Source organism: Pholcus phalangioides, unplaced genomic scaffold (genome assembly GCF_987345545.1).
Source record: "Pholcus phalangioides strain wild (caught in Gottingen) unplaced genomic scaffold, Ppha-v1.0 ptg000008l_1, whole genome shotgun sequence".
Taxonomy (NCBI): Eukaryota; Metazoa; Arthropoda; class Arachnida; order Araneae; family Pholcidae; genus Pholcus; species Pholcus phalangioides.
The window spans coordinates 61029652-61101740 of NW_028301601.1; the positions used below are offsets into that span (position 1 = coordinate 61029652).

Here is a 72089-nt window from a genome sequence, read left to right on the forward strand (position 1 = left end):
ATTATTTCTTTTATTTTATCTAGAATTATTTTTTTCAATTATTCTGGAATTATTATATTTTTTCATTTATTCTAGTTGTTTCTTTCATTCTTCTCTTTATTCTAGAATTTCCATTTCCATTTCTTTCATCAATTCCGAAATTATTTCTTTCATTAATTCTAGAATTCGTCGTTTTTCAATGTTTTCAACTGTTTTCTGTAAATGATCAGTAAAATCAGTCTGTAAAAGAATATTCAAAAATAATGAAAGAGAATATTCAAAAAATAATGAAAGAATATTCAAAAAATTATGAAGGAAAATTCAAAAAATAATGAAAGAATATTCAAAATATAATGAAAGAATATTCAAAAAATAATGAAAGAATATTCAAAAATAATGAAAGAATATTCAAAAAATAATGAAAGAATATTCAAAAAATAATGAAAGAATATTCAAAAAATAATGAAGGAAAATTCAAAAAATAATGAAAGAATATTCAAAATATAATGAAAGAATATTCAAAAAATAATGAAAGAATATTCAAAAATAATGAAAGAATATTCAAAAAATAATGAAGGAAAATTCAAAAAATAATGAAAGAATATTCAAAATATAATGAAAGAATATTCAAAAATAATGAAAGAATATTCAAAAAATAATGAAAGAATATTCAAAAAATAATGAAAGAATATTCAAAAAATAATGAAAGAATATTCAAAAAATAATGAAAGAATATTCAAAAAATAATGAAAGAATATTCAAAAAATAATGAAAGAATATTCAAAATATAATGAAAGAATATTCAAAAAATAATGAAAGAATATTTAAAAATAATGAAAGAATATTCAAAAATAATGAAAGAATATTAAAAAATGATGAAAGAATATTAAAAAAATAATGAAAGAATATTCAAAAAATAATGAAAGAATATTCAAAAAATAGTGAAAGAATGTTCAAAAAATAACGGAGGAAAATTCAAAAAATAATGAAAGAATATTCAAAAAATAATGAAAGAATATTCAAAAATAATGAAAGAATATTCAAAAAATAATGAAAGAATATTCAAAAAATAATGAAAGAATATTCAAAAATAATGAAAGAATGTTCAAAAAATAATGAAAGAATATTCAAAATATAATGAAAGAATATTCAAAAAAATAATGAAAGAATATTCAAAAAATAATGAAAGAATATTCAAAAAATAATGAAAGAATATTCAAAAAATAACGGAGGAAAATTCAAAAAATAATGAAAGAATATTCAAAAAATAATGAAAGAATATTCAAAAAATAATGAAAGAATATTCAAAAATAATGAAAGAATATTCAAAAATAATGAAAGAATATTAAAAAAATAATGAAAGAATATTCAAAAAATAATGAAAGAATATTCAAAAAATAACGAAGGAAAATTCAAAAAATAATGAAAGAATATTCAAAAAATAATGAAAGAATATTCAAAAAATAATGAAAGAATATTCAAAATATAATGAAAGAATATTCAAAAAATAATGAAAGAATATTTAAAAGATAATGAAAGAATATTCAAAAAATAATGAAGGAAAATTCAAAAAATAATGAAAGAATATTCAAAAATAATGAAAGAATATTCAAAAAATAATGAAAGAATATTCAAAAATAATGAAAGAATATTAAAAAATAATGAAAGAATATTCAAAAAATAATGGAGGAAAATTCAAAAAATAATGAATGAAAATTCAAGAGATGATGAAAGAAATTATTCCAGTATTATATAATGAAATAAATAACTTAATCTTTTTTCACCTTTAGATGAGTTCTTTATCCTTTTTTTTACATCTTTAAACCCCAATATTTAGAGACCGAACTGTACATTTGTATGGAAAAATTGCCAGGCGGGAAGTTTGTTTTGACCGGGGCAAGTAATTTCCTTGCATTTGATGTCGCTGCAGTCGCGGTGGCTGGATGCTGCTCCCTCCAGTAATATAATCTCTGTCGTCTGCTTCTCTCCAGGTTATTTGTTTTGGACGTCTCCTTGTGTCCCGAAGAAATAACTGAACTGGCAGTTCGAACTTCCAGTTCTGTTTGTGAGCTTAGCTTGTAGGGAACCGACTTCTTGTCTGTCGTCTGCTCATTAAGAGGTTCTTTGTTTTTGGAGGTCTCCTTATGCTCAAATAAAACAACCGAACTTTCAGTTCAGATTTCCAGTTCACTTCACGAGCTTTGTTTATAAGGAACTGAGCGGAATAAAGAATATAGTTTTTTTACTTTAAACTTCATCATCACCACGTGAGTCGCTATTAAATTTGACATTAGATGGCAGCACATTACTGTAAAAATTGGAAAAATTTACTTTTTACGATCTTACCTGTCGTCTGCTTGTGTGGAGGACCTTTGTTTGGATGTCTTCTTGGGTCTTGAAAAAATTACTGAACTGGAAGTTTGATTTTTCAGGTCAGTTTATAAGCTTTGTTTATAAGGAGCAAAGCTGAATGAAGAATTTAGTTTTTTATACCTGAGCTTCGTCATCACCACATAAGGCACTTCTGATTTTGAAAGTAGGTAGCAGCACCAACAATATTTTTAAAAATGAATTTCTTAAAGTATTCTAATTCTCTTTTAAAATTAATAGTGCCATTGTGAATTCGCTGCAAATGCTACAAGGCAAAAAAAAATTTTTTTCGGGACACTTTTGGCAAAAGTGTCCCGGTTTTTCCCGTATTTTACACGAAGCCTACTTGAATTTTTATTCTTTATTGAAGTCAAAGATTGACATTATTTTTCAACTCATAAATTACTTTACGATAATTACAACTATATATGACAATATTAATCTCCCACATTTGTCTTGAACGTTTGTTTTCCGTGGAATGCATTTTAATCCACTGCAATTTGCAGTGATGCATCATTTCCCGTCATTGTGATTTTTCCGTAATTTCAACAATATTTGGCAATTTTGTTTGGTTTTGGCGATAATTGGCGATGTCACGTATATTCCCGTATTTGGAATCCCAATATCCCGTATTTCTCTCGAGGAAATATGGTCAGCCTAATTATCAGGATTTCAATCCCGTCGGGAAATATAAATAAGGGGCCATTCAAGTATTACGTAAGCAAATTTTTAGCCCTTTTTGACCCCCACCCCCATCCCTTGTCAGCAAAATTTCGTCAGCAGCTTAGAATATTTCATATCTTCAAAAATGGATGGTTGATGACGTAAGCAACCTTCAACCCCCCCCCCCCCCGTTGTCAACAAAAGTCAGCCAGCAAATCCGAAACCCCCTCTTAGCAGTTTGTTGACTTCAATTTCGATACAGTTAAAATCTGATATTTCGTCGGATGACAAGTTACCTTCAAGTGGCTTTTTGGTTCGTAATATGGCCGCTCTCTCGGAAGCGAACGAAGCAACGTGTGAGTTGACTTAAACACAACACAACATTTCACATAATAATCCGTACTATATTTAATATACAAGGCGCATAGGTAACGGGGCATATGGCATTTTATTGGCAAACCATTGGTCCTAGAGGCATACTTCCAGTTGGAAAAAGTACCCGAATAATGTGTAGTACTCAAATATTTGATTCATGTTGCCAGGGGTTACATAGTTATTGAAATAAAAATATTAACTTTATATGCGGACATCCTGTGCCCCAAAACCCAATCGGAAAGTTGTTTCCCGGTCTCCAACAAAAAAATTCATCGTTTCTAAGTGCAATATTCACTGAGATATTCGAAGAAAGTGGGGAAAAAAACCATCATTAAATGAGAAGGAAACCATTCTACCCGCATTTAATGCTGTTTTTTTTTCCCCACATTTCCTCAATTTTTTGAATTCGCATATCTCGGCGAATATTGCTCTTAGAAACGTGAGATTATTTTAGTTGTCATCGGAAAAGACAGAGCAACAACTTCTTAATTGGGTTCTTTGGCACACGGGGATGGTATAAAAAGTTGTTTTTTATTTTATTTTATAACTGTACAACCCTTTACAACATGGATGACATATCTGAGTTGGACACGTGATTTGGATACTTTTGCTAGTTGGGTATGTCACTAAGACTAACGTCTCGCCAATAAAGTGTCATACGCCCTGTTACCCATGCAGCCTCCAAATACACGTAAAAAAATAGTTTGAGACGAAATATAGTCGGCTCTCATTTTAACGAATACCGTTATAACGGAAAAAAAAATATTATACAAAGATACGCATTGAGCAGGTTATGAACATTCCAAAGTGAAGACACGTGAGAATTATTACACGTTTCTGAGAAATCAGCAGATGCAGTGAGTCTCAAATAAACGGATTTAAATTGCTTTAAATGTGGTCATATACACCATTTTAGAATTTTTTTTTTCTAAGGTCCACAACATTGTTCTTGCAGGATAGGAAAATTGCAATGAAATTATTTGGGATGTTGCAGGCCAGTAGTAGGCCAGCCGCAGGGTTAGATAGTAGGGCAGTTAATAGGAAGCATTATAGTATAGATTAAAAAAACTTTAAAGATGTGGTGTCAATCTTAGAGGAAGTCCCAATACATTATCTGCTTGGATTGCATATAGACACCAATCAGCAAACCAAATGAAATATATTACCCATCAGAACACTCAGGTTTAGAGGTGCCGCGAGTTCGATACGCGGTTCGTCCTTGTCAGAAAACTTTCCTGACATAGGGGTACCACAAAAAATGGTGACTTGACCGCAGCGAAAAATTGCTACCGCAGGGACTCTCCCATCGAGGGGGTTAGCGCACCAACCTCTCGATGAATATAAGAAACAAGCCTGCCGTTCGGAATCGGCAATAAATTGTAGGTCCCGGTCTAATCAGCCCTCGTGTGCAGAAAATGACCGTGGTACGACAAAAATGATCAATGATCAGACCACTCAGTGCCGGTTGAAGATAGCTTTGTGCTAAACTAGATGGCTATCAGTCTGTAATTGCATGAAAACGATGGGTTTTTTTTACAAGCTTTCATTCTTCATCCATCTAGTTCTTGGATTACATTTACTACCAGCACTCAAAAGAATGCCAATGAATGGTCAACAAATCTTTGTCTGTTTTCTTTATGGCAGCCCTCTTTGAATGAAAAGTCTTCGAACACACACAACACTTTCTGTCTTTACAGTTACTCTGTTTTGCTTTAAACCTCTTCTATAGTTTGTGTCAGGGCCTACTGTCACCCCGAAGTCGCAAACCCACCGAGATTACATGCAACACTTTTTTCATTTCCTTCCTCATGTTAATGTTACTCGAATAGCGGAAAAATTGCGAAAAATATATTCTATGCATTTTGTTTGAAATTTATTTTTTTTAGTCAGAGTGACTAAAAAAAATTTAATTCCACAAACTTCTTCTCGTGGCCCCCGTATCAGTAGCCGTGGCTCCCCTTTTGCCAGATTTTCATCCGTGGCCCCCTGGAATATCCTAGGGCCCCCCCCCTGAGGCCATATGGCTCCCGGTTGAGAACCACTGATCTAGATCACTCTCTATTGATCATAAACTTGCTTTAACACTCTGTGTAGGTCAATTTTTTGTTCATTCATATGCTTGCACACGCTCTAAATCACTCTTTTGCTCACTTACGTGCTTGCAAAATCTCTAGGTCATTTTCTTGCTCATTCACGTACATGCGAACTTTCTAGGTCATTTTTTTGGTCACTCACTGACTTAGTCCCTTATTTCCTTTATTTCCAGAGGCGCATTCATTTATGGTTATACAAATTTTGCATTCCTTCTCCTATTCTAATTATTTTTCTTGGAAACTCATTCCTTAAATTTGCCGTCCCTCGAAACTTGCCCCACTAGGCTATAGCCTACTAAGCCCCCTCCCGTAAATGCGCCGCTGTGAGTATCGCTAGAAATGCGCACGAGGCTTGTATACCCCAAGAAATGCGTAGATAGCTGTGATATGTCCTTCTCCTCACCCAGATCATGGTACGCCGCTTTATCTCATTGAAGAGATATGAGCAGGTGGTCGAAAGCGACCTGAGCCATGCTGGAAGCTGTGCTTGCATGTGTTGTGAACCTAACGTGAAGTTTGTTTCTGTGTAACGCTTGTTTCAGTGCTGTCATCGACTTTTCTAACTGTGAGTGAAGTGCAATGGCTGAGTATTTGTACCGTTGTGGGCTTGGTGCTCACTGTAGAGGCTTTTTAACTGGTAGATTCGCGCCTCGAAGATGGGAACCACAGGAAAACTAACTTCAGCCGATCACCACTGTGGCGCAGGTGGGGATCAAACCCGGGTCCTCGCGATGAGAGTCAGTCACTATGACCACTTGACCACCACAGCTGGTGGCATGCGTCCTATTATGCTATATAAAATAATTTCCCACCATTACCGATTCGTTGTTGCGTTTGATGGCCCACCACGTACCTTCGTTTGGAGGGGGGGGGGGGGGGGGGTACGCGTACCCCCATTGTGAGAGCCACTGTTCGTGACTGAAAGGTTTCAAAATCGAATATCAAATTCCCCTTCCTAAACCAATCATCAGCCATCAATCATAACACATCACTCACTTCACTTCTGAAATATTGTTACGAACTATAGACGATAGATGGCGTAATCCTTTACCGCAATCTTCTGTTGGCAACAGCAGTTGATGCCGGTTTTGGTTTATCGGAGAGGGATGCTACTGGTGAGAACATTCCAGAAAGTCCCGCCCCTCCAGACAGTCCGTACGGTGGCGCCACCAACTTGGAAACTGTAAAATAGAATTTGGTAGAACATTCTATTTCTCGAAGTTGCTGCCAGGATTATAAATAGGGTGGCGCTCACAAGATGACAGGCTCAAGGAGGCTCAAATAGAGACAGACTCGGTGAAAAGTCAGTTGTATTTAAACGTTGAGAGAAAGTTGTTAGCTCTCTGATTAGCTTGTAAATACGTGTATAAATTGCTGTTTTGTAAATAAATCTGTGTTTGTCCGTCGGAACGCTCCTTGTTTTGCAATCTCGAAGTCTTGTGAAAAATTATCCGGAACAATATAGATGGCGACACTGAAAAAATCAAACACAACGCTACATACGGACAAAACACTGTTAGGCACACACACACAAAGTTACACTTCCGGCCCCAACTCACAGGGTACATTAAATCGTCCATAGATGGAGATAGACCTGAGTAGTGCTCGGTTTGAAAGACAGAAAAGAAAGAAAGCCAAACCAAAGAACCGAGAAACCTCGTTTATGCGTCGTTCAGTTATACGACCTTCACGTTTATACGACGTTGGGCTTTTTAATGTTTAAAAATAATTCATTTATTCGACGTTTTCACTTCGACTCGAACTCCGACTCTTTCGAAAATAAACGTCATTCAAATCCATCAAATGTCGCACAAATTTCCGTAAGCAGTGGAAAACGCGTTACCGCAACAGTTTTTGCATATTGCCACCGCAAAAGCCATGAATTTTATGGTGATTGCTGACGTATAAAAATACAGCCACTGAGCTGCTGGCCGTTTAGAGTGGACACTCAAGTGATTATTTGTTTATTGCTTGTTTCGGGGAATACGCAGAATCTCGGCGGCATAGGCGGAGATAGACTTGGAAGTCTGGGAGGGGCAAGGTCATTATTGCTGGGGGGGGGCACTATGATGATGATGTCAATTCATATACACACATATACATTAGATCTGCCCACTTCACTTTTGACGCTGGGGGGGGGTATCATCGCCCATGCTCGGCGGGACCCAAATAAACGGGTTTCAATTGTTACGACGGCCTTATGTACTTTCAGAATTTTTTCCCACCTCCAAATGTTTTCAGCCTCCCCAGAGGATAAGAAAGTACATTCGGAGGGTATTTGGAATTTCTGCTGGTAAGAAACACACGCGGTGTTCTTTCGATCATTTCCTATAGAATTTTCTTTCGTTGTGGTGCTTTTCTCGCTGGCCGTGTCAGACCCACCGTTCGTAATGTCGAGAAAACGAATATCTGGTTGACCGTTCTCTATTAAGGTAATCAGCCAGCCAAACCCAAGTGCAGCGAAACCTCGTTTATACGTTGTTCAGTTATACGACTTTCACGTTTATACGACGTTGGGCTTTTTAGTTGTTGAAATAATTAATTTATTCAACGCAGAACCTTTCAAATACGTTGAAAACGTCATATTGGAAGAAAATATAGATTTTCATCAAAACGATTAAAAAGCAGAGAAACAAAATCCAAGACCAAGCTTTCGATTGCAAATCATCTACTCCTAAGGGGTCATGCAAGTATTACGTCAGCATCGAGGGGGGGGGGAGGAGGGGGTTTCGGATTTGCTGACTTTTGATGACAGGGGGGGGGGGGGTTTGAAGGTTGCTTACGTCATCAATCACCCCTTTTTGAAGATATGAAATATTCTAAGCTGCTGACGACATTTTGCTGAGGGTGGGGGGGGGGGGTCAGTGTTTTGCTGACTTTTGCTGACGGGGGGGATGGAGGGGGTCAAAAATGGCTGAAAATTTACTTACGCAATACTTGAATGGCCCCTAATGAAATGAGAGTCCAAGATGGGGAATTCACCCAAGCCGAGAAGATTTCGTTGCGATTGCAGTATTTAACCCAATGTCGTGTCCCAAATATATATAATGTCCTGCTAAATTGAATTTCTTTAAGGCAACTGACTACGTTCAAATGACGATTTTTTCGAAAATTGTCGAAAATGATTTTATAAATTCATTTGGAAGAATTTTTCACACAGAATCCAAAACTATTTTATTCTTGCACATGCAATAAGTAGCAACAAAGTTATGGTTGATTCAAATCATCTGGAACAATGGTTTCGAAGGCAACAAACAATTTTCAAACGCGTTTTTTGAGGATTCATTTTTTCATTACTTTATTTCACGCGAAACATAATCTCTCAAACACTATGCAAGATATTCTCATGGAATTATTCAACAGTGTTCCAGATAATGTTAGCTGTGCAATGAACTACGATCTTTACCATATGTTCAGAATTCAATATTTTACAGCTGTTTGAATGAAAAAAATTAAATTTTTTTGTGAAAATTCACGTATTGCTTCACGAAAACTGCCATATATCATGTATCTTAAAACTTTTAGTTCATTGCACAGACAACAGTCACAGAAACATACATGATAAAAATTATTCAAGTAGATCGTGTGGTTGTTAGTGTACAATGTTTGGCGTAAGTACTCAAAATGAGTCAATTTTGAGGACATAATTTAGAATAACTAGAAAAGTTTTAGAGGTATTTCAGAAATTTCACTGGATTTCTTTATTTCATACAGTACTTTTATTCAAACCCCACTTGTTTTGTGAAAATCACTGTGTTTTCAAAAAAAACGTGTCCCGCACGTAGTCGGTTGCCTTAAGCGATTTTGAAATGGCATTTATTTTAAAACTAAACTGGAAATGCAATCAAACACATTGAATTTTATAGTATTTTGTATGTTTGTGGGAGGGAGAGAAGTCATTAAAAAAAAAGAGTCTCAGTTATTCGACTCATACGTTTACACGACGTTCAAGAGGCCGAGTGAACGTCGTATAAACGAGATTCCAGCGCACTAAAGCTAACCGAATCAGGTCATGCTGCCCCTATGTTTCCACACGGCACACCGAAAAACCACAAAATCAGTGCGAACGCGTCATGGAAATCACTTCACCCACTCACGGCGTCCCAATCAATAAATAAACCCACATCACATTGCGTGGATGCCTCCATAAATGAGCGTAAGAAGACGCGTACGTATATCTGAAATACGAGATTTAATCTTAACGCGAGATTAGATTAAAAAGTGTCATTTTTTTGTTCTAGAAAAAAAATATCTACGATTTATGCTTTGTTTTCTTGTGGGTCCGTCCCGTTAATATCTTAATATTAACGCGCGTTTGTATGTGTCTCTCATCACCGTGATTTCAGGTACGACACGGCATACGTTTTTATTGCGCGTAATATCGCGTGGAATGATGATAAAATCCCGTTTTTATTGACCATAAAAAACCTTTGCATATTATTCGTAAACATTGCGTAAATTGCCGATGGAGGAAAACAAAAGGCATATTCCCGACCTGAATTCCCGCATTCCTTCCAAATTCATATCTAAAGACGTATCTAAAGTGAGAAATGGAGAAAACATGTATCTTTATAGGTGATAATTAGAGTTAATTACACATAATTATTATAATTAGAATCATCATGTCGGAGAAGCACAGCCTCGAGACACAAGGTAATATCGAGATCGATATTTTTCATGATATAATTCACTTTTTTTTATAGGTGTTTTAATGCTAGACATGTGTACTATGACATGTTGCAAAGCCATGACGTGATTATCGCGATGACTTTTTCATAGCGAAGGCTCGATACCAATGAACCAAGCCCGTAACCAGTAAGGAGTCGTTCAAGTATTACGTAAGCAAAATTTTTAGCCATTTTTGATCCCCCCCCCTTGTCAGCAAAAGCAGCAAAACACTGACCTCCCCCCCCCCCTTGTCAGCAAAATTTCGTCATCAGCTCTGCTCCTCTGAATCCAACTCATATTTTCATAAAGGGTGGTTGATGATGTAAGCATTATCCAAACCCCCCCCCCTCCCCCCTTGTCATCAAAAGTCAGCAAATCGGAAATCCCCCCCCCATCGATGATGATGCAATACTTGAACGGCCCCTAATTTCGTTCGGGGTGTTGGACCAATGTGATGTAACAATAGATTGGGCCATCTTTTCCCCCTTTTTTCGGTAATTTTCTCACATTTTGGGGGAGACCAGAGCCCCAATTCCTCTCCCCCCCCCGCTACAGCCTTGCAGTGACTGCACGGTGGTGTCTTCCCTTTATGACGTTCTAATGCGTCACAAATGTTCATGCAGAATCCTTATACTGCACTAGGTAAACAATGGGAAATAGATGGCAGCATCTTATAAACTCAGTCAGAAGGCGGTACTAGGTTTCGGGTGCTAACACGACAATAGACAATATATCATTCCCCCCCCCCCCCCGTCTAAAAAATATTCTTAGCAGGATCTGCAGCAGACTCGTAACCCCCGTTAAGGCATTCTTAGTAAAAAGTCTGTAGAAGACTTTCTTCCTTTGTCAAAACATTCGTACCAGACTCTTAAGAGCCGTCTTAAGAGCACCATGGGGCCGCGGGCCAGGTGGCTTTTCTGAGGCCCTATCAGATAAATTATAGAACATTTCAACCGGATCTAACTTTTGTGAGGTCCCTCTTCTCTCTCGGGCCCTGGGCCGTGCTCCGGTAGGCCCATGCGTTAAGACGGCACTGAGCAGACTCACTTTTCCCGCCTGAACATTCAGAGCAAAGCCTATAGCAGACTTGTAGTATACTGACCCCCCCCCCCCCGCCCCCGTCCGAACATTCTCAGCAAAGACTAGCGGAATCGCTCCCCCATCTGAACAGTATTAATAAGGCCTGTAGCAGGCTTGCACATTCTTATCTCAACACTCGTAGTAGACTTTCCCGACTAAACATTCCCAAAACAACCCGAAGCATACGCTCTTCCTCCATCTAAGGTCGGTATTACACTATGAAAGTTAGATAAAAATTATTTTATAAAATTTGAAAAATGTAACCAATAAGCGCATCTGTTACATTCCAGCGAACTTAACTGATCGACGTATTGGTTGCATTTTCCAAGTGTTTTACCAACGAAATAAAAATTATTCCTCTATCGATCGGTGTAATATCATAATTAATGAATGTTCGGAATTAACGCCGAATTCAGAAATTTAATGGTAGCCCATTTCGTGGGCTATTAAAAAAATGAAAATGGATTTTTTTCTCTAAAAATTAATAAAAATTATGGATGAATAAAAATCAATGAAAATTCAGAATTAACGACATTGTAAAATTTGGAAACAATCAATAAATTAGTGAAAATTCTGTGTATCAATGAAAAAAGTTTACTTTTTTGAAAACCCCTACAGAATACGAAGAAATCGTGCACGCGGGACACGAAAATCTGCGGCTCAACAGCAGCGCCAACGAGTGCGCTCGTACACGCGATTAGCGTAGTGTCGCCTCATGTCTCAATTTGTGCTATCCTTCTGATTTCCGTCGGCCGCAAAATAGAGCGCTGCCCTGCGTCGTGCCGCGAAAGCTGCACGCGGCTCAATTTGCGCTTTGCCTAAAATTGAGCTGCCCAATTAAAAACACAATCACAAAAATTATAAACAATATATGCACATGATGAAATATTATACAATGCCCATAAAGAATACTAATGGTTGTCTTATTCTAAGAATGGATATAGCTTCTAGATTTACCCCAACATGTTTATCGTATTTCTTTTTAAATGTGTCAATCGTGTTACAATTTACTACCTCCGGGGGTAAGCTGTTCCATTTATTGACAACCCTATTAGAGAAAAACTCCCTGCGACACCATAACCTAGAATTGTCCCTTAGCAATCCAAAACCTCACAGCATACTCCAGTCCACGACGAACTAGGCCTAGGAAAAGCGGAAGAATGACTTTAAGAGAACGCGAAGAGTCCTTTTTGAAAATGAAACCGAGCATTCTATACGCTTTTTTTGACCACCGCTGAACAATGCCCAGAAAACCTAAGCCGCTCGTCAATGAGGAGAGTTTCCAAAACGGTGACCCTAGTTGCATCCGGGGAAGTAACACCATTCAACTCGTAAAAGAAAGGTGAGTTGTGCGAATCAAAATCAGCGATCATGCACTTGTGAACGCTAAACGTCATGCTCCATTCATTTGCCCCTGCTCCAATACTGTTTAAGTGGATCTGGAGCAACCGCCTATCGCTTTGATTTCTGACTAACCCCCCCCCCCCCACATTAGTTTCGAGGCATCTGCGAATTTGCTAAAAATCCCATCGGTACCCTGATCGAGTTTATAGATAAAAAGGGGAAAAGGTATGAGTCCAAGGACACTTCCTTGAGGAACTCCACTTGTGACGCCTGTCCAATCAGAAAATTCCCCGTTCACCATAACCCGTTGCGACCTATCTCTTAACCACGATTCTATCCAATTCAGCAAGTTACCCCCAATCCCAATCTCCTGTAAGAACGCCTCAAGTGTTTACCATGTTGGACCCGATCGAATACCTTCTGGAAATCAAGGTAAACAACATCTATATTTTTGCCCTTACCCAAAGCCTTAGTCACGTGATCATAGAAGCAAAGGAGGTTAGTTACACATGAATTTCCCTTCCTTAACCCATGATGATTATCCGCCAATACATTATTTTCGTCTCTCCTCTTCACCAATTGCCTTTTGATAATAATTTCCAAAATTTTCGAAAGGGAGCTCGTCAAACTCATTGGACGATAATCGAACACTGCCTCTCTATTACCCTTCTTAAATACAAAACATTAGCAAGCATCCAATCCCTTCGGCTGATACCCTCAGCAACACTACTCCTGCAAATGTATGGGATGAAAGGCGAGATAAAATTATTGGAAAATAAATTCTCTGCCCGGTCTAAAAAGGTCACGATATCCGAAGTGTAAGGGCGAAAAAAACATTTTAACGACCGAAAGTAAATTTTGGATCCTTTATTTCTGTCCGCTCAGGCACCCAATCCAGGGTGAAAGGGTGAAATAAAAATAATTCTGTCCACTCTAGTAGGGAGGGACGCCCAATCCGGGGTGAAAGGTAAAAATATAAATAAAACAATATTCCTTACTAGGAGAGAATAGTTGGAATCGGGATAAATTACAAGTGGGATGGGCATGGGGCAAAAGTAATTCCCGTATGGGTAGAGATTCTGTTTCGAGCCGTTCCTGTTTGCCGGGTGGAACGGAGGTGGATTGCCTCGAAGGGCCTAAAACATTTCTGTAAGGTAGAACGGTGGTGAATTTGTGCTGTTCAAGACTATTGTTATAGATGGCAAAGAAAGAATATTGTAAGTAATTTTATGTTGTTGTTATGGATGTTGGTTATTCGCTCATACTCGTTTTACTTGCTGAGCTCGTGAGTGATATGGTCGACCCACTTGAATCACGGTTACTCCTGAGCCCCACCAATCAGTTGCATCTTTGTGGGGCTCGTGTTTTAGCATATTAAAGGGCCGTATTTCATTCTTTCAAACCAAACATATCTCTTATCTATCGCCATGTGCAATTTGCTACCGCACGAGTTGTGCTAGAAATGCGCATGTGTACCTAATTGTTTGAGTGCGTATCTAGTGTCGTGCGTGAGTTTTTTTACTACAAACGGACGGCTTATTCATAGAGTTATCCCAAAAGCCCAGTGGAAAGAACGTTACTGGAGTAGGGAAAAGGCAATGTTCTTCTCGGGCCGTGGACCGTTTCCCACCAACTTCAAGCGTTTCAAAATTTCCGACAACGAGCAATGTATATGCGGAGGAGTGGGAAGTCCAATTCACTTTGCCACGGAATGTGTCCACACCAGTCGTTTCCACTTAGTTAAGCAACGGCCGCAATTTGAGAACAAGTGGCTTAAAAGAATGGCCAAGGATGATAAAGCACTCAGGAAAATCAAGGAACTGGTCGGCTTTTTGGAAGAGAACATGGAGTGGCTTCATAATGAGCGGACGGGAGCGGCAGATCGAGCGACGAGCCCACCTGCACCCAGGAGAAGGAGTGAGAGAATCAGAAGACGTCAGGAGACAGAACAAGAGACGGGACGACAGGGAGAAGAAGAATGGAATGAGGAGGAAAACGACGATCAAGAGGCAGACGATCCGACTTCCAATGAGGACGAGGCGAAGAAGGAGGAAGGCACGAATTAGTCTTTAATTAAATAAGGGCAAAAGCTGTTCCTTGTAGGCAAAGGTCGCGAGGCAGCTTCCTTGAAACCATGCCGGGTGAGCGGCTGGACTTTGAGGGCTGGGCTGTGGCTGGCCAGGTGTCAGGCAGTTGAATGCATTCTGTGTGTTGTGCACTTGGTATACAGTCGCTTTCGTGGCCCGGGGTATTTGGGGGGGGGGGGGAACACACACACTCATACCTCCGGCACAACTCAATCGGTAGTAAATTGCCTATGGCGATAGACCGGAGTTGCGCTCGGTTTGAATGAATGAATGAAATGAATGAGTTTTTTTACTGCTGCCATCTGTATTTCAAATCATGAGAGAATTGCAGTGATTGAATATTTGTGCCGCTGCAGGCCTGTTGCTCTCTGTGGTGAGACCTTTGAACGGAAAGACAGACTCGCATTCGTGCCCTGAAGCTAGGGAGCTTCAGATAACGAAATTCGGCAGACCGCGACCACCAACTGCGCCGCCGTTGGTGTTCTAACCCGGGTCCTCGCGATGCGAGTCCGCCACTATGGCCACACGGCCGCCTAATGAACCGTAGACCCACCTTAAATTAACACACCTTTTCGGTTTACTTCAAGAGTAGCATAAACTGAGCCCAGTCTATTTCTAATGTAGCTCAACTTCTCTCTTCTACATCCGCCATGGACGACATTGGCAGAGCAGCCAAGCAATGGTCTTGAGACGCTATCAAATGAAATCTAAGATTACGCTCAATTCCATTCCTTGTGTAGAAGAATCCAGCTTTAAATGAAACTTCCTCTAGAGAGAAACGTCACTTAATGCTTCTAGTTATATTTTTAAATGTCAATATACGGTTCATCGAACCGATGAAGTCAACTGCGGTCAGTCATTAACGTCAAAATGACCGCCGATAAGCAATACTAATAATCATACGAATGATGACACCCCCCCCCCCACCAACCCACATTACGCCATGAAGCCTTGCTAATCCGGCCGGTTGCTAAGCGACGTGCATCAGTGGCGTCCATCGTGTGTAACCATTGATTTTTCATTCTGTATTCCCAGAGAGACACCTGGTGGACGTGTTCGGAACTTGGCGGTTTTGGCGTGAATCATCGGAAAATGACATTGATGCGTCTTTCCTCTCGAAATTCGAAACAATTCTATTATTTGTTTTCTGATGTTAAACATGATTGTTGTAATACTGATGAGAAAAACACGTCATGATTTGACTTCAATATTTAACTAAAGTATCATGTTTCATGTAATTCTAATATACATTAAAAGAAAATTCTCCATACGTCATCGCATGTTTGCCTATTGAGACAGTCTATGCTATGGATGGCTAGATATGAGACAATATTAATACAACCCAACGTGCCTTTCATGATGACATGCAAATTTAATTTCATGTAAATATTGACACAAGATGATATTTATGTATACGAGAACAATTACTGCAATTCCATAAATGTATTTTCTTTCTTCAAGATCATGCTTCAAACATAATCTCAACTACGGAGAAATAAGAAGTATACGGGTTATAAAATACCGTACATTAAAAAATGTAGGATCGATTGCTACATGATGGGACATACATACGTGGACATGATGGTATCCATATAAGTCCAAGCATTCTCCGATATAATTATGTGATATATCATTTTATATGCATACATCATTTTCATGCAAATAAATCCCCATGCTTTAAGTCAGTGGTTCCCAACCTATGATCCGGATTCACGCACCCCTCCCTCTTGGCTCACTTTTCTTCGGCGTTTTAGATTTGATTGTTGACACATGCCGGGCTGTGCATTGAAACGAAGAATTAATTCGTGTTGTGTTTAACTTTTGTTGTGGGCGTGTTATTCCCGTAATTTTCCAAATCACCTTTCCTACCAAGCGCATACTACTCACGTGATTTGATCAGTGACTAAAAACTGGATCTGTGCGGAAGTAGAGTTGTTGACTGAAACACCAAAATGAAGTACCGTGCATCTGTAAACGTGGAAACATATTTTGAATCTGCCAAAAGTGATTCTGTCAAAGCTACCGAGGACTCCTACTACATTAGCTACCGTATTGCAAGACGAGGAAAGAAATCACACCATTGGTGAAAATTTAAATTTCTCACCATGCATCAAAGATGCCGTCAGATGCATGCTTGCAGAGTAAAGTGCTTATATAATGAGTTTAATATCTCTGTCAAATAACACGGTAACTCGAAGAATACAGGACATGTCAGACGATGCTGAGAGCACAGTCATAAGTTCACGTCAAAGGTTGTGAATTTTTTTCTATCCAAGTCGACGAAAGTACAGACGTTGAGCAACATTCTGTGCTACTTGCAATTGCTAAGTATGTGAAAATCTTCTTATTTGTCACCCATTGAAGGGGTCCTTTGACTTTAAATACTTGTTTGAAGCAATTGATCATTACTTCGTTGAAAAAGGAATTCAATGGTCAAAATGCGTTGGGCTCGCTACAGATGGAGGGAAAATCCACGGAAAGTTGCCACTCAGTCCTTCATGCACGCGTGGCAGAAGTCGCCCCCAAAATGAAATGGACTCGCTGTGTGCTATATTCACAGACAGAGGCTCGCATCGAAACCTTTGCCTCCAAATTTGCGAAACGTTCTTGATGAAGCGGTCAAGGTTGTCAACTTTGTCAAGGTGAATCCTACCAACTACGGGTTGTTTAAATTGTTGTGTGTAGACATGGACATCCTTCACAGCACTTTGCTTTTGCACATCGAATTACAAGTAGGTGGTTGTCCCGGGGTTAAGTCCTAACGTGGCTGTTCGAACTTCGGCACGAGGTAGCTCTTTTTTTGGAAGTTTTTGAAACACTTCACGATTTTTTGCCACAAGCTGAGCTAAATTTAACAGCCGGCCACTTGGAAGGGTTCAAATCCTCGTTTGAGAAATACTTTTCGGAGCCGGAAATGCGTGATTGGGGATATCTAATCCTTTCAAAGAAGACTATTTTCAACCGGCTTTTGGTTGTTGATTCCAGAAAGTGAGAAATTGCTAGAGCTCGCATCAGATATTTGGGGTCGGGGGTACGCGGAAAGGAACCGAGCCAGCTCGGGGTACGTGGACTGAAAAAGGTTGGGAACCACTGCCTTAAACAACTGAGGAGAAATAACATAATGACCAACATATTGTTAAATGTATTTATTAGGTATCTATGATATTATTCATACGAGATATAAATATCGTTCGAATTTGGAGAAATGCCTACTCGTATTGCACGTTGTATCGATCATGACGTACATGATTGGACATGAGACATCATTCATACAACTCGACGTGTTCTCCAATGATGACACGTAAATGTCACTTTCATGTAATTATTTAACGCAATGATGAGGAAAAACAAAATTAATTTGCCTGCTGCAATTGGATGCATTTTCTTTTGTTTAAAATGATGCTTCAACATGATGTGACATGATTCACAACTAAGAAGGAAAGACAATTGTGGACAAAATATATAGAATTCGAATAGAGATGATCGAGAATAATTAGCTCGACCGTTACATGATATTGGTTGTCTATGTTTATGGTGGTATACACATAAAACCCCATGTGTATATGATGCAGCATCATTGTCATGCGTATAATTGACCATGTTTTAAGTGATGTTAAAAAAAATCACATGATTTCTACGTTATCTCTTTTCTTCCCATGATCATGTTGATCATGGGATCATCCCATGATCCCATTGATCCCATGATCATGAACAAGATGTAATTACAACTGCGGAATAATAAGGAACGTAACATGGACTAATATGATGTCTATAAAACACCTACGGGCATGATATTATTCATACGTATTAAATATTGTTCAGATTTGGAGAAATGACCATTGCTACTTTTCATGCAAATTTTCAAACATGATGATGAGAAAACAACAGAAATTTCTTTTCTGCATTTTGATGAATTTTCTTAAATCCAAAATGATGCTATAACATATGATATGACATGATTCACAACTAAGGAGGAAAGGCAATCATGGACCACACATTGCTTAATATAGAATCAATCGTTACATGACTGGACATCTATGGACATGATGGTATCGATAAAACCCCATGCATGATGCAGTATCATTATCATGTATTTTTATGTATATCATCATCATGCTCTAAGTTAATGTAAAAAAAAAGACGATGATTACGGCACATTTCTATTCTTTCCATGACCATGTTTCAACATGATGTCATGTTGATGTCACTGTGGAAGAATTAAACATCACTTAATGTGTCTATTAGATATATATGGATAATAATACTCCTGTCTATCACGTGTTTTTATAATAATCCGTAATTTTTACGTACCCGTGCCCAAAAACCAACATGAAAAATACACAAGTGCGAAACATTGCCCCCCCCCCTACATTTTGCTGCGCATGTTGCACATGCCAAAGCATGGCAATGAATTTCTTCCACGTAACCATACCCGTACTTAATGCAGTGAAATTTCCTACGCACTCCCTACTTCAGGGGATTCTCATCTATTTACAGCTGAGACCCAAAAGTAACAACGAGATCAGTTTTGCGACCCATGGGACTGTTTATTTGCCGAAATTAGTGAAACCAGTGATGCAATACATGTATTTACATGAGGACTATAAGGGGATTTGTGCGACTCATCTAAGAAGCCCCTGCGAATCAAATTTGGGTCGTGACCCATAGAGCCCCTGGCAAGTGGATTCGTACGACCCTTCTTGAAAATCTCTGCGAGTAATGTTCGAGTCAGGACACAGCTCAAGAGCTCCCGGCTATTGGGGGGATTTGAACGACCCATCTCGGAGGCCACGGCGACCCAAGTTTGGGTCGCGAACTATATACAGGTTAAAACCCCTTCTCTACGGAAACCAACACGAGAAATATACGAGTGAGAAAAACTTACTACCCCTACATTTCGCTGCGCATGTTGTGCATGCCTCAACACGGCAATGAATGTGTATAGGTGAAAAATATACAGCCCATTTGTTCGTCGTGTTTGACCTTGTTTTGCACATACCAGGCAGAAAAAACGTCGGTCATGCATGTCGTAAAAACAAAAATACGAAAGATTTCGCGAGCTAAATTGAGTTATTATATACCAGTTTTCACAGTGGAGTAATACTCCACGCACGCGTTATTTACGTAGCTGAGTACACTGTGTACTAACAAATGCAATGAGATTCCAATTACTCAGCTGTTTTTCCGCTCCAATGTCGGGAACGTTTAATGAACTGTTATTATCTTGGCGACATGAAATCCAGTGTTTGGCGACAAATTTCAACAGCGATGTGCGGGGTTCTTTTTACGCTACTGTATTTTTTTTTTCTCCATGTGTACCCATTCTACCCAGGATTTCAGACGCCTGGAGTGAGCCTTTCGTGAATGGAGGATAATATATTCTCACGGCTGAAATGTCACCCAATGTAAATCATGTCCGATTCGGTAAACATGTATATAATATCTATAAAAGCACGTGAAAAAAAATTTCAGTGAAGTATTTGACGGGAAATTCGCTAGATAAATGACGGCATGTTATCATGATGGGACCAGACCATATGGAAGACAATAACAAACATAACGACGGATAATCTATTGGAAATTAATTCTGGTTGTCTTCCCATTCATGTTGTCATGGACGTTGATCTAAGAACGGTTTAGATGATTTTACAGGACTGAAACTAGATGACAGCACTGTTTTTTTTTGGGTAGCCATATGGTGTATAGTGAATGACCGGAGCCAGCTGCTACTATTATATGAACATTCCAGGACACAACATTAAAATCACAATCTTGTAAGACATCATGTCCGCTACTCCGACTTGATACACACACAGATATCGATTTGTTTTCTTGTTCTTCCAGCTCTTGTCATCGAACATGGATCAAGGTCAGTTTACATTAACATATTTATTCCTATAGGAATTAATGCGCATCATGTTGATTTGAAACTGTCCAAGTTGTGATTCATACATGTTTTTAAAAAATAGTATCGAATGATAAACATGGATTTCTATTTCATGGCCTAATAATAACTTTTCCCCTCGATTTAAGGCCACATTTTATCATTTATAAATAGCAATTTAAATGTGTGAGGAAGTACCACATAACTATCATAAAACTATCCTGTATGCCAGGAATCTTCAACCCGTTGCTCGTGAGCACCCAGTGCTCGGTGCTCGCGTCCAATTTCGTGCTCGCGAGCACTTGATCAACGTCTTAAGTGCAAAACGCCTTATACAAATTGTATTGGAGGATTGAAATCATCCTGATATCATGCATAAACTTGACGTAAGGGTGCTCTTCTTTTTTGGTGATGGGTACAAACAGTGCTCGCGACTAGAAAAATATTGAACACTTGAAGACCTCTGCTGTATGCAGTGGAGTCTTAATGCTGAGGAAACGAGACCCCGAGTCAAATAGGAGACTCATTATTTGAACTGTTATTAATAGGTCAATATATGAAAGATTTGGTTCAAGGGACCCGAAAACAAAAATTGGGCCCTAGTTTTCCAGAACACTTGAAGACGGTCCTTTCTATTCATGTACTGCATTCGGTAAACATGTATAGTTTACTGAATTTACATGTATCGTGGAAAAATTGCTTGATAATGAGATGGGATGTCATCATGATGGGACTAGACCAGTGGTTCTCAACCGGGGGCCATATGGCCCCCTAGTGATATTTGGGATACTTTAAGGGGACCACAGAAGAAAATGGAGAAAGGGCCGCAGAGGGCTGAGAAGAAAAATTAAGGTGTGAAGAAATAAAGGTTTCATATATATATTGACTATACACTTACAGAATTCAACTAAATCACCCGTAAAACCAGGACTATCTTAGGGTATGGACCCACCCGGGCCTCACCGCCTACATTTTGCAGCAGGTTCCCTAGGATGGGGTTTTTCGCAGGCCCCCGGCTAGATTTTTCACAGACCCTCCCCCTATATTAAATTTATAGAGTGAAAAAAGAACAAAAACTGATGAAAACCATATCAGGCCCCGGGCTGCAGCTCTGTCAGTCCCACTCTTGTGAGGGGTCATGCCCGGGGGGGGTCTCATATCCATAAGTGACCCCCACCTCATGATATTTTGTATAGTACAATAAATTTTGAAAATAAGTAGGAAATACAGTCAAACCTCGTTAGTGCGTCACTCGGTTAACACGTCACTCCGCTTACCGGGTCACTTTTTGGAAGTCCCAATTGTCCTCAGGCAGGAATTGGCACAGCCATGACTTACTCCGTTTAACGAGTCACTCCGCTTACTAAGTCATATTTTTGCTCTCCCAAGAGTGACGCATTAACGAGGTTTGACTGTATGTAGGCTGTTTATTTCCGGCTAAGTATGGGACTACCATAGCATCACTTTTCCTAGGGGGGGGGGGGCCCATGATGTTAAGACGGCCCTGAATAGAACTCGGTCTAGCTAGGAGCTCAATAAATTCTAGGCCAGTGGTCTGGAGGCCAATCTTATTTGCAAAATTTACGTTCAGTATAAATTCACTGAAAAAAAATTCAATTCAATACGTATTAAGGATCTTGCTTCTAGACGAGGGACGAAGACTCTGGGTAAGACAGGGGAGCCACGAGAGAAAAAATATGGTTCAAAGGGGGCCACGGGCAAAAAAAGGTTAAGAAACACTGGACTAGACAACAAGACAGCAAGGAACAACCCTTATTAAAATGATTTCTGGTGCTCTCCGCATTCACGTTGTCGTGGACATCAATTTAAGAGACAGTCGAGGTGATTTTCTAGGTCTGAAAAGATGGCAGCACGAATTTTTGTTGAAGCCGTACGGTGTATCACAACTGACCGGCTGCTACATGAACATTCCAGGACATGATAAGATTCGGATCAAAATCTTATAAGACATCATGTCCGCTATTCAGACTTGATACAGGTAGATATCGATTTGCTTCATAACTCTTCTAGTTCTTGTCATCAAAAGGTCAGTTAAACATTAACATATTTATTCCCATAGAAATCCATTATCAGGCGCCATGTTGATCTGAAACTGCCCATGCTGTTAATTATTATGGAATGGTAAATATCTATATTTTTGCCCGTGGCCCAATAAAAACTTTTCCTCCGGAAGCATTCAATCGATATCCCTCGACGTGGTGCATTTTTATGGCCGCATTTATCATTTTGAAACGGAGCAATTTAAATGAGGAAGTGCCTCGTAAATGTGTCTCGTGTAGTGTATTTATCGTTTGATTTCACTATCTCTATGCAGTGGTGTCTTAACGGCTGTGCCTACAAGCCCCCGAGTCAAAAATAGGGGCTCAGTATTACTAATAGGTTATATAGCTTTCATATATAACTATTAATAATACTCCAAATAATCCCTCAAGGGACCCGAAAAAAAATTTGCATTACTTCCAGAATTCTTAGAGACGGCCCTTTTTGTGCTTGTAATTTTAATGTCACCCGATGTAAATCATGGCCGATTATGTGGTAAATATGTGTAGTATCATGGCCCACAACTAGATGCTTGATCATTTCATTTCATACCGTGCACCGCCCAGGCTCTATCGACCATTGTCAATTTTAGCCATTGCCCCGGATGGGGGGGGGCGGTGTCGGGTGCTTTATTATGCATATAAAGTACATGAATATGAAAACACGTTTAAAAAAAAAAAGATATACATATTTAAATATATATTTCTATTATACAATTGATGAGCTCTTCGGTGAGCTCTTATGTCTTTGTAGCTCAGCTACAAAGAGCCCTATTCAGCTTGAGCCCTTTGTTGTTCTCTGCGGCCTAGCGCCAGGTCCTGAACCACGGTTTCCCTTGTTGGCTCGGGTGAGCCTCCACCGTGGCCAGGCCAGGTTCACATCTTCCCTCGTTGACTTGTTGGCTCGGGTGAGCCCTCCGCCGTGACCAAGGCAGGTCCTGGATCACGTCTTCCCTCGTTGGCTTGTTGGCTCGGGTGAGTCCTCCGATTTCTTTTTGGCCCACTTCCTTTCAGCTTGGGGGGGGGGGGTCTTCGATAATTCAAGAGCCCCTCAACTTTTTGTTGGGTGCCTCGCAGTTTAATCATTGAACATCGGGACTTCGTTTCTTGGTTCCTTCCTCACTGGATCATCCTATTTGATTGCGCTCTCTCTCTCCGATTGCGCTCCCTCTCTGTGTTGTATTCTTCGGCTCCTAATTCTTCTAATTCCTGGGAGAGTGCCCTGGCGACGCTGTCTTCGGCTTCTGCCCTTGCTCTCAGCCTTTCGTTGTTGTCCTCCTCAGTTGTTGCGGTCCATGTGGAGTCTGGATAGTCTCATCCCTCTTGGTGTTAGATGCTTGATCAGCCCGGGGGGCAAGCACGCATTTTGGCGAACCGTTTGTAATGTTGAAGGTGAGGTTTAAGGGTGAAATTTGCACCACCGCTGGTCTGTCCCCCCTGCTTTTACCTAGTTGTGGTCCTATGGTCCAATAATAAGTTCCCTTCGGAAGAATTCAATCGATTTCTCCTAATGTGGTGCATTTAATGAAACATTTTTCTTTTATAAATATCAATTTAAGTGAGAAAGTATCTCCATAAATGTCTCTCGGGTAATGTATTTATCATTTGATTCTACTGTCTGTGAGCGTGGTATCTTGACGGCCGGGCCAATGAAGCCCCAGTCAAATATGAGACTCATTACATGAAAGATTTGACTCAAAAAAAATTTGGCTCTAGTTGCCAGAAGCTTGGAGGCGGCCCATTCTATGCATGTAATTTGTACGTCACCAAATGTAAACAAGCGTCTAATTTTTTAAACATGTATGAAGTATCTTGATATCATGTTGTAATATCTTGAGAATGACAGCATGTGGGTCATGATGGGATTAGACCATAAGATGGATAACAAGACAGCGAGGAGTAATTCGTGGGAAATTAGTTCTGGTGCCCTTCCCACCCATGTTGTCGTGGGCATTGGTTCGAAACTAGATGACGGTATGGTTTTCTTTTTATGTGTAACGACTGACCGGAGACAGTTACAACATGAGCATTGCAACCACTCCATTTGTTTTTCCCTTTATTCTTCCAGCTCTTATCATCGAACATGGGTCAAGGCCAGTTACGTTAAAACATTCATTCCCATAGAAATTAATTATCATGCGCCATGTTGATTTGTAATTGCCCATGTTGTGATTTATAGCAAATTTTTAAAAATTGGTATCCAATGAGATAAACATGGATATCTTTTTATAGCCTAATAATAACTTTCCCTCTGGAAGAATTCAATCGATTTTCTATTGGCGTGATGCCTTTTTATGACCACATTTACCATTTATAAATACCAATTTAAGTGAGGAAGTACCTCGTAAATGCACCTCGTGTAATGCATTTATCATTTGATTTCACTATCTGTATGCAGTGTCTATCTGTAAGACAGGCCAATAAGGCCCGAGTCAAGTAGGAGCCTCAATTTGGACTCCTGTTGCCTTTGGACTACTAGTAGTATATGAAAGATTTGGCTCAAGGGACTAAAAACAAATTCGGCGCTAGTTTCCAGAACGCAGAGAGACGTCCTTGCTTGTAATTTTGATGTTTCCCGAAAAAAATACGGGGCATTAAACCAATACTCCCTTACGATGTTGCCGATTTTCGGCGAAATTGCCAGTTATTGCCTATATACACTCTTGTCCGAGGATATGATGTCACTCTCCGCTATCCATACAAAGGTTTTTAGCAGCTGGCTGATGCGAAGATAATATATTTCGGAAAGAGAGAAAAAAATCATCCTCGTATAAGTCGCCATCTGGTGGCATTGCCAGCAATCGTGAGCTTTGGCCTCAGTTAGGTCCGACCGTCCATGCACGGTCCCGTTCAGTGCACACGAGCCCCAAGGAAAGACTGGGCTATTCGTTTACCTTTGTAGTCTAGTGGTCTTGGGCGTTCACCCGGAAAGTGAAAGGGCGTGGGCTCGATTCTCTTGGCTTGAAATAAGTGCTACAATATGTCTAGAAAGAACTCAAAACTATTTCACGGCGGAAAAAACAGCTCTACATGGCAAATATGCGAAAATTTTCGTATTTAAAATGATATTGTTATGATATAATTTATGAATTATTCCCCCCATCGAGCTTCATCATTGATTTAAATGTCTGAATTAGAGCAATCGTGGTAGAAAAAAACGGGACATTTCTTTGAGAATTTTCAGGGAATTTCTTGCGAAACGGAATCCAAGTGACAAAAAAAATGTGACATTATATCCGAGGTTGTTAGCTATGATTGACGTAATAACAGAGGCGCATTTATGGTTTGACCGCCCGTGGGCTACATGAATTTCGCCGCCCTTCTCCTATTGTAGTCCAATTTTCTTGACTAATCTTTCCTCGAATTCGTCACCCTGTGCTATAACCCACTTGGTCTCCTACCACTCCTGCAAGCATACCTGTGTCTCCAAGTCGATCATTTAGTCACTTCCATGCTCAAACACTCTCTAAGTCACTTTTTTTAGCCATTCACATGTTTGGACACTGTTTCGGTCATTTACATGCTTGCACACACACTAAGCCACTCTTTTGGTCGTTTACTGACGCGGTTCCTTGCACTATAGGTCACTCTTTTGATCATTTCTACGTTCACACATGCTCTAGATCGGTGGCTCTCAACTTTTGGAAACCCGCGGCCCGGTGATTTCTTTTTTGTCAGTGGAAGGTCCGGTCACACTATACACGACTAATGACAAATAAGTGAGTAAAAATGAAACGATGAACAACTCACGGCCCGGTTTGACTGATGTTAGGGGCCGGTAACCCCGGCAAAAGAATTGCTCGTCTCGTACATTTCAGTATTAATTCTCATCAGGAAGCCCCAATTCCCTAATCGTGACCGGAAAATTCACCGACAGCAATTCACCGAATGGAAAATTCACCGAAATCAGTTCGACATGAGAGAGTGAATGAGCGAAACCGGCTTGTCACTAGAAAGCTAGCTCACTCTCGCTCATTCACTCACGAGGGATCATTTAGTCACTAGGTAGCTCATTCTATCACTTAATGGGTGTGTGTCTCTCTCTGTCAGTCACTCACTCACTATAGGTTGCTCATTATATCACTCACTCACTAGGTCACTTATTTGCCCACCATTTCCCTCAATTACTTCATAGGTCACTCGCTTACTCAGCAAGTAACTCACTCACAATGTCTCTCACTCTATCAGTTCCTCAGTAGGTCGGTCACTCAATGGATCTCTAGGTCGCTCATTTACTCACTAGGTCACTATTTTTGTCATTCGCTCACTCTAGGTCAATCGTTCTATCATCAACTCACTAGGTTTCTCACCGTGTTATACACTCAATCACCAGGCCACTCACTCTATCACTCGCTCACTAACTAGGTCGCTCATCGCACTTGGTCACTTACTCTATTTCTAGGTCGCTCACTCTGTCATTCGCTTACTCACTAGTTTGTTCACTCACCAGCTACTGTATCATTTCATTCTCTCCCGGTCATTCCCCGCACACTTACTGGCTCACTGAGACTCGTGTCACACTGTTTTCGGTGAGTTGTTAGTCGGTGAATTTTCCTAGCGGTGAATTTTTCGTCGCTGAATTTTTTTTTTGTCAGTGAATTTTTTTAGCTGTGAATCGCGTGGTGGTGAATTGTTGGTCAGTGAATTTTCTCATCGGTAAATTTTTTTTAGCTGTGAATTTTCCTATCGGTGAATTTCATGCCGGATAATTTTGCTTAAAAATTCCCCTAATAACCCCACTTTAATGCAAATAGGCGTAAATGCCTGAGAGGTAGACGGCTAGGTACCGTTTCGTCTTTTCCCGATTCATCCGATCTCTGAGGGGGGAAAAAAGAGATCGGTCGATGACTTATCGATTGACTATCTATCAATCGAGATAAAACACTCCATAGTTTCACACTGCGAAGAAAGACGAGTGATTGACGTACCAGCAAAATGTCTGAAACAATTCATATTTGACCATATTACACAGGAATGTCCCGTATTTTTATACAAATACAACGCCACAACAGGCAAATTGCCCAACGAGGTGGCTGACTTAAGAACATCATGGATCCCCGAGCCATTTTTTGGAGGCCCCACCTACCTACTACTGCTACACCACACATGCACGCTGCCCGCGGAACCCCCAACGAATCGGTACATGCGGGAATGTGCGTGTACGTGTAGTGAAACCTGACGTGAAGTTTTTTTGTTTCTCTGTAATGCTTGTTATGTGTAGTGCTGCCATCTGCCACCAGTTTTTCTAACTATGAGTGAAGTGTTATGATTGAATGATTTATCGTTGAAGGACTGTTGCTCTCTGTGACGAGACTTTTTACGGGCAGATCGGCTCGCATTCGCGCCTTGAAGTTGGGAACCACAGGAAAACCAACTTCAGCCGACCACCACTGTGGGGTTCGAACCCGGATCCTCGCATCGCGAGTCCGTCACTATAACCACTCGACCACCACAGCGGCAAAAGTGTTCTTTTCTGTAGGTGGGTGGGTTTGAACCCATGTACCCTGAACTCTTCCCATCTACATCTTACCAACCCACCACTACGGGAATATTTTAGTGATATTCCCGTGTTTTTCGGTCGTTCTCACTTTTTTATGCACTTTTCCAGTTTTTTTTTTTTTTTAACGAAGCATATTTGAATTTGACCAAATCTCTACTGAAATTATGAATGAAGATAATTTTGTTGACTTGTAAATTATATTATGATAATTACGTATAAATACTCGTCTAAACATATTTGTAGTGATCTAAGTCCTCCCCCCCCCCTCCGTGGAATACATTACGATTTCCAGTAAATTCTTCATTACACTCTAATTAATAATTTATGAGCAATAACTGGTAATTTCGCCGTCTTTCGGCCATGTTTTTGGTGAAAATTGCCGATATTCCGTGTTCTACTATATTTAAGCTCCAAATTTCCTGAACTTTCTCAATGAAATATGTTGGGTGTATAATAAAGTATACACCCAAGTCATGTGTTGAAATATGTTCTATTGAAATATATCTATTGAAATATATCTATTAAAATTATTATTATTTCTTAATGGCGATTTTTGTAGCAGCTGTTTACTTCTCTGTCATTTGGGAATTTCGGGAATAATTAGGATATTCCTTGTAAATTGCAGTTTTATTTCCCGCATTTTTCTCGTTGAGATATGTTTAACCTTAGAACGAAAATGTCTAAATTAAATATGATATAAAATGCCATAAATTATTAATTAGAGGGTAATGAATAATTTGCTGGAAATCGTAATGTATTCCACGGGGGGGGGCGGGGAACTTAGAAAACTACAAATATTGTTTAGATGAATATTTATACGTAATTAGCATAATATAATTTACAAAAGTGATGAAAATTTCAGTAGAGATTTTGCCAAATTCAAATATGCTTCGTTAAAAAAAAAACTGGAAAAGTGCTTGAAAAAAAGTGAGAACGACCGAAAAACACGGGAATATCACTAAAAATACGGGACATTCCTGTGTAATATGTGTCAAAAGTGAATTGTTTCAGACATTTTGCTGGTACGTCGATCAATCGCCTTTCTTCTCAGTGTGAAACTATGGGGTGTTTTATCTTGATTGACAGTAATACAGGGAAGTGGGAGGGGGGGAGAGGAGAGATCGGCCAAAAAACGGGACTATTTTTTGGCCTAAGAATGAAACGGGACATCACCGAGGTGGCCACCTGACAAAGCTTGAGATTGTCGGGTGTGGAAGTAACAAAGACTTTTCATCTCTGCTACAGATAGTAGTTCCTATACACACAAGTCGGCATCGTCAAACTTGAATTCAATTAAGATTTCTAATTAAAACATAATTATAACTAACGCTGATTGTCATTATTTAGCCTTAGCTTGTATTATTTGTATATTTGCTAATTATGTGTTCAGTATTCGAGTGATTCGCCTCCGACCTAAGCTCAAAGGATTGCAAACACTTGTATTTGGTGTCAAAATTCGGCTTCGCTAATAACGCAGTTATTATGAACTTATTGAATAACACAGTTATTATGCTATAATTATGGATTAACGCAGTTATTATGTTATGGAAATAATAGATGGCAACCAATTTTTGAGCCAGTTTTCAGTATCTTTTACTTTTTAGGTATTTTTCCATTTTTTCCATTAATTTTGGATATTTTTTTTAAATGCCTATTTTAAGCACTATTTTAAGTGATTTTTAAACTACTCTAAGCATTTTTAAGCATTTTTAGTGCCAATTTCCGCCTGTTTTGAACGCTTTTTGTGCATATTTTCATCATTTTTGCGCCTATTTAAAGCATTTCTAGTGAATTTTTTCTTGTCTATTTTTACAATTTTTAGTGCAGTCTTACAAACCTACAAGGCTTTTAGTTTTGCCACATATGGGTGGCTACACGTTGTTTACCGCGCTTCTGCTAATTCTAGTCTAATTTTCTTGATTACTCCTTCTTCGAATTCGCCACCCTGTGCCACTTGGCATCCCCCTCCCCGACTCTTGCAAGTACACCTTACCTCTAAGTCACTCGTTTAGTCATTCACATGCTTGCAAACTGCTTTGGTCACTCACATGCTTGCACACTGCTTTGGTCGCTCACATGCTTGCACACTGCTTTGGTCACAAATTCTTGCATAATGCTTTGGTCACCATCATGCTTGCACACCATTTTGGTCACTCACATGCTTGTAATCGCTCTAGGTAATGCCATATAACATATTATACAATTTATTATAGCCTTGGCTATAGCTCTTTATTTTTTTATTTCTCACTGACATGGTTCCTTGCTTGATGGGTCACTCTTTTGATCATTAACAGCCACATTTACATATGCTCTATATCACCCTTTTGGTCATTCACGTGCTTGTACACGCTCTAAGTCATTCACTTACCTGGTCTTTCGTTCTGTAGGTCATACTTTTGGCCTTTACATGCTTTCACCCCCCTCTCTAGATGACGGTTATGGTCATGTTCATGCTTTCGCACTCTCTAAGTCACTCTTTTGTTCACTCACGTGCTTGCATATAAGTCACTTTTTCGGCCAATCTAGTCCCTAGCTGTGTGGGCAGATGCGGATTTATTTAGGGTTATACACATTTTACCACCCTTCTCGCATTCTACTAATTTTCTTGGCCAATCATTACTCAAATTCGCCGCCTCTCCGAACTTACCGCCCTGGGCTATAGCCCACTAAGGCGCGCTCCCCCCCCCCACGTAAATACGCCACTGCTTGTATACGGTACAGATCATATGTTTTGGATTACATTAGCAGTGTCATCTCAACAGGTTCTAGACCTCAAGTCACATAAAGGGGCCCCTTTCCAATGAGAATTATTTTTTTTCTTATTTCTCCTTAAGTTTTATTACGTAAAAGATTTTTTTTCAATTTATTACGCGTTCAGCCTTTTATCAATAATGTAATGAATTTGCTTTTCACGTTGTCAATGTTGCAATATGTTGAATAATTTCACTTGCGGAGGTTTCCCAAGACACGAATCGCACGTATTTCATTTGGAAAACGTCTTCGGTCGTGACTCTGAACACATCTTATTAGTTGATATTGCTATGCTTTCATTGCGCAATCGTGCTGTTCATTATGTTGTTTTTCCTCAACATGTATCGGCATGAGGAAGAAACAATCGCATGTTTTTCTATTTGGATAGAGATTTGTCATTTCTTGAGTCATTGTGAGTGACTTGACGAAAAAGAGTCGTGAAACGTCGCAAATTGAAAAGATTTCCACTGCCATGCAAGCACATCATTAAATGAATCTCATTTCTATTGAGAAGGGGAGTTGGATGATTTGTTGACAGATACGCACAGCGTCATTTCCGCACAAGTATTGGTTGGGGACATTTGCGACATTTTTTTTTTAATTTCTCCTTTTTTCTTCCTATTCCCAACAGTTGTATTCACATCGCATTGTTAAAATATCACTGCAGTGAAATCTCGATATAACGAGACTCTGAGGACCAAAGAAAAAAGAAATACCGTTGTAGAGGGATTATCCTTGTATCGAAAAAGGCAGCACTTTAAACATCAGAGTATAGGAATTTCTATTTCCAAACAAGACGTGAAAGGTATCGTTATAGAGGAGTTTTCCGTTATAATGAGTATCGTTGTAACGTTTTTTAGAGATGGAATTAACCGCACTTTAGTTTGAATCATATCCGCTATAAAACGAATACTTTTCCCACTTTGAGTACACCAAATCCAACGGAGTTTTTTGCAGCGATTAATTATCGATATTATTAATCATCAGTCAATTAATTAATTAATTGTAGTATAGTTAATAATATAAACGTAGTTCTCTCAATTTGTGAAAAAAAAAATATTACGACATCCTGACAGCGGTATTACTTGTTTCTTGCGTGAATCAATGTAACGATAATCATTATAGTGAGAGCTGTGGCCGCTCGCTGCTATTACGGCCCTGTGCCACTGAAGACCCGGACTCTGTCTCTTGAAGAGTGATGCCAACAGCACGTGGTGTTCCCAGGTGGTCACCCTCCCAAGCACTAACCGCGCCCGCTGCCGCTCAATTTCGGTGATCGGACGAGAACCGATGTTTTCAGTATGGTATGGCCGTTGGCTCACTGTACCGTGCCACATTGTTATTTCGCCATGGTGTGATCACAAAAAAAAAATCGCCCAGTGACGACACATGCCGACTTCAAGTCTTTTCATCTGTTTTCAAAATTTTGAAGACATTAAAAATGACAGATGCCTGAATTTTTTCACGTTATGCAATTATGGTGTTGAAGGTCTGCCTGCCTGTTCTAAGCGCAGATACCTTCCTCAAATTGTTGGCCGATTCGCGCCTCAAACGTGAAAAGTCGCGAAGAACCACCTCCAACCTACCATAGGTGCCGGAACCTGGGAGCTGGGGTAAATTTGCATCCCCCTCAAAATGCAGGGATGCACTTTTTAGGGGGGGGGGCAATATAGAATGAATATATACGATGCAAAGCACTTTTCCTTTTCCTGCGTTCGGGGCTTGAGTCCTGTATATATATACATACGGTACGACGGCAACTTTCAGCTACCTCTCTCAATGTTTTCTTCGTGTCGGCACCTCTGCCTCATAGGCACCGGAATCTGGTGGCAGAATCCATTCTAGCCTCCCTTAAATAATTAATGAATATACAATGCAACACACATCTCTCCAAATCCTTCATACGGGCTGGAGTCCCGTAAATACGGGTGAACTAGCAACATTCACAGCCTCCCCAATCCCCGATTGTTTTCTTCGTGTCGGCACATCTGCCTCATAGGCACAGGAATCTGGAGGGGGGGGGGCATTCCAGCCTCCCCTAAATAATTAATGAATATACAATGCAACACATCTCCCCCAATCCTACATACGGACTGGAGTCCCGTAAATACGGGAGGACTAGCAACATTCAGCCTCCCCAATCCCCGGTTGTTTTCTTCATGTCGGTGCCTTGGGGCCGACCCGCAAAAAAAAACCGAATTTTTCTGACGGAAAAACAAGGCTATGTATATATACGGTTGTTTCTACTACATACAATACTCGAAATTATCTCATGCAAACTGTATTCTTGTAAATATGGCAAATTGGGGGATAAACAGGAAAATAAATCTCTGAATGGAGAGGCACAGGTTTTTGAATATTCATTGCTTTTGCAGTAATTCTACTGTTACGGGTCCAGGCAGCGGGAAACAATTGCGGGACGTTGATGATATAAGAGAGCTTTCTCCTGAACATTTAACGTCACGAATTTATGTAATATATTTCATTTCAACCGAATGAATCTGCGATGAAAAGGAAAAAAGAACTCCAACTGCAGTCATTCATCGCTGAAAACTGAATTCATCGTTACTAAGAGGTAAACAACTCGAAGGGCAATCAAAATTTCAAAATCAGCCGTCTTTCATTCATCATTCTGAATATATATATATACAGGGTGTCCCATAAGTTTCGTAAATGGTTTTAAAAATTCATAAAAATTGGAGGAATTGGTTAATGTGTGTGTGTGTGTGTGCGGTTTGCCACAAAAGTTATTCTCACGAAGTAGGATTCTTTGTTGATGTTGTTACAGAAAATATATTAGTTCAGATTTTCGATCATTTTGATCATTTTTGTCGCTCCACGGTGTCATTTTCTGCACACGAGGGCTAATTTTAGACCGGGACCTACAATTTATTGCCGATTCCGAACGGCAGGGTTGTTTTTATTCTCGTCGAGAGGTTGGTGTGCTAACCCCTCGATGGGGGGGGGGGGGCTCCCTGCGGTAGCAATTTTTTCTGCGGTCATGTCGCCGTATCTGTTGTACCCCTGTGTCGGGAAAGTTTTCTGACAAGGACGAGCCGGGAATCGAAGTCGCGACACCTCTAAACATAGTTTGGTACTTTAGGTGAGTATCTTATTGATCTGTGCTTTTTCTAAGATTTGCAATTATTATTTTAGAATAAATCAAAGGAATAATTCCAGAATTACTGATTGATTATTCCTGAATAAATGAAAGAGATAATTCTAGAATTAATTAACTAAATAAATCCAGACGATGGAAAATTTTTTTTCCAGGAAAAAAATGGAAGATAATTTTATTCCAGTAATTTAGGGGCCGTTCAAGAATTACATCAGCAGATTTTTAGCCAGTTTTGACCTGACAACCGCCCGCCGCCCTCCCCCCCCCCCCCCGGTCTGCAAAATTTCGTGATCAGCTCTGCCTCTCGGATCCGAAAGACAGGGTTTCCTTAGAGCAGGGTTTCTACAGCGCGTGCAGCGTGAAAACGCTGATTGGTTAAAAAAACCTGGAGAATTTCAGGTTTTTTTAACCAATCCCCTCATTCACGCTGCATACGGCGCAGAAATCCCACTCCTAAGAAAAACCCGGCTTAACGCATGTTGGTAGGATCAGAAACGTACTACGCTGGGGGAGGGGATAGGAGGATCACCCCCCACTCCACGACGATCAAAAATCAATATTTTAATGCGAAAATTTACAGATTGCTTAAGTGACCCGTGTTACAATTCCAAAGCATTTAAGCTGCCAGTGGCACAGTTCCAGAACGCTCAAGCGATCCGTGGCACATTTAGAGATCCCTCGTTAGTGACATGTGGCAGAGTTTTAGAGCAGTGTTTCTTAACCTTTTTTCAGCTCATGGCCCCCCGAAGGATCACATTTTTTTCTCGCGACCCCCTGTCCTATCCAGGCCCCCCCCCCTACCCTCATCCAAGAGTGAGATACTTTCTATTTTTTTTATTATGAATGAAATTTTAATAAATCAGGTCAATATCTAGAATCCTGGCTAGGTACGGATTCAAATGATGGATTATCTTCTCTCCCAGGAGTCAAATTATATGGTAAAAGCGGATCTGTGTAAAATACGGGACGATCCAACGAACATGCACAATAAATCGACCCTCCCAACACATCAACTGTTGCTCTGGCAGCCCTCCATACTAGGCTAATACTAGATTTGGTACTATGATTTTTACATGTAAGCTGTTCTTACATATGAAAATCATAGCATATCCCATATAGTGCAGTCCCCTATCCCTTCATTATAGACATGAAGACCCGGGTCATGCCCACATAGACCTAAGGGTTAAGATGCCCCTCGTTCTATGGACAGATCTGATGAATTCTGATAGTAGTAATATTTTTCAACCATGTTTCACTTTTAAAGCTTTTTTTTCTTCACAGCTCTCTATGACTCCCTTCACCACCTGTCGTGGATCACCTTACTTCTGATTTTCTCCCGTGGCCCTCCTAGAATATCCCAGGACCGCAAGGGGGCCATATGGCCCCAAGTTGAGAACCACTGTTTTAGAGTACTTAAGCGGCAAACTAGTGCGGTTCTACATCACTCACGTTACCCGTTATATTACTTAAGGGATCTGCGGCATAGTTACGGATCTCTTGAGTGAGGGGTGATAGAGTTCCACAGCGACTAAGCGGCCCGGACACATTTCCAGACCACTGAAGTGGCTCTGTAGGGGACTTATCAATAAGGGAATATATAGGGTGGGAAAAAAGTCCGTAGAAACTTTAAAAAGGAATAAAAACCAGAAATACGAAATAAAAAACGGTTTGCAGGGTTAACATCGCTAGGTTGCGGGAAATTTTTTAAAGCAGGAAAAGTAACAAAAACAGCCGATAGGTGACGCTGGTACGAGCGACTTCGGTGGAAATATGCAAATTAGACGGTTGTAAGAACTTGCGCTCCAAATCCCCAACCATTTCCGCTGTGGTGGTCGAGTGGTTATAGTGACGGACTCGCGATGCGAGAATCCGGGTTCGAACCCCACAGTGGTGGTCGGCTGAAGTTGGTTTTCTGTGGTTCCCACCTTCAAGTCTCAAATGCGAGCCGATCGCCCCGTTAAAAAGTCTCGCCACAGAGAGCAACAGTCCTACAACGATAAATCACTCAATCATAACACTTCACTCATAGTTAGAAAAACTGGTGGCAGATGGCAGCACTACACATAACAAGCATTACACAGAAACAAAAAAAAAACTTCACGTCAGGTTTCACTGCACGCACATTCCCGCATGTACCGATTCGTTGGGGGTTCCGCGGGGGGGGGTGCATGTGTGGTGTAGCAGTAGTAGGTAGGGCCTCCAAAAAATGGCTCGGGGATCCATGATGTTCTTATGTCAGCCACCTCGTTGGGCAATTTGCCTGTTGTGGCGTTGTATTTGTATTTATTGTATTCACTGTTGTAAACCGTGTACGTTGACCTTTGTGACTCGCCTACAATGTGTTATCCCCCGTGGTTGTGGCGATTTGGAAGCATTCTGTTCGTTTCTTTGACTTGTTGTACGTCAGTGACTTTTATCGGCTGTTTATTGAGTAATTTTTTTTTTCTTGTCTTGAAATGATTCCTGTGACCTAGCGATGCAAACCGTTTCTTATTTGGGTCATTTTTCTGGTTTCTATTCATTTTTAAAGTTTCTTCGGACTTTTTGCCCACCCTGTATATTTTCGCCGGTTCAAAAATTATTTCCCCAGATTTGTTCGTTTCTCGGCTCATGAACGTTGTTTTTTTACTAATTATTCGTTTTTGCTGGTCAAATAATTATTTTTGCCGGTTCCGCAAATGTGTGAAATTTCCTTTCAGTACATGAATTTACATTTTTAAAAAAAAACACCATTTCTCTCTCACTCTGAAATTTTATCCGAGCGCAGTTTTGAAATTTCTGAATGACGTTCAGCGCCATCTTCTGAGTTTTCTTTCTTTTTTTTCGTAAAGATTAGATTTTTAATAATTACTTTTCCAATTTTGGCATTCATTATATGATGGAATTATCAGATAAAGTCATAAAAAGTGATTTCTCGGGAATAATTTTGTTTTTTCACGGTTTTGAAAAGTGTTGTTTTATATCCTATAACAAATCAATATTTTGAATGGTTGGGATATTGATAGATGTCAATGCAATAGAAGATGAGAAGACGAGAGCTCAGTGCTCGGTACTTCGCATCAACTAGAAACGGCGATATACTTGACCTTGAAGAACACTCTTGAGTTCGTTGGTCATGCAATTAATATTGTTCTTGCCAAAAATGCATTACTTCAAGTGCCTATCGAAAGGTTTTTCTCGTTTTTGTGCACTGAGTAAGATGCCATTAAGAATATTTCATATTTTCATAAAGGGTGGTTGATGACGTAAGCATCATCCATACCTCCCTCCCTTGTCATCAAAAGTGAGCGAATCGGAAACCCCCTACCCCTCCATCGATGCTGACGTAATACTTGAATGACCCCTTATGAAAAAGATAATTCAAGAACAAATAAAAGAAATAATTCCCGCAATTAATGAAAGAAATAATTACATAATTTATGAAAAATAATAATTACATAATTTATGAAAAATAATAATTACATAATTTATGAAAAATAATAATTCTAGAAATAATGAAAGAAATAGTTTCAGAATTGATGAAAGAAATAATTACATAATTTATGAAAAATAATAATTACATAATTTATGAAAAATAATAATTCTAGAAATAATGAAAGAAATAGTTTCAGAATTGATGAAAGAAATAGTTTCAGAATTGATGAATGAAATAGTTCCAGAATTAATGAATGAAATAGTTTCAGAATTAATGAAAGAAATAGTTTCAGAATTGATGAATGAAATAGTTTCAGAATTGATGAATGAAATAGTTTCAGAATTGATGAAAGAAATAGTTTCAGAATTGATGAATGAAATAGTTTCAGAATTGATGAAAGAAATAGTTTCAGAATTGATGAAAGAAATAGTTTCAGAATTGATGAAAGAAATAGTTTCAGAATTGATGAAAGAAATAGTTTCAGAATTGATGAAAGAAATAGTTTCAGAATTGATGAAAGAAATAGTTTCAGAATTGATGAAAGATATAAATCCAGCGAAAAAGAGATAATTTAATCTATTTTTTTAACACACTTTAGAAGTTCTCCATCGTTTTTTAGTTGTTTTTCTTTCTCAAAAGATTTCCCGTTTATTAGAGTAGTCTGTTATTAAATTACGTGAAAATACGGGAATGTCCCGGAAAATACGGGAAACATAGTCATCTGAATAATGACCAAAATCAATTCTGGTTGTTTTCTAGTTGTTTTTGATGAAGAATCTAGTAGGAAAATTTTTTGACCGTGTTGGAAACACTGCCTTTCTTCAATCTCCGCTAAAATCTTATGGAGTCAAGATCAGATATAGTCCAACTAATTCGCATGTGCAGGGTCTTCTAAGATATTTAGGTAGATGTCATTCTTTTGGGTGGGTGAGAGGAACGAATGCTTCCACGTAATCATTGTGCATTTCCGATTCAGGGAGATTCTCAGCATCATCTGCAACAGTGTTGAGCAAAGATTTTGAAGCGCGACCCCCCCTCCCCCTTTCTGACCAAAATATAATAATAATTATCCATCGGTGACCTGTACATTGGCTGACCATTTATCCCGATTTTCCGAGACAACCCAATTTCTGCCAGTAACCGTGCTGTCGCAAAAGCCCTTTTTGGATGATTTTGTATCCCTATTGAAACACACGTTACAAAACATTTCAGGAAAACAACTTCCATAGAGTATCATGGGTAGAGTAAACATTCAAACGTCATTTCCCACGTGCTTTTTTTTTTTTTGCAAGGACATTGCATATTCGCGATTCTGGCATGACGCAGCCGATATAGCTATTGATTATTGGAGAAGTAGAATGTGATGAAATTACATTGTATTACATGGTAAGTAGCTCGGCTGAATAAGCACCACTGATTTACAACATAGTCGGCCGAAATTGATCGCTTATGAGACTACTTTACAAATCAATACGCATAGGTGGTCATTCACAACGATGCACATGCAATACATATCATATATTATCCTCAAAAGTTATTGCATACAGAGAGATCCCTGGTAGTGTATTGCATCTCTAATGAGTAGGCATGTGTGACTGGGTTATTTGATATAGGCATTTTAGTTCCTTTTACTATTTCTGAAATGTTTGGAAATTGTAGTATTCGTGAGGGATACATATCTTATATTTTACAATTTGAACATATTGAAAATACGTATGAATATTTTTTACTCGTTACCATATACCCCTGATGTCATATATATATATATATATATATATACAGGGTGCATAGGTAACGTAGTGTATGGCGTTGGTAACAAAAAAGTTGGAAATAAACCGTTTTACCCACATTTAACGCTGTTTTTCCCCTTCGTTTTCCGAATACAAATAACTCAGTGAATATTGCCCTTAGAAACGTGGAAGTTTTTTTTGTTGGCATCAGGAGAGACAGGGAAATAACTTTCCAATTGGTTTTTGGGGCACAATGGGACTGTATAGAAAGTTAACATTTTTATTGTAATAACTATAAAAAATCCTTTGCAACATGAATGACATATCTGGTTACTACACGTTATATGGATGCTTTTCCAATTAGAAGCGTACCTCTAGGATCACCGGTTCGAGAGTAAAATACCATACGCCCTGTTACCTATTCACCCTGTATATTCATATACATTATACAGTATATATCTGAATGTATATATTTCATATTAATCTCGGGAATTATTGAATATGTATGAGATGCCTATGAATTTGTGATTGACTTTTCCCGGCGGTGGGTTTCATGGTTAAGAAATCCCGTAGGATATGGACCGAGAAACCACACGGTTAGTTATTTGTCATAACTACCATATAAATGGGGGGTCTTCCAGTCTATTCGTGTTATAAATTCAGCTGTTAAACCTACAGTAGCTATTCATTAAAAAAAGTACTGTGTATACAAATATATAGGATTTTGTCAGCACGGACTTTGCGTCATTACGATCTCCTCTCCCATAATCCTTTGTACCACGAAAACTACTGTAAGCTCCTTCGCCAGCCATCTTGAACCAACCACTTCCGTTCAACCCACGTAACCAGTGACGACTTCCGGAAAGAGGGGGGGGGAAATAAACTAACGGCCATGTAAACAGGTTGTAGCGAAAATCCCTGTTACGGGTATACGGGTAACTTCCCGGGATATTTTATTGCACATGTAAACGAGGCTTTAGTCTTCAAAGAATGGTAGCCACTATAGTTTAGATTTGGCATCTTGTAAATATTTGGTGACATGAAAATTGTTAACCGTTTTACAGTCTTTATATGACGCTTTAGGTTTCCAAGAGAATAAGAAATAGTAAATCTTTATGTTTTCGTCTCCTTTTCAGAAACTCGGCCATCGACGTTGGGCAGGATGACCGATTCCGTCCGACGATTCACCGACCGTCTGACGAGGACCAAAGTCATCGACACGACAGTTATGGACACAAATCTCAGACGATGCTTGACAACAGCGGACATAACCCTGCTCGGAATCGGACATATGGTCGGTTCCGGAGTGTACGTACTATCAGCTACAGTTGCCAAAACTATGGCGGGACCAGCCATAGTTCTCGCTTTCCTGTTGAGCGGACTGGCGTCCTTCTTATCTGCGTTGTGCTACGCCGAGCTTGGGGTGCGGTACCCTAAGTCGGGGTCGGCGTATTCTTACACCTACTTAGCCCTAGGAGAAATGTGGGCCTTCATGGTCGGTTGGAACGTGGCACTCGAGAACGTGATTGGCATCGCGGCGGTTTCCAGAGCGTGCAGTGCCTACGTGGACTCTCTGACGGGAAACGCCATCCAGAACTTTACGGAATCCGTGGTTGGGAAAATAGAGGTCGCTTATCTATCCGAAAGGTTGGACTTCTTGGCTCTGATTATAGTGATATTATTCGTGGGTTTCCTGTCGTTTGGGGTCCGAGTCACTTCCCACCTGAACAACGCGTTCTCAGTGGTCAATATATCGGTGATTGTCCTAATCATTGGGGTCGGGGGTTACTTCGCGGATTTCAGCAGGTGGACTAACCCCGCCACTGGTGGCTTCATGCCGTATGGTTGGTCCGGAGTCTTGGCGGCCTCGGCTTCTTGCTTCTACGCATACGTCGGATTCGATTCCGTTGCGACGTCTGGAGAGGAAGCCAAAGACCCTCAAAAATCTATCCCCAGGGCCACTATGATATCTATGGGAATCGCCACCGTGGCGTATATTGGAGTATCTTCCGTGCTGACGCTTATGGTTAACTACCAGGATATCACGAACGACGCCGGGCTCCCCGACGCACTTGCTGCGAACGGCGCGCACTGGGCAAAAGTGGTTGTGATAATCGGGGCGGTGTGTGGTATGGCCACCGCGTTGATCGGATCACTGTTCGCTTTGACGCGGGTCATATATGCGATGGCTGACGACGGGTTGCTGTTTCGCATCTTCCGGGTCGTCAACGAGAGGACGAAGATCCCGCTGGGGGCTATGTACCTCTTCTCGGGATTAGCTGCGCTGATGGCCCTAACTCTGGACATCCAGACGTTAGTCGAGGTGATGTCCATCGGAACTCTGTTCGCTTACTTGGTCGTCAGCGCGTCTGTGATAATACTACGCTACCGGCCGGCCGAGAGGTCGGTCGGGGGAGAAAGCCAAGAACTATCATCGATAGGGGACAGCTCGGTGGAAGGCAAGTCGTCCATCCCAGACAGTCCCGATTCGAACGAGGACTTCTCCGGTAAACTCAGAGATCGGTTCTACATCATCGGCTCTTACATGCGGTTCAGCCCCGGTAAATTGGTGACGTTGTGCGTAGCCGTCATGACGGTGCTGATGTTTGCCCTGTGCTTCTTTGTCAAATACGCACAGACCGCCCTGCAACAAGGTTCGTGGTGGCTGCTGCTTATACTGGTTCTCCTGTGTCTCAGCGTCGCTTCCGCATTCGTCCTAATTTTGATGCACCAACAGTCACCGACACCCCTTCGGTACAAGGTAAGGATTTGTTTGTTTCCATAAATAGCCATGACCACCTGCGAAATGAATAGCACATTTATTTACAGCAGTGATTCCCAACGTAGGGCCCACATCCACACAGGGGCGCAATTTGATTTTTAAGGGGGGCATTTTGAGAATGAGTTTTTCCTATTAAGGCTCTGGACTTTTGAGAACACCCACTATTTCTTATCAATATAAATTCTTTAAGCTATTCCTTGGTGAAATTGAAAAAAAAAATAATTTAGGCTGCGATCCCTAAAGCTAACACATTTTGCGACCCATGGATCTGTAAGGTTTTAGACAACAATGAAGCCATTGGTGAAATGAGTGCATTTATAACAAGACTATAAGCTATAATTTGTACGAAACATCTCGGAAGATTCTTTTAACCCAGAAATGGGTCACGACCATCAGATTAAGAACTCAGTTTCTTTCCTGTGGCTTTCCAATTTCAAGGCGTGAATGTGAGCAGATCTCCTATTTAAAAGGGACTCTCAGCAGAGAGCAGGCAGACCTACAACAAGATACTCACATAACATGAAAATTCGAGCATTTACCATCTTCACTTCAAAATATGGAAGATATGGCATCACCAGAAAGCACACAACCAGCAGAATTCTTACGACATAAATACGTTAGGGCTCGCACATTCCGGCATGTACGAATTCATTAGAAATTCCGTAGAGCAGGAGTTCTCAACCCGTGGGTTGGTTTTTCCACCCGTGGTATACAGATAGCTCATGACATGGCCAGAATCATTCCAGTACTGTTTCCGAGGTATCACTGAACATTCCGTTTTCTAATGGCGATTTCTCTCATGAGTGTAAAAGAACTACTAATCGACTGTCTTTATCGTTTCCATGAAGATGTTCACTATATGAATACGAACTTGAATCGTCCTCATTACATCATCGAATAAGATTTACAGCGGAATCTCGACCTACATGCGTCCTTTCTAGTGAGTCATCCAAGGTGTGATTTGAGACAGAAGTGCCCTCAAAATAACTTGGATCAGTGTTCTTCCACCTCTTTACAACTGCGGACCAGTGAAAATAGTTGAAAAAATATCCGAATAAGCGGAAATTAACGGACGGGCGAAATAATTTCTACAAATACAAAGGCCATAACAGTCAAAATGCCCAGCTGGAAAAAGATGGCTACAAAAACCGCGAATGTCATTTATATCAAAATACAGCAACCCAAAATAATTGCATTGCGGGCAAATAGGAGGTGAATAAATAGGAAAAATAATTTGAGGACCAAAAATAAAGAATAAAGAGTAAAGTACAGTTGTTTTTGGGCCGGCAACTAGAAATTAAATTAAAATTAAAAATTTATGAAAAACATAATTTAGACCGGCAGGAAATAAATAATTTTGCGAGAAATAAAATGTAATGACCAAAAAAAAAAAAAGGAGAAATATTTTTTGGCGGAAAACATTTTGCAGACTTGCAAAATAAAAGAAGGAAATTGAGTAGGAGAGTTTGAATTAACAGAAGAACGACATTTGCACGCGCGCACGAACGAACGCACGCACGCACAGAAAATTTACGGACTGACATGTTATCCCAGCTCATATCTTTTGCGTGATAACACGAAGCATCGAAGCGTAAATTTACGGACTGGCAAAACATAAATAAACGGAAAAAATAATTTGCAGACACTGGCAAAACAAAAATAAACGGAAAAAATCATTTGCAGACACTGGCAAAACAAAAATAAACGGAAGAAATAATTTGCGGACACTGGCAAAACATAAATAAACGGAAGAAATAAGTTGCGGACACTGGCAAAATACAAATAAACGGAAGAAATAATTTGCAGACACTGGCAAAACACAAATAAACGGAAGAAATAATTTGCGGACACTGGCAAAACATAAATAAACGGAAGAAATAAGTTGCGGACACTGGCAAAACTCAAATAAACGGAAGAAATAATTTGCAGACACTCGCAAAACACAAATAAACGGAAGAAATAATTTGCAGACACTGGCAAAACATAAATAAACGGAAGAAATAAGTTGCAGACACTGGCAAAACACAAATAAACGGAAGAAATAAGTTGCGGACACTGGCAAAACACAAATAAACGGAAAAAATAATTTGCAGACACTGGCAAAACACAAATAAACGGAAGAAATAATTTGCAGACACTGGAAACACGAATAAACGGAGGAAATAAGTTGCAGACACTGGCAAAAAATAAACGGAAGAAATAATTTGCAGACACTGGAAAAACACAAATAAACGGAGGAAATAAGTTGCAGACACTGGCAAAACATAAATAAACGGAAGAAATAAGTTGCAGACACTGGCAAAACACAAATAAACGGAAGAAATAAGTTGCGGACACTGGCAAAACACAAATAAACGGAAAAAATAATTTGCAGACACTGGCAAAACACAAATAAACGGAAGAAATAATTTGCAGACACTGGAAACACGAATAAACGGAGGAAATAAGTTGCAGACACTGGCAAAAAATAAACGGAAGAAATAATTTGCAGACACTGGAAAAACACAAATAAACGGAGGAAATAAGTTGCAGACACTGGCAAAACACAAATAAATGGAAGAAATAAGTTGCGGACACTGGCAAAACACAAATAAACGGAAGAAATAAGTTGCAGACACTGGCAAAACACAAATAAACGGAAGAAATAATTTGCAGACACTGGAAACACAAATAAACGGAGGAAGTAAGTTGCAGACACTGGCAAAAAATAAACGGATAATAGAAATAATTTATGAAAATTGATTTCCAATTGATTTCAATTGACTTAAATTATAGGCCTACTGACTTTCTGAGTGCAGCTCAGGCCAAGCGTTCTTAACCTGTGGGATGGGTTGTGCAAATCCACTTACAGCCAGGGATTTTTGAGCTATGGGTCCCGTTACAGACTTGATTCGTAGTAGCTACCGAGATGGGTCTTTAAAAATCCACCAAGAAACGGAGATTCTTGATGTATGAGTCATGGGCCAAACTTGATTCACAGGGGCTTTTGAGACGGGTCGCATAAGGCCACTTATACACACAGCAAGGGTCTTCCGAGCTATAGGTCAAGCATGATCCAGACTTCGGAAACCTCTACGAATAAAGTTTGATTCGTGACCCATAGATCGAAAATTCCTGGCTGTAAGTGAATTTTCATGACCCATCTCGGAAGCCCTATGAATATATATATATATATAAACAAACAGTCCCATGGGTCGTGATTGGGTCGCAGCTGGGAAAAACTCTGGCTTAGGCAGTAAATTTTATTATCTTTTATTGACATATCTCTTATACACGCGTAAACTCACATACCGGACAAGTAAACAATTTCTTATCTTCTTCATTCAGCTCGTACGGAGCAGTATCGAACAGGGAAGTATCTCGGTACGCCCTGTGCATGTAGCACCTCAGTCGGTTGATCGGTTAATGATATAACCAATTTTATATTGTTCTGAATGACTGTAAAATTCGATGGTTAATTGGAACTTTTGATAGGCCAATACGTTTAGAGCAGGGGTGCAAAACATATGTCCAGAGTCAATACACACAATTCCTAAAAAAATCTAGGCTGACCGTGCATAGGCGTTTAGTTCACCGTGGGCGACAGAGGGACTGTATAGCCCCTTTATAGTTCGCCACTGGCGACAGGGGCAGCCCTGGATCCTCGAGCGGGAGGGGGGGGGTGTGCCCTGAACCCAATGCCCTCCCCCCCTATCTTCGGCTTTCTTCGAGCCCCGCCCACGAGAGTGATAGAGTGGTCTTGGGTGTCCTCCCTTGAGGGCACCCCCTGTATCTCCACCCATGTGACCATGGCTCTTTCATAAAATGCGCGTTATCGCCAATAAAATTCTCAAATTCAAGTAAAGTTGTCATTTACAGCCAAAAGATTTGTCAAAAGCAAGTATTGCTATTTACAACAGAAAAATTTGTCAAAGGCGAGTAATGTTGCCACCTATCACTAAAAGTGCTGAAAAACTGGGAATGCGGAAAAAATCTGACGTGTAGCCTACTTCTAGTCAAAATGTAATTAACCAAGATAAAAAAGTTAATGTTTGGCAATTATGCGAGATGAATCTCTTTATATGACTATAATTAGCCATCAATTCTGCCAGTCTGTTGCTGTTGTAGCATCTTTCTAATCCTTGACTAATATAAAAATACAGAGTAGGCAAAAAGTCCGTACAGACTTTGAAAATGAATAAAAACCGGAAAAGTAATCGAAATAAAAAAACGATTTGAAAGGTTAGCATCGCTAGGTCACTGGAATTTTTAAGACAAAAAAAACAGCCGATAGGTAGCGCTGGTACGAGTGACATCGATCTGCCGTTGCTGGATTTGTGACTCACCTGCAATGTGTTATCCCCTGCGGTGGTGGTCATGTGGAACACATACTGCTGTAATAGACGATTTGCAGATATTATGCTCGTTATTTGCGTACCTTTTTTTTTACTTGTGTACGTCAGCGCCATCTATCAGCTGTTTTTTTGTCTTCCTGTCAAAAAAAAATATACGTGACGTAGCGATGCTAACCCTGCAAACCGTTTTTTTTTTCGGTATATTTTTTTCCGGATTTTACGAATTTTTAAATTTTCTACGGGCTTTTTGCCCACCCTGCATGAGTATTTAAAATTCAACTGTAATATTATTCCATGTAATGTACACCCACGATGCAATTCATGGTATACGATGTGCAACCACATTTGTTCTCAGATTTCGTGAATTATGCTTCTTTTATGGCCTTACTTAAGAGTTTGTTGTAATACCCGACTGAATCATCCGCCATCTTTGACGAAAAGTGAGACGTCAATATTAAAGGCAAAAAATCACCGTTCCCTATTCTTTTTTTTTTAACCTCACTTAGAACGGCAAACCAGTACTTCGTTCCAAGATGGACGACGACTCCGTTGTTATCTTTAAAAGCTCCTTAGTTGCAACCATTGGGATCATCTTAATGTATAATGCACATATCACAGCAAAATGCGGCATCTCAAAATCGGCCTACTCTAAAATCCTGTACAACGGTGTTCTTTCCATAAAATAGTTGACAGTGCCATCTGGTAAGAAACTTTCAAAAAACGCAATCATTCGAATCATTGATCCGTGGAATTAGATTGACCATTTCCTGCAATAAAAGTACATTGGGACTAAAGAGTAATTTCGTTATATAGGTAATTATCGTTGTAGAGCAGTGGGTGCATATACATCCGTCCCGAGGGCTGCAGCGTCCGGCCAAATGGTCACATTCGGCCCGGGAAAGGTGTTTCTGGTACAAAAGGCCTACAGGGTGCATAGCAGAAGTATCAAATCAATATACACTAGATAAATACCACGGCCTGCTGTATTTCCTTCGCAAAAATACGAAAAATTGTCAAATGTCATGATTCGTGGTCATTGCCAAGTTAGCGGGGTTTTTTGTGATTATGTGATAATTATAACCGTATGGACATCATTTATGACAACCATTACGATCAAATGGATCGGGATATCGATATACATGTATAAGGAGATTTATACCGAAGTAAAAGGGGATTTCCAGCCACTTTCGGCTGGTTACAGTAACGGACTCGCATCGCGAGGAACCTAAACCGACCGTGACACCCCCCGCTCAGTGCCAACAGGGGATAAAAGCTGTTTAACACAGTGGGGGGCCCCCATGGGCTACGGTGGTTGAGCGATGCGACGCATGGCACCCAAAGCTCTGAAAAGCCACCAGCGGGCAAGACGATACAAAATCGAGGTTACATTGGTCATGTGCTTACAAAGATACGCAAGTCACGAGCAGTCCTCGAGTTAGAAGGGGAGGGGGGGGGGGGGCACGAAAAACTGTAGACATATATATAGCCCTACAGGGTGCAAAGCAAACAGGGGGGGGGGGTGACATTTTACTAGCAAACCGTTGATCCTAAAGGTATGCTTCCAATTAGAAAAAGTTTCCAAATAACGTGTAGCATTCATATATGTCATTAGTGTTTCAAGGGGTTGTATAGTTATTAAAATAAAAAAATTTACTTTTCATACAGTTCACGTACACCCCGAAATCCAAGTAAAATGTTGTTGTCCGGTTTTTCCTGATGCCAACAAAAAAAAACTTTCCCCGTTTCCAAGTGCAATATTCACTGAGATATTCGAATTCGAAAAACGGATCAAATTTTGGGGCGGAAAAACAGCGTTAAATGCGGGTAAAACGGATTTTCTCGTATTTACAGTTCCCCAGATGAGTATGGACGAGGTTTAGTAGTACTATTTTTCCTGATTGTAATTTTTTATCTATTTTTGTAATGTAGAGCAAGAGGCCATCCACGTGATGCGGCAAATAAATTAATGAATTTCAGTAACGCTTTACTCATCCACTAATGTTATGATAATGTGTATCAAATGAGCCATTCGATACTTATAAGTGTTTCCTTCTTCAGGTACCTTTTGTTCCTTTCGTGCCAACACTCAGTATTTTCGTCAATGTTCTTCTGATCACGAACTTGAATGGAGCTACGTGGCTACGGCTCATAGTTTGGGTAGCTATCGGTAAGTACGAATGAATAATCGGAAATAACCGCAATAGAATGGTTTCCATCCTATTACAAAATTTACTTTTCGACATTTACAACTCCAGTACATGCGAATGAAATTTTGATTGAAAACTGTACTAAATCTGTATCGCATGTTATTGCACGTGTTGTATTTTATCACTAACATGTAGGTCAATTTTAATTATCATGTTAATGTATATTACTAAGCTAAACTCTCCTTTTGAGTCTATCTTCTACAATACCTCATTCATGTAACTGCCACTGCGGGGAACATCGCTATAATCAATACAACCAGCTCCTCAGCGAATCGCTGAGTGGGAGTGACTCCCCGGCAGACGGCCGAGTGGGAACCCACCAGTGATTATGACCAATTTCCCTGCGATGGCAGAATTCATATTGTGATTATTCTAATTTAATATTCTATATTATATATCTGTGGTGTTTGGTCAGAACATGATAACTCTAAAACCACATTTTTGAGATACAGTCGAATCCCGTTTTAACGTTATAGCGAAAATCTTGTTTTAACGAACACTTTTCTACTCCCTCAAATAAGTTTACATAGGAACAATGCAAACAACCTGAAATTCCTTTATAACGAAATTTTGATATAACGAAGTGATTTCTCCGGTCTCTTGGAGTTCGTTATAACGGGATTCGACTGTATAGCATTTTCATTGTCATTTAAAAATTAGAAATAAATCATACACACAAATGCAAATGAAAATATCATACGTCAGAATGTTGTTTAGCCGTATGCACGTATTTGTGCATTTATCTCACTTTTAATTAGTTATAATTAACAAGACCTACTACAAGATCAAAAAGACATTTTTGGCGATATCATGTTCTGACCAAACGTCACAGATATATTTGTACTTATATATGTAGTATTTAGTGATTCCTAACTGGATCATTGATCATTCTTGTCGCACCACGGTCATTTTCTGCACAGGAGGGCTAATTAGACCGGGACCTGCAATTTATTGCCGGTTCCGAACGGGAGGCTTGCTTTTTATTCTCGTCGAGCGGTTGGTGGGCTAACACCTCGATGGGGGGGGGGACTACTTGCGGTAGCGATTTTTTCCTGCGGTCTTGTCACCGCTTTTGTTGTACCCCTGTGTCAGGAAATTTTTCTGACAAGGACGAACCGGGTATCGAACTCGCATCACCTCTAAACATCCTTTGGTACTTCAGGCGAGCATCTTATCGACCTGGGCTACCGTGCCCTCCTAACTGGAATTACAGGCGATGCGTCTATTGTATTGCGCCGGCCCATGTTAAATAATATTATTGCTGTGGTTTTCACAACCCCCCCCCCCCCGGGCTACCTAAGTGATGTGGAACTAAAACATAAGCCACTTCAGTAAGCTGTGAATATGCCGCAGGCAGCTTGAGGGATCTGAAAATGCGCGATTGTCATTTAAGTTGTTTGACAGTGAACCCCGGGGTCACTCAAGTAATCTGGTAATGTGTCACTTCATATTTTCTGCAAAATTTGGTTTAAGGTAAGGGCCACATCAGATGACTTCGAGGGGCCACATTTAGCCTGCGGGATATGGGTTGAACCTTACCACAGTGAAGGTTGCCGTCAGTTTCCAAGTTCGAACCGCGAGAAAGAATAGATAGAGTCAAATCCCGTTATAACGAACGACAGGAGACCGGATTAATCACTTCGTTAAAACGAAATTTCGTTATAAAGGAATTCGAGGTTACCTAGCATTGTTCTTATGTAAACTTATTTGGGGGGATTAAAAAAGTGTTCGTTAAAACGAGATTTATCGCTATAACGGTATTCGTTAAAACGGGATTCGTCTGTATTTTCTTAGTTTTTGATCCGTGTGTGTGTATTTCAGTTGACAGCTAGTACAGGAAGGTATTATTCTGCCGATATACCAGCGGCCGCAAAAATCAACGAATGGGAATGAAATTCGAGAAATTACCTGTAGCGGTATTCGAGAAATAAGGACCGGCATTAGATGCCGACATGGAGACACAACCAATGTAGATCACATTACTGAAGCAGGAATTCTCCCATCGAGGGGTTAGCGCACCAACCTCTTGATGAGATCTTCTTTCTTTGTACGCATCCTGCTCCGGCTTTTATACAGGGTGTCCCGTAAATAGAGGCACGCAATTTAAGGAGAGTTAGAGGACGTCAAAGGGATTGAGAATTGCATAGGAACCCATGAGCGGAAGCATCATCGTACGTCGCTAGGTGGCACTGTTCATGACAGCGCTGGAGTGAAAATATGTGATTTTTTTTTTCTTCTCATTCTAACAGTAGTCACCGTAGGAGAAGCATACAACGATATGCAAATAGGGAGCTGGCGGAAAAAAAAAAAAGAATTGAAAAAATCACATATTTCGTAGCATGATGGACCTAACAAATGCTAAAAAGTACGGGCCATCACGCCAATTATTGCCAAAACCGATGCTAAAAGTAAGCAAAGTCCCCAATTATTGATAAAATCACTAAAAAATCATCAATGACGGGAAAGGAAGCACTATTACACATCGCGAAGATGAAAATGAGAGCTTTATGAAAAAGAAACATGAATAACGTGTGTGAGATGACCATTCCCATTAATAATCGCTATAATTTATGAGTTGAAAAGATGATTTCAATGAAGAATGAAAAATCGAGTTTGTTCTGTTGGAAATACGGGGAAAAAAACGGGACACACTAAAAAAAAATCAAAAATTCGTGAAAATACGTGAATGCCTCTGGACGTAAAATCTTCCTGCCGCATACAATGACGTTCCCGTCCATGGGTTCCGCAATTGTCAATCCTTTTGATGTTCTCTACCTTCCGTTAATATTGCACCTTTCTTTACGAGCCACCCTGTATTGCTAGGGTACCGCTCAAACGCCATTCATGATTTTTAATCGTGCCGATCACGCATAAATGCAGAGACTCGAGTGTCGAAATTCGAATTTTTCAAATTTTTGTTGATCTACCGTAAACGCGAGAGTTTTGCCTTTTCTCTACATTTTCGAGCGCATACTTTGAAACACCTATACCTCGTGTTTCACTCGCAACCATTGCTTTCCGCGGCCGCTAGGGGGCACGTATATCTGTAAAGTTATTTTATTACCATCCTGTATGTATGTATTAATAACAGAAATCGTACTTTTCTCATGCAGGTTTGCTTCTGTACTTTTCGTACGGTCTCGGGCACAGCAAACTGAACGCTGACAGCCTGTCACCGAAGTCGTCTCTCTTATGTCCGGGTTCCAGCCCCGCCCCAACTTGGGGCGCATTCGAGAAAGAGCTCACGCCATCGCCGACAGACGCCAAGAGAGAAGAAGCCGAAGCCGCCAAGTCTCCAAAAGAAACTGTCCATTCGTCGTCGTCTCAAGAGATCCTCGTCGATTCCATGGAAAAATAAATAATAATTTTAAACAAAAAAAATTGAATTTATTATGGCAAAAACGACGTTCATGTGCACCATGTACATTTTTTGATGTTGTCCACGATCCATGAGAAAGGTTATGTTGCGTCAAAACCAAAGTGTCAACCGGCATGTCATGCTCATGCCATGTTCAATGCGTGAAAAGAGTTCATTCAAACGATCAAAGATCAATCCAAATAAAGTAATCAAGTTGGCTCCCACAAATATGTGTGTAATGTAGTCTTTTGATTACTATTTACTTCAATATCGGATCATTTAAGATTTGAAATCGTACAAGGCGTGACCATATAACGCTTATATGTAACGGGACATTCCCGTATTTTTAGAAAAATACCACGTTTTTTTTCTAGTTTTTTGTCAACAAAGCTTTTCATTCACCATCTTTGTCTTTGCTAATTGACTGTCGAAATACACTGCTTGACAATTGCTTAGGAACAGTGTTATTTATCGTCGTACAGACATCCTTTAAAAAAATTAAACTTGACACATGTTTAATAGACATCCTGAAAGCAGCTTTATTACGCAAAATAGAACAGTATTTACTACATGACATAAAAAGATGTCAAACAAAAAAAAAAAAAGTTGCTCTTTACAGAATATGTAACAAGCAACGAAAAGTGCTCGTTCTGCTGGAAATAGGGGCAGATATGCAGGGCGCGGTCATTAGTACTGTGCATGCAGCCCGGTACAAGAATAAGCTTCGCAGCCATCTAAAACGGGGTTTCCCCAATCCCCCCAAGTCTCCATAGGCACCCTCGTGCATGCTAGCTCTACATTGGCCACTGAGAATAACTATCAAACTACTGTATCATGGTCATGAAAAAGCCATCCTTCAATAAATTTGGATGATAGTGCCCGCTGCCCAGCGGAAAAAATGCAAGTGTGCCCCCAGGCACTTGAAGGTTTGGGGCTCTCATGGGCTAGAGAACCGATTACCTACACACACACACAGGGCCGCAACCAGGAACGCTTTCAGTCGGGTAGGCATTCAATATATAAATATATGCCTCAATCGTTTTATTTTTAATAAGTTGGGAAAATAACAATTCAGAGCGGCCCATTCCTCTGGTTCGATCAACTGTACCACCTTTATTGGCTTTATGTCTAAATTCGATAGCAAGAAGGATTTTCGCGCTATTTGAAATATGATGATAATAATATATAAATGTCATTTTTGTAAACTTTATCTTGTAATAAATAAATGTTACTCATGCAATTTGCATTTGTTTCATAGACACACATTGAATTCTTTTTAACCCTTATACTGTGTAAAAGCTCATTAAAGAAAGGTTTTTTTTCTTCAAAATATGTACTTTAAAGTTAATCCGGAGGCAGAAGATGATAATCCATTCTTTGTGAGCTTAATAGGAAAGATAAGAATTTTTATAAATATAAAAGTTTATATGTGAGCAGTATATAGGAAAGATAAAATAGGTGCCAAATGCATGAAAAGGTTGCATTTGGCACCCTTTTCGTCCTGTGTGACGGTTTCATTCATAGCTGAAGATGCCCGCTTCCATTCAGTTCGAGGGTGAAAATGTAGTGTGTCATAAAATAAAAAAAATCTAAAGTTTTATGTGGTCACCCCGTCCTCTAACTTATAATATTGAAATATTCATTGAATATTTCATTGTGAAATATTCATTGGAATATTTTTGAATTCATAATCAGACAAGGCTAAGAACGAACAGCATAAATAAGGGGAAAAGGAGCTTTGTCCCTGTTAGTTTATGCTTTTCTCTCCCAACTTTTCTCCGATTTCTGAATTCGAATATCTCAGCGAATAGTAATTAACATAAGAATATGGATTTTTTTTGTTGGCTTTGGGAGAGACAGGGCAACAACTTCCCAATTTCAAGTTGAAGGACACCGTATAAAAAAACACCGTACAAAGGCACCGTATAAAAATTTAGATACCCCATTATCTGACATGCCCTATTTTCACTCTGGATACTGGTGCAGAATGATTCTTGAACACGAATTTGGAGCGTTTTCAAGTTAGAACCATACCTCTTTGACGAACGGCTGATGAGATAAAAGCCGAATTAGGACTTACAGGATACCCCGTATATCACCATCTACCGTCCCAAGTAGTCGCCTGACGTCAAATATGACGTGAAAATTTGGTCATTTTCTATAAATGACGTCAGTCAAAAAAAAAAAAAATAATAATAATCACGTCATTTCAAAGTCATTTAATGACCACGAACAATAAAGATCAGGAAATAACGTGATACTTGATGACGTTAATGAAATATCAAGTCATTTCATGACCTTCATTAGCCATGAAGGTCATGAAATGACGTGATTTTTTATGGTGTAAATGATTTTGCGTCATAAAAATCACGAATTTCTTTCGAACTGAAAAATTCTGTTCCGGATGAAAATAGCAAAATTATACAAAATATTTGCTAAGGAACCTTCAGAGGGTGTTTCAAAATTAGCCTGGTCCTATTCATTACTGGTTGTCACAAGACAAATGCAGCACTTTTAATTGCGATTTTGTTTGAATGGAAATGTAAAACTTTTCAATGTTTAATTGTTCATATAAATTTATCAACACGTTATATAAATTAGGGGCCGTTAAAGTATTACGACATCATCGATGGGGGGGGGGGGTTTCCGATTTGCTGACTGTTGATGACAAAGGGGGAGGGGGGGATTTGGATAATGCTTACGTCATCAACCACCCTTTATGAAAATATGAGTTAGGATTCAGAGGGGCAGAGCTGATGACGAAATTTTGCTGACAAGGGGGGGGGGGAGGGGGTTAAAAATGGCTACAAATTTGCTAATACTTGAACGGCCCCTTATAATTAATATTATAATCGTGTTTTTTGGCGGATGATCAGAGGATCTGTGAAATCTGTCAACAATTGAAAAAGATGCAAAAAATTCTTTGACGTGTACATTGAACTGAAAAAATGAATTTTTTAAAATCTTTTTTTTTCTCGATAATTATGAATAATATAATTATGAATATAATTACTTGCGTTACTATATTTTTCAAGGATAACAAGAATAAAAGAAAACGAAAAAATAACTGCCATCGGCTGAACTCAGCAAGAGATTACTTTACGGAAATCGTAATATAACTAATCAATACTTTTGAAGTCTTCATAAAATAACACAGGATGGGTAGTACTGCTACGATAGCGCGATCGGTAGAGGCATCGCGTTAGATACATAGGGACGATCTATGTACACGTTCCAGACTCTGCCACGAAGCTGGGCTGGAAGTCCAGAGTCTGGAACACTTTATTTTGTGTCAAAAAATAAAAAACTGACTTTTGATGACAAGGGGGGAGGGGGGTTTGGATAATGCTTACATCAGCAACCACCCTTTATGAAAATATGAGTTAGGATTCAGAGGGGCAGAGCTGATGACAAAATTTTGCTGACAAGGGGGGGGGGTCAAAAATGGCTAAAAATTTGCTTACGTAATACTTGATCGGCCCCAAAGGTCTCTTCGCATTCTCCTAAACTCATTCTTCTGCTTTTTCGAGGCTCAGTTCGTCCTGGACTGGAGTATGCTGTAAGGTTTTGGAGACCATACCTGCAGAGGGACATAGAATTGGTTGAAGGGGTGAAGAGAAGAGCTACGCGTGTCCTTGTTGGCACACAGGGCTTGAGTTATGAAGAGAGACTTCATTTTTTGAATATGTTTACATTGGATGAACGCAGGTGTCTGAGGAGATATGATCGAAGTGTTCAAAATTTTCAATGGGATGGACCGTGAACTTTTAGTACACCGCCAATCGACTGCTTTTACAAGGGGACACCAGTATCGATTGGTGAGGAACAATGCAAGGCTATGGTGTCGCAGGGAATTTTTCTCTAATAGGGTTGTTAATAAATGGAATAGCTTACCCCCGGAGGTAGTAAATTGTAACACAATTGACACGTTTAGAAAGAAATACGGCAAACATGTTGGGGTAAATCGTGAAGCTCTATCTATTCTTAGAATAAGACAACCATAAATATTCTTTATGGGCGTTGTATAATATTTTATCACGGGTATATATTGTTTATTATTTGTGTTAATTGCATTTTTAATTGGGTTGCTGCATTTTTGAAATATATGACAACCATATTGTTATGGGCATTGTATTTGTATTAACAAATTTTGTGGTGAGTACAGACGAGATGGGGTTGGGAGTTTCATCATTTTTTCATAACCTCATAAATTACATGATGGTAATTATGATTCCAATCATCATAATTTATTATAGCCATATAAATATCTTCATCTCCCGATTTCCCGCCAATGGTGATAGTGGACAACTCTCTACTCACTTTCCATAATTACTTTTTTGGTCATAATTGGTAAAACTTTACCTACGTTAGTTAGTCTTTTATGACTGTAATTGGAGAAAATATTGAAAGCTTTCAGTATTGATACTTTTTCTACCGGAACACCTTTCGTGGACCACTCTTGTCAGCGTAGCTTATATACGTTAACAACAGATGGTGCTACTATGCCAATAAGAACAAAAATTATTTTTCAACCAAAACAACTTCGAAAATGTTATATGATATTTTTTAGGGGGTGCTTTTAACCTATAGATATTAATTAAGGGACTAGGCAACACTCATTGTTTCTAATTTTTTTTATAGAAGATGGAGGTTGTAACCATAAGGGGGGGGGAGGGGGGGGGTCATGATAATGCATGGGCACACCCTGTCAGACCAGACACGACCCAGGCTCTGTCCCTTCCGGGATGTAAGCCCTTTACCCGTGTGGGTTGGATTGTGCTGGGGAGAGCCGGGGGTGCCAGCCGGGGAGCCCACCGATGAACCACCGGAAGGCGCCCCCTCCCGAAACCCCCGACTCTCTAAGTCCTAGCTGCAAGCGTGAAGCCTGATCTTCAAGGTTGTCTCTGTTCTGAGGCAGCGGCAGCAGATCCCCCACCTCAGGGAACCCTGGGGACGGGCCCACAGACCCGAACGACGGCCGAGGAGGCCCTCAGTCAACCCCCGCAGCCCGACTCCAAAAGTCTCCATGGTGTTTTATTAAACCAAAATAAAATTATCATGGGCGACAACGCCTTTGTGCATTGTTTTAAATTCTGATACGTGTATGCAATATGTTTTGCCGATATTATTTTTACAAATTTTCTTCTTAGAATGTCTCGAGTGAGTTTTCAGTTCTGCGTGGCCCAGGTGCTGAGGCACTTCTGCACTATCACTGTTCCGGCTTAGTGGCTCGGATGAGCCCGTCTATTCATGTGGGCAGTCCAGGTGCTGGGCCACTTCTGTGTAGTCACTGCTCTGATGAGCCCGTCGATTCGTGATGGGCACACCCTAGCACTGCTCGGATTTATGAGGGCCCATGGCCCCCACATCCTGTGGCGGGGCCCCTAGGCTGGAATCTTTTGCGGTCCCTCTGCCAGACTTTTAACGGACCCCTTCTGTAGTTAATTCATAGCGTGAAAAATCAAAAAAAAAAAAAAAATGATGAGAACCGTCCCTGGTCCCAGGGCTAGAGCCCTGTCGCCTCCCCCCCCCCCATGTTGGGGCAATGACTCCATGATAATAAAATCTAGTGCTATGAGTTATAAAAGTAAGTAAATTAGTGGGGTAGTATTTCCATCTAACTATAGAGGATGCCCCGAAATATTTTGCTGACGGCCTTGGGTAACCCACTCCCATTGCACATTATTAAGAAGGCGCTGGACGGAACATTAAACGCGCAAGGAGGAAAGGTCATAAATCATCTTACAATGGACCAGCGCGCTTCCCTAAAGCCCCGTTTACATGGGGGAAATCGAAAAAGCGGGTTCAAAATCCGCTTCAAGAATTTTCACCAATATGACTGCTCTTCGTTTCTCTTTCCTTACCTACGAAGGGAAAAATGGCGTCAAGCGGGTGCTACAACTCCCAATGCCACCGCACATGTGAACGGGGCTCAAGTTTACCGACGTAAATGCGATCGTTTTCCAGGAGAGTTGCGGTTGCCTATGGAATTTCGCAATTTTAGCGTCCAACAAAGAAATTTTATTACTTTTTCCCGCTCCTAGCGCATTTAATGTTCCGTCTATCACCCTTTCAATAATGTGTTATGGGAGTGGAGGCCGCAGCAAAATAATATTCCCATGTTTAGCTGTTCTTAAGGGGGCCGGCCTACGACGTATAGATATAGGAATCGTCTTCGAGACTCCGGGAAAAGGGACCGTACAAGTATTACGTAAGCAAATTTTTAGCCATTTTTGACCCCCCCCCCCACCCCGTCAGCAAAATTTCGTCATCAGCTCTGCCCCTCTGAATCCTAACGCATATTGGTGGGATCAGAGACGTACACGGGGGGGGGGGGGCATAGGAGGGTTCGTGCCCCCCCCCTCCCATGATCAAAATTTTATTTTTTTAATGCAAAAAAATGATTTTTTCAATTGAAATTTCGTAATCAAATACCTTTATATGTTATTATAATCAATTTCTGTTAATTTCAATGTTATTTGAAGGCTATGAGCTGAGAATTTATCTTTAATAAATTCATTGCGACCCACCCTCTAAGCCATGCAATGATAAATCGCATAAATGCCCTTGGCCCGTGCACCAAATAAACCACCTGGGGGGTTGTCTAATGCGGTCTACCCGCCTCAACCCTAATTTTGTAAAAATGAACTAAGCGGCGCATTTACAGATCGCTGTGTCCCGTGGTACAATTCCAGAACATTTAAGCGGCCCGTGGCATATTTTCAGATCACTTAAATGACCCGGGACACAGTTCCAGAACACTTAAGCGATCCGTGACACATTTAGAGATCCCTTGAGTGACATGTGACGTAGTTTTAGAGCACTTAAGTGGCTCCCAGTGCGGTTCTATATCACTCAAATTACCCGCGGCACATTCTCAGATTATTTAAGTGATTCGTGACACAGTTCCAGAGCACTTGGATCCGCGAAACATTCAGAGATCACTAAAGTGGCTCTGTAGGGCACTTATCAATACGGGGGAATGTTACTTCAAGTGCCCACAAACTATCGAATCATTTTTCTCGTTTTCGGCGCACCGAGTAAGATGCCATTTAAAATATTTCATATTTTCATAAAGGGTGGTTGATGACGTAAGCATTATCCAAACCCCCCTCCCCCCCCCTTGTCATCAAAAGTTAGCAAATCGGAAACCCCCTTCCCCCATCGATGATGACGTAATACTTGAACGGCCCCATACAATCATTTTCATGGCTTGCAATACAAAGGCTATAGAATAATGACGAAATGGGAGGATAGATCTAGCCAACAACGGAGAACGTTCAGTAATTTCGAAGAGGGTAGTGGAGGAAGAACATAGAAATACAGATTGTCTTGGAGCTAAAACATGCTGAGCCTATCAGACACTCCTCCAATTTTTTTTTTCTCCCCCACCAAGCGCCCCCGCGTGACGGGGCAGAGGAAAATCGAATTGAGCGATCAATGAGGCTCCCGTTATCGTGGTCAATGATATGATTCACCGGGACCAGTGATAGTTAACTCGTCGAGCAAAACTTCCCCCAAAATTTTCCTTTTTGGGTAGATGTAAAGCATTGCACTGCATTTCTTTCGTTTGATGAACTCTTGAAATTTTCCACAAACGCTCAGAAATTTCCCGACTTCGGCCAATTTTCCCCACAAATATGGTAACTTTCTCACAGAAACCATCATTGACCGGGAGAGGGCCGTCTTCTCAACTTTATCCGGGGTACTCAATGTACTCAATGTATATATATATATATATACCATTTTTAGTGTATCTTCAAAAGCCGGGGGGGCGAGCCCTGTCCTCCCTAAATGACGAGCCTGGACCGGGGTCAATGAGGACGCTTGTTAAACATAAAATAAATATACCCAGTGATGCCATCAGTCAAAAAAATCGCTCCCTCTCTCTCTCTCTTTAAATGGATATTCTTCATTAAAAAAAACTAGAAACCGGGCTTAGAACAACCATAATTAATTTTAGTCAACATTTGTATGACGATACGTCCCGTATTTCAAGGGATATTACCGTATTTTCCCGTAAATTTTAATAATGGCCTACTTGTACACAGGTCGTTTTTTGAAGAAAAAGAGATCAGAAAAACAACTAGCAATTAGATCAGTGTTTCCCAAAGTGGGCAATATCGCCCCCGGTGGGCGATGGAATGGCCCGGGGGTGGAACGATAGAAGCTACGGGTATAACATAGGTATAATCCTATGGGCTTGCTTATGTTGGAGGGCGATGAGAGAAAAAAAATTTCGGAAAAAGGGGCGATGGAACAAAAAGCAGGACCGTCATTTCAACTTTTTCCGGAGGGGGTGGGGGCAAAGCAAAGCATATGTACTCAATGTATGTATGTATATATTTATATATATATACCATTTTTAGTGTATTTCCAAAAGCCAGGGGGAGCAATGCCCCCCCCCCCCCTAAATGACGGGCCTGACAAAAAGTTTGGGAAACAATGAATTAGATGGTTGTTTTTTCCCCAATAAATTTCCGAAAAAATACCGGATCGATATATAATTATAATATATAATATATATAATTATATATAACCTATAATTATATAGGTCGAAAATAACCAAGTTGGCAACACTGAATGGACAATAAAATGCTGACGAATGAAGGTTGTAATGCCATCTATTTCTGAAATAACGAAACTGTTCAATTTTTGAATATCTTTCACTTTTTTCATCCTTGAAAAAGTATTCTTTATTACAAATCATATTTAAAACTTCTAACATGTTTATAAAATGTAAATTAATAATCTTGTTATTGCAACAAACTTGGGATAATAATAACAATAATACAAAATTAATAGTTGATAGTTGAATAGCTATTTTAAAGATATAATAATTTTGTTATTATTAATTGTAATTGGAATACTTTTCTGGTCTTTTCCAATGTGTATGAGGTGGTGTGTGGTTTCACAATCACTTAGGATGCTGTCGAAGTCTTCAGGTTCGTTTGTTAAGGATACTTGCTACTAAAGGGCCTTTGCGCTGGGAGTACTCAGATCGAACTGCAACCAGTCCGATAAATTTTTTAAAGACCTTCAACTGTGATCAAAAGTGAATTGGACAGAGTGTACTGAACTGCCCGAGCGAAATGGATCTATGAATGGTCCCTAATAATACAAATATTATTAGGGACCGTTCAAGTATAACGGCAGCATCGATGGGGGGGGGGGTTCCGATTTGCTGACTTTTGATGAAAGGGGGGGGGGTTGGATGATGCTTACGTCATCAACCACCCTTTATGAAAATATGAAATATTTTTAATGGCATCTTATTCGGTGCGGTAAAAACGGAAAAAACCTTTCGCTAATTTGTGGGAACTTGAACTAACATTCTCCCTAATGATAAATCCTTACAGAGCCACTTCAGCGATCTCTAGATGTTTCACGGATCCTTCAAGTGCCCTGGAAATGTTTACGGGCCGCTTAAGTGCTCTGGAACTGTGCAATGCATCACTGAAGTGATTCGGAATTATGCCGGGAATCACTCAAGTAATCTGGGAATGTTCTGCGGGTAACTTGAGTGATGTAGAACCGCACTGGGGGCCGCTTAAGTGCTCTAAAACTGTGCCACGGATCGTTTAAGTGTTTTGGAACTGTGTCGCGGGTTCCTTAAGTGATCTGAAAATGTGCCACGGGCCTGCTTCAGTGATCTAGAATCGTGCCACGCGCCACTTGAATGCCCTGGAATCGTGCCACGCACCACTTAAATGCTCTGGAATCGTGCCACGGGTCATTTAAACGATCTGTAAAAATGTGCAGCTTAGTTCATTTTTACAAAATTGTGTTTGAGGAGGCAAGCCACATCACATAACCTTCAGGGCCACATTTGGTCCGCGAGTCAAGGGTTTACCATATATGGCTTAAAGAGTGGGTCGCAATGAATTGCTTAAAGAGAAATTTTGTGTTCTTACCCTTCAAATAGCATTGAAATTAACAGAAATCGACTATAATTACATATGAAGGCTATGTGGGGGAGGCACACGAGGCACCCCCTCCCGCGTACGTTTCTGATCCCAGCAATATGTGTTAGGAAGTAGAGGGCAGTGCTGACGAAATTTTGCTGACAAGGGGGAAGGGGGGGGGGTCAGAGTTTTGCTTACTTTTGCTGACAGGAGGCGGAGGGGGGGGGGGTCAAAACTGGCTAAAAATTTGCTTACGTAATACTTGAACGGCCCTTTAACATTTCCCGAGCAGAAATTCGGTGTCCCTAGGATTTACTTTCTCGCATCAAATCAAAGCATACATAAAACATTTACGTGCCAGCCATTCCCCCACCAACAGCTATAGAGCGCAAGGATTTCGAAACGCTGACAATCATGATTTTCCTCGTTCACAAATATATTTCCCACATAAGTTTATGTGCATACAGTATTGTACACCTTTCCAATGCTCCACACAATATTTGTGTCATTATTGAAGTGAAACTTCTCTAGCGAGACATAGCAGTGAAATTCTGCGAGGAATTTTCCGTTTCCTCAAAACTGGTTCTGTGTAATGACTGGTGTGTGATTAAGTTCCGAAAAGCAGATGTGTTGGGTGTGGGGGGGGGGTTACTAGAAAGACTTGGTCGCGTAAAGTAAAGAAAATAAAGTTGGTTTGGTGGAAGTGGGAGAGGGGGGTGTATTCAATAACAGAGCCCTACTTACGTCATTTTATCAGTCATATGATTATTTACTCAACCATACAGTCACTCACACTCTCACTTCTTATACGGTCACTCATTCATGCAGTCACTCCCTTTATCATTCATATGATCATTTAATCAACTACACGATCACTCACACTCATTTCTCATATATGGTATCTTACTCATGCAATCACTCACTTTATTATTCATATATGATCACATTATTACTCAACCATACAGCCATCCACTTGTTCACTCATACAGTCACTTACTTGTTCACTCACACAGTCATTCACTTGGGAACTCATGCAGTCACTCACCCACTCATATTGCCACTGATACGGTCGCTCACCCAATCATTTGGTGCCTCACACAGTCAGTCACTCACTAGGTGACTCATACGTCAGATCAGAAACGAGATGTACCAGTGGCGAAATGTCAGAGGCTAAATTTCCCGATCCCCCATTACACGAGTCACGATTCAAGCACGACATGTCCGTATTACCACAGAGCTCTTTCTTCTGTTGCTGCTGCCAAGCATAAACTGCGTTCGCTACTCGGAAACATGTTTTAGGCACCTGACGTAACTCAATCATACAAACACTTAAAAAATGTTAGGACAGGAACAAGATCAAATCATAAATCATCTCCATCAGAAAGGATCCCGATCCACAATTATCAACAATCATGAGAATACACAAAACCGAAAATTATAGTTCCCAGACATATCTGTTTACTTCACAGTGGAAAACACCGCTTGTAACAACATGTCCCGTTCCAGGACGCGATAAATCATACAAAAAAAAATAAAATAATGAACGAACAACGATGACAGATTGACATGAAAACATATTGTCTTGCCTTTAAGACAAAACAAAATATTGAATACCATTAATTCGTTTTAATGGGGGAAAAATATTCTCCCGGGACCATTGAATCGCATTTTGACATTTAGGCGCGTGAGTTAGTAGAAGCTCGCCGTCATGATTCCTGCATTCGAAATGAATCACGTGGGTGAATATTTTTCTGCTGATTCATATCAAAGAATCACAATAGTTCCCAGTTCGAAACATATTATTCTTATTCTCTTAAAAGATAGTTGTGTGTGTGCTTGAGCATATTATGTACTTCTTCATCTGGATAAGGAAGAGACGATGATAATAACCATATTATACCGTCTCGAGGTGAGGTGATCTGGTGAAGGGCGCATGGATTAATAAATCAAAGTCCTGGAGAAATGCTATTACGTAAGAGATCGCTCTTTTTTTACCCTCTCCCCCCCCCCTCCTGAATAATTAATAATATGTTGAGCTCTGAGATAGCGAATGGGAAAGACTAGGTAGGGACATCTTTAGATTTGGTCTTTTTTCTTTTCTTTCATGTCTTTTATAAGAGAGGTACGATGAATATTCCTGAAGTTCGTACTAGAGAAATGTGTATCGCGCCATTTTCCAGTGCGATGACGGACGATACCGTGAAAAGAAGAGAATTATTTTAAAAAGGTATTTCCCTGATGCGTTTTGCTGAGGTAAACGGTTACGTGGCTTTCGGTTAAGTAGCTCAAGGAATAAAGGAAATATGTAGCAATTGGACTATAGAGGAAAGCTAATCGTTCTTGTCCGGAATCACGGGTAAGCATTTTTGGTGTTTTCTGTAAAATCAGGAAAAATAAGATGGAATTATGGTTTTCGAATCAGATAATTATTACATTATATTAATCAGATAATAATTATGCTCTTTTCACACGCTGCGAATTCGTCGGTACGAAGGCATTCCGTTGGTAGCGTGAGCTATTGGGTGGTAGCTTTCACATGATACGGACGAGTCGCCGTACGGTGATATCACCGTCGTGCTGCCGTCCGCTGCCACAGCAATAGACGGCTTCCGTGCCGTTTCCGAGAACACAGTGGCCTACGGTATGACCTAAATGCATGCTTTGAGGCGCTACGCGCATTCAGCCGTACGGAGCTACTAAGTCAGCCCGGGTTTCTAGGAGCCCTACTTACATCTATCTAGTCAGACGCATCCGTGACCGTGAGTATGGGACGTGCTCAAGGTAGTTTCAACTAGACACGTTCTTGTTGACGGAAAACAAGCGGCAAGTCCACGAAAATTTTATAGCGGCTCACTTTTTCTCTTGCACGGCGAATGTTGATCACCATATTTTGCCAGTTTAGCGCAATTGCGGGCCTGTTTTCAGGGTGGGGTGGAGCTCATTGTTTAGACATTTCATACCGTCCACTGCCCAGGCTCTATCGACAATTGTAAATTTGTCTTTATTTACATAACTTTCTAATTGTAGGTCCCGGACTAATTAGCCCTCGTGTGCAGAAAATGACCGTGGTGCGACAAAAATGATCAATACATTGGCATAAACTTTAGGAGTGTAACCGTTCAGTGTTACATCCCATCCCCACAACATTGTACCCGTTATTGAAGATTACGGGCGTTGAAATTGTTTTTAAATCATTGGAACATATCACAAAATTTAATTTTAAAAATTTATATTAAAAAGTATTTTTAATAAAAATCAAAATTTTGTAAAATATGATTCTTTATATCTAATATGTTCAAAAATGTATCTGTTGCAAAAAGTCATCACACTGAACTCAGTAAATAGCATTCTAATCACAGAAGTGCGCCAATCGTACGTAATCTTAGAAAGTACGCCATTAGATGGCAGTGCCAACTATCTTACGAGAACACACACACACACAAACACTACATCGTCAATAGTGTTCTGACATATACAGGGTGCATAGCTACATGCACATGTATTTTACTGGTGAACCACAGAGCCGTCTTAAGAGCGACATGGGCCCCTGGGCCATGTGATTTTCCTGGGTCCCCGAGAGGCAAATTTACATGCTTACTCTCGGAAATTTCAACCAGATCTTATTTTTGCGAGACCTCTCTTTTCTTGAGGCCCCCGGCTATGGTCCGGTAAGCCCATGCGTTAAGATGGCACTGGTGAACCGTCGATCGTAGAGACATAATTCCAAATTCCTGCAAGTACCTAAGTAACGTGTAGAACTCAGCTGCATCATTCATGTTGCAAGGGGTTGCATAGTTATTAAAATAGAATCAAATAACTTTTTTGTACGAACATCATGTGCTCGAAAACGCAATAGCCGTTTCTCTAAGTGCAATTTTCCCCTTTTTTTCAAATGTATTTGAATTAAAAAAAACGAAGAAAATTTGGTGAAAAGGGAACATAAATTGGGGTTAAATGTGATTTAACCGCATTTCATGCTGGTTTTTGCGGTAAATTGGCGTTTTCAGGCTGGCTTTTTTTTTTTACTTTCTCCGTTTTTTGAATTCAAATATTTCAGTGAATATTGCAAACGTGAAATTTTTTTCGTGTGCACACAGGTACGGTATAAAAATTTAACTTCTATATTTTAATATTTATAGAAACCCTTCCAACACATGAATTACATATTTGAGTTTTACACGTTATTTGGATACTTCTTCTAATTGGAAGTATGTCTCTTGGACAGACATTTCCAACACGGTGCTCCCGGAAGTACCCAAGATGCTTGTGTCTGATTTCGTGCTCGCGAGCAATTGATCAACGTTCCGACTAAACACCATGTTAAAAATGTATTCAAGGATTGAAATCACCCTGATTTTTCATGCATTCGTATGCTAAACTTGCCTAATGCCTGCTCTTTTGACGATGGGAGTAGGCAGTGCTCATGACTGGAAAAAGGTTGAATACCTCTGCTCTAGGATCAACGGTTCGCCAGTAAAATGCGGTGCGTGCAGGTAGCTATGCACACCCTTTATAAATTAGTACTGAATATTTTTGTTGTTTAGCTTTCAAGTAACGGTAGGATAAATAACGATTTTAGTGACAGCGAGCCTCACACGAAACAGCATAATGTCGATATTTATTTTCCAGTGATATTTTTTCCCCAACACGACTTCGCCATGTGCGTCGACTGTCAGTTAAGACTCGGATTCAAAGAACGAAATTAAAATTGGATTAGACAGCTATAGAAGTCCCCACCAATTTGAACAGTTCTTTCTCTTCAAACCGAGCACCGTGTTCTATCGCCATGGGCTTATCACATGGCTTACCACCGGATGATTTGTGCCAGAAGTGCGCATGTGTAACAGTCTAAGTGCGTATAGTTGTGTGGGGATCGCTCTCTTCAGTGATGCCATTTATTTTTCAAACTTTGTGTGAAGTGTAATAATTGAATGTTTGTACAGTTGCAGGTCTGTGTTGCTGCTCTCTCTGCGGCGAGACTTTCTAATTTGGAGAAAAAGACTCACATTCGTACTTCAAAGTTGGGAATCGCAGCAAACCATTTTTTTTCAGCCAGTTTCACCATGTTACCACCGGTAGAAATCAAAGCCGAGGCGAGTCCATCACGCTGCCCACACGACCGCACAGCACTCAAATTGAACAGAATGAACTGAATTAAAAATGAAATGAGATGCAGTAGTTCATGCAAACGACCGAGAAACACCATCTAATTAGCAGCTGAAGCTTTTGTTAAGATGGTCGCCAACCTACAGCATTGCCTGAATGTGTTTATTGGGACCGTTCAAGTATTACGTAAGCAAATTTTTAGCCATTTTTGACCCCCTTTCCCCCCATCGTCATCTCAGCTCTGCCCCTCTGAATCCTAACGCATATTGGTTGGATTAGAGACGTACATGGGGAGGCATAGGGGGCTCATGCGGGCCCCCCCCCCCGCGACGATCAAAAATTTATATTTTTTAATTGAAATTTCGAAAGAAAATAACCTTTATATGTTATTATAATCGATTTCTATTAATTTCAATGTTATTTGAAGGCTATGAACTCAAAATTTATCTCTAATTCTTAAATTTATCTCTAATTCATGGCGACTGATAAATCACATAAAGGCCCTTGGCCCGCGGACCAAATATAGCCCTAGGGGTTATCTGATGCGGCCTGCCCTCCTCAAGCCTAATTTTGTAAAAATGAACTGAGCGACACATTTACAGATAGCTCAAGTGTCCCGTGGTACGATTCCAGAGCATTTAAGTGCCCCGTGGTACAAGTCAAGAACATTTAAGTGGCCCGTGGCACATTTTCAGATCACTTAAACGACCCGCGACACAGTTCCAGAACACTTAAGCGATCCGTGACACATTTAGAGATCCCTTGAGTGGCATGTGACGTAGTTTTAGAGCACTTAAGTGGCTCCCAGTGCGGTTCTACATCACTCAAGTTACCCGCGGCACATTCTCAGATTATTTAAGTGATCCGCGGCATATAATTACGGATCACTTGAGTGATGCGTGGCACAGTTCCAGGGCACTTAAGTGACCCGGACACATTTCCTTATCACTTGGATCCGCGAAACATTTAGAGATTATTAAAGTGCCTCTGTAGGGGCACTTATCAATAAAGGAGAATGTTACTTCAAGTGCCCACAAACTATCGAAAGGTTTTTCTCGTTTTTGCCGCACCAAGTAAGATACCATCAAGAATATTTCTTATCTTCATAAAGGGTGGTTGATGGCGTAAGCATTATCCAAACTTCCCTCTTCCCCCTTGTCATCAAAAGTCAGCAAATTGGAAATCCCCCCCCCCCATCGATGCTGACGTAATACTTGAATGACCCCCATTCTTATGAAACGTCTACTCTCTGCTGCATTGAAAGATAAATGGCAGTGTTATCGGCACAGCCGAATCACCCTATTTGAAAAAGCCTCTCCGCAGAGAGCAGGCAGACCTGCAATCTGATACTTACATACTATGTGATTAGATGATTCTGTTTCCAAAAAAAATACAAAAAACATGCATTACAGTATTGTAATTTGATTCCAGATTTCAGAACATACCGACATGGCAAGGCCGTTGATGAAGCGCATGCTGCGCACGAAAACCATGGACATCGACACGGTGTCACTGACAGACACGAAACTCAGCAGATGTTTAACGACGACGGATATGACATTGCTGGCCCTTGGCTCTATGATCGAATCTGGCTTCGACGAGGTGTCGGCGATGCTTGCTAAAGACGTAGCTGGTCCCGGCGTCGTCCTGGCCTACCTACTGAGTGGCATCGCGGTCTATTCGGCGGCTCTGTGTTACGCTGAGTTAGGCGCGCGTTATCCGAAGACGGGATCAGCTTACTGCTACATGTACCTGGCACTAGGTGAGCTTCCAGCTTTCATCGTGGGGAGTTGCGTCACTCTCGAGAAGTTAATGGTGAATTCCGCCGTCGCCAGGTCATGTAGCTCTTTCATAGATGCCCTCACGGGTGACTCGATACGTACATTTATCGACTCCCTGATCGGACAGGTCACGGTTCCTTACATGTCCAAGCACATTGATGTTTTGGCTTTTTTAATAGTACTTACGATAACCTTGTTGCTGTCGTTCGGTGTCAGGAGCACCTCTCGAATACACAGCCTGTTCACCATAATCAACATAACGGCTTTAGTCACCGCTATCGGAGTCGGCGCGTACTACTCGGACATAACGAATTGGACGAGTAAGCAGACCGGCGGGTTCTTGCCATACGGGTTTTCTGGAGTCATCGTCGCGTCAGTTTCGTGTCTGTTCGCCTACGAAGGGTTCGACGTCATAGCATCTTCCGCGGAGGAATCCAAAGATCCTAAGAAATCCATACCGATCGCCACAACAATAAGTATAGTGATCACGGCGCTTGTCTACATAGGAGTGTCGTCGGTTATGACACTTATGGTCAACTACCAGGACATAAATGAAGAAGACGGTCTTCCCCAAGCTCTGTCAGTGCATGGAGCGTATTGGGCTAAGGTAATCGTGATGGCTGGTAGCTTCTGTTCGTTCGTCACGTCCCTCATCGGCAACACGTTCACGCTGACTCGTCTCATTTTTTCCATGGCCGACGATGGACTCCTTTTCGATATTTTCAGGACGGTGGACAAGAAGTCTATGCTTCCGGTGACTGCGATGTGTACGTCCGGGGTGATAACGGCCGTTCTCGCGATGATTCTGAACGTCCAGACACTTCTGGAGTTGCTGAGCGTAGGGAGCCTGATCGCCCATCTGGTGGTTAGTGCTTCCGTGATCATCATTCGGTACAGACCGTCCGAAAAATCGAAGCGCACCCACAAGAGTTCAAGTGTTGTGGAGGAAGTTCCGCGCGCGATTCCGACGGACAACGAGATGACGGGCAGATTAAAAAAACGCTACGATTGCCTGAGGTGCTGCATAGACTTACCACCGGGTAAGATGGTGTGCGTGTGCGTGGTCGTCATGTCCATTTTGATGCTCCTCCTATGCGTAGCCCTTTGGGTGTTGCAGAACGAGACACACAGAATGAGCTGGGGGCTGATCTCGACAATGGTGGTGCTGTGTTTAGCGATAGGGATGTGCTACTTCACTATCACTATCCATCAGCAATCTTCAACACCTTTGCCTTACAAGGTAAGCGAAATTTATTATGTACAGGGTGTAAATAAAGTCCATCTGTTGTGGATGTCTTTTAACCGACTGACGGTTTGAGGGTGTTGAGAAAATCTACTTGAAAAAGGTTCAGGTAATTGTCACAAAACTGCTTCGAAAAAAATCCAACCATTTTTCCTTCCCCCCGTACAAACAGCGGGATATCGGATTTAGTGTTGTGTGGTTTAAAATTTTTGTTCCGCCCACTGTTGAATGCTTCTTTGTAGGAGAGGAAAAGAAAAGGTGTGTTCTCTCGTAAAAGGATTCAAACTAAGTACAATACTTGGCTTTTTGTGGGCTCGTCTTTTTTTCCCATTCCTCTGCCAACGTATTTTTTACTTTTCAAGTAAAGATCTGGGCAAAATGGAAGTGATTACACGAGCGCTGATTTGAACAACTACCAAATTATTTTACACAAAAATTTCAACAAACTTACCGTATTCCCACGCATTGGCCGGCATGCCGTAAAACACGAGGGGCACCAGCTTTTTGTATGTTGTTGTCTCGGCCACTTTCGGCATGCCGGAAAAAGTGAGGTTATAATAGGATCACAGCATGCATTCAGCTGAATCAGTGGACTTTCCGAATAAAGTTGATATATATAATTTTTTTTTCTAAATCACTCTTCCTCGTTTTCTTTAAATATTAATTTGTCTCGTTCTTCCTCAGGAATAAATTGAATCTATGCATCTTGTGTTCATAAAACTTTGAAAAGAAAGTATTTTACTTACATAGTTCCTGAATTTTATTACTCCATGCCATCTGACATGAATTCAACTGTCAGCCTTCATTCATATACAGGGCCGCAATTAGGGGGAGCAGACGGATCTCGTACCCCGGGCGCTGAACCCGAGGGGGTGCAAATTTCATTCTGAAACCTCTCCCTTACCATTACAAGAGGGCGTAAAAATGCCCGCTTGCCCCGGGTGACCAAGCATCTAGTTGCGGCCCTGTTCATACGCATGTATAGAAGACTAATCAAATTTTACCTTCTTTCAATTGCAGTACCGACATTGAACAATATTTCAGATTCTCCCTGAAATGTTTCATTTCCTTCTTCCTCCATTCAGTTATTCATTCTAATATTAAATATTCAACTGTTTGTTTTCACTAACATCCAGTAAGAGCCATCATTGTTGGCTCCGCGGATATGTATAATCTATTTTCCTGATAAGAAATTAATAAAAAAATAAAGATATTCAAGAATTTTCCAGAATCCGTGAATCAAATTTATCGGCATTCCGGAAAATACGGATATTTTCAGCATGCTGGTATGCCCCACTGTTTCCCGGCATGCCAGCTAATGTGGGGGAGTACGATAATTGTTTTGCTAAGAAATTAGTTTTTCTCACTAATTGAATTCAATTGCTGTGGCCCGTTTGATCGTTAAATTTCTTCCTAAAAACATTATTGTGCAAATAAATGTTATGTTAGGTTGTTTGACCTCAAGACCTGTAAGACCTTTCTATTATGTGGACAATGGTGCTATTGGAAGAGCCGTAGCCAGAAATTTCTTGTGGGTTGGGGGAAGGGAACTGACAGTGCAGTACTTAGTCAAGATTCCACAATATATAAGTAAAATTCTGGCATTTAGGGGGATGACTGGCAGTGGGGGGGGGGGGAGCCAGAGGATGCAGTGAGTGCTCGAGTACCTACAGTATTCTGTACCACTGATCTGTGAAAGCTCAAGTCAAGCACCCACGGTTTCGTAACTCTTCCGACGTATCTAATGGCTGGGCCACCAGATCACTATCTTAGATAGAAAAAAAAAAGTCAGTCAACCATTTGGATGTTTCGTTTGTACAATGAGCACACTTTTTATAAGAAGTGTGAGTAAATGACCACAAAAGATACAATAAAAAAATTGTATTTTATTTTTAAATTTAAATGTACTTTTTTTTCGTTCAATGTTGAGGCATTGTGCTTGATGAGCACGTACAAGCTTATTCATGTCCTGTCACATAAGTGTGAGGAATTGATGGATGAGCTGCACATTTTTTTTTTTTTTTTCGTACGTAATGCTTAATCATAAGCCGTGGCTCAGCTTTTACAGCACAATACTTTTTTACTGGATTTTCACCCGTGGCCACTTAGTATATTCTAGAGCTACTGTGTCGTCGCGTGGACATCATTCTGGGCTCTCATCACGAGCATCCAGGTTTGTACCTCACTGGCGGCAGAGTGGTGGTCTACCGAAGTTTGTTTTCTGTGGTTTTTCAACTTAATGAACGGTTACAGCAG

At 40.4% G+C, this 72089-nt stretch overlaps 2 protein-coding genes and 1 pseudogene across 3 annotated transcripts in view; 2 read left to right on the forward strand and 1 right to left on the reverse strand.

Moving 5' to 3' along the window:
- Positions 1–9986: 9986 nt before the first annotated feature.
- Positions 9987–53038, forward strand: LOC149084698 (cationic amino acid transporter 4). 2 transcript variants are annotated; one of them, XM_089235119.1, is made up of 4 exons: positions 9987–10133; positions 40254–41878; positions 48292–48400; positions 51554–53038. In XM_089235119.1, exons 1-4 carry the CDS (start codon positions 10103–10105, stop codon positions 51796–51798), a joined length of 2010 nt encoding a protein of 669 aa, XP_089091245.1. In that variant the 5' UTR covers positions 9987–10102; the 3' UTR covers positions 51799–53038. The 2 variants fall into 2 exon arrangements, with proteins under 2 accessions (XP_089091245.1, XP_089091246.1); XM_089235120.1 differs by lacking the exon at positions 9987–10133 and adding an exon at positions 19971–20528.
- LOC149084699 (5S ribosomal RNA) lies at positions 32054–32172 on the reverse strand (annotated as a pseudogene).
- Positions 53039–63898: 10860 nt separating the features above from the next.
- LOC149084700 (cationic amino acid transporter 4-like) overlaps positions 63899–72089 on the forward strand; it is a 14599-nt gene continuing 6408 nt past the window's right edge. The window contains exons 1-2 of the mRNA XM_089235362.1: positions 63899–64059; positions 68241–69830. Of these exons, the coding sequence (XP_089091488.1) occupies positions 68259–69830 (1572 nt within the window). The 5' untranslated portion in view covers positions 63899–64059; positions 68241–68258. The remainder of the gene's footprint in view (positions 64060–68240; positions 69831–72089) is intronic.

Bases quoted from the DNA above. Each gene is read 5' to 3' on its own strand.
- LOC149084698 (XM_089235119.1), top strand. From the start codon at position 10,103: ATGTCGGAGAAGCACAGCCTCGAGACACAAG. The intron at 10,134-40,253 runs GTAATATCGAGA...TCTCCTTTTCAG, and splicing joins GCACAGCCTCGAGACACAAG to AAACTCGGCCATCGACGTTG. The intron at 48,401-51,553 runs GTAAGTACGAAT...TTTCTCATGCAG, and splicing joins CATAGTTTGGGTAGCTATCG to GTTTGCTTCTGTACTTTTCG.